Source organism: Eucalyptus grandis, chromosome 11 (genome assembly GCF_016545825.1).
Source record: "Eucalyptus grandis isolate ANBG69807.140 chromosome 11, ASM1654582v1, whole genome shotgun sequence".
Lineage (NCBI taxonomy): Eukaryota > Viridiplantae > Streptophyta > Magnoliopsida > Myrtales > Myrtaceae > Eucalyptus > Eucalyptus grandis.
The window spans coordinates 24,848,812-24,918,523 of record NC_052622.1 but is presented as its reverse complement, the minus strand read 5'-3'; the positions used below and the strand labels follow the sequence as shown (position 1 = coordinate 24,918,523).

At 39.4% G+C, this 69,712-nt stretch overlaps 8 protein-coding genes and 1 long non-coding RNA gene across 10 annotated transcripts; 4 read left to right on the top strand and 5 right to left on the bottom strand.

Annotated features, from left to right (window-relative positions):
* Window positions 1-3,682: 3,682 nt before the first annotated feature.
* Window positions 3,683-7,344, bottom strand: LOC104425537. Its single transcript, XM_039305214.1, has 4 exons — window positions 7,308-7,344; window positions 5,566-5,824; window positions 5,279-5,436; window positions 3,683-4,406 (listed from the first exon to the last, which is right to left on the bottom strand). Exons 1-4 carry the CDS (start codon window positions 7,342-7,344, stop codon window positions 3,838-3,840), a joined length of 1,023 nt encoding a protein of 340 aa, XP_039161148.1. The 3' UTR covers window positions 3,683-3,837.
* Window positions 7,345-11,143: 3,799 nt separating this feature from the next.
* Window positions 11,144-13,310, bottom strand: LOC104425535 (MATH domain and coiled-coil domain-containing protein At3g58250-like). The gene is made up of 3 exons (XM_010038242.3): window positions 13,030-13,310; window positions 12,761-12,918; window positions 11,144-12,150 (listed from the first exon to the last, which is right to left on the bottom strand). Exons 1-3 carry the CDS (start codon window positions 13,143-13,145, stop codon window positions 11,282-11,284), a joined length of 1,143 nt encoding a protein of 380 aa, XP_010036544.2. The 5' UTR covers window positions 13,146-13,310; the 3' UTR covers window positions 11,144-11,281.
* A 19,287-nt stretch (window positions 13,311-32,597) lies between these two features.
* On the top strand, window positions 32,598-33,740 carry LOC120289596. The gene is made up of 3 exons (XR_005547619.1): window positions 32,598-32,659; window positions 32,852-32,930; window positions 33,602-33,740. It is a non-coding gene; the product is annotated as an uncharacterized LOC120289596 (long non-coding RNA).
* A 3,891-nt stretch (window positions 33,741-37,631) lies between these two features.
* On the top strand, window positions 37,632-42,162 carry LOC104425534 (kinesin-like protein KIN-1). Its single transcript, XM_010038238.3, has 15 exons — window positions 37,632-37,837; window positions 38,037-38,139; window positions 38,505-38,548; window positions 39,002-39,031; window positions 39,111-39,230; window positions 39,314-39,339; window positions 39,505-39,586; window positions 39,960-40,001; window positions 40,083-40,116; window positions 40,245-40,320; window positions 40,406-40,622; window positions 40,702-40,793; window positions 41,140-41,254; window positions 41,329-41,508; window positions 41,783-42,162. The coding sequence occupies exons 1-15, from the start codon at window positions 37,721-37,723 to the stop codon at window positions 42,014-42,016; spliced, it is 1,512 nt and encodes a 503-aa protein (XP_010036540.3). The 5' UTR covers window positions 37,632-37,720; the 3' UTR covers window positions 42,017-42,162.
* Window positions 42,163-42,363: 201 nt separating this feature from the next.
* Window positions 42,364-42,865, top strand: LOC120289353. The gene has a single exon (XM_039304139.1). It carries the CDS (start codon window positions 42,383-42,385, stop codon window positions 42,845-42,847), a length of 465 nt encoding a protein of 154 aa, XP_039160073.1. The 5' UTR covers window positions 42,364-42,382; the 3' UTR covers window positions 42,848-42,865.
* Window positions 42,866-42,943: 78 nt separating this feature from the next.
* On the top strand, window positions 42,944-43,843 carry LOC104425533 (universal stress protein A-like protein). The gene is made up of 3 exons (XM_010038237.3): window positions 42,944-43,135; window positions 43,301-43,419; window positions 43,698-43,843. Exons 1-3 carry the CDS (start codon window positions 42,962-42,964, stop codon window positions 43,789-43,791), a joined length of 387 nt encoding a protein of 128 aa, XP_010036539.2. The 5' UTR covers window positions 42,944-42,961; the 3' UTR covers window positions 43,792-43,843.
* A 3,774-nt stretch (window positions 43,844-47,617) lies between these two features.
* Window positions 47,618-55,151, bottom strand: LOC104425532 (rhomboid-like protein 15). Of its 2 annotated transcripts, XM_010038236.3 has the most exons (13): window positions 54,974-55,149; window positions 53,633-53,798; window positions 52,696-52,999; window positions 52,406-52,438; window positions 52,213-52,304; window positions 52,045-52,118; window positions 50,055-50,149; window positions 49,904-49,973; window positions 49,453-49,631; window positions 49,000-49,051; window positions 48,853-48,909; window positions 48,110-48,184; window positions 47,618-48,026 (listed from the first exon to the last, which is right to left on the bottom strand). In XM_010038236.3, exons 1-13 carry the CDS (start codon window positions 54,995-54,997, stop codon window positions 48,021-48,023), a joined length of 1,227 nt encoding a protein of 408 aa, XP_010036538.2. In that variant the 5' UTR covers window positions 54,998-55,149; the 3' UTR covers window positions 47,618-48,020. The 2 variants fall into 2 exon arrangements, 1 of the variants encoding a protein (XP_010036538.2); XR_001982541.2 differs by lacking the exons at window positions 48,853-48,909; window positions 49,000-49,051 and having other exon boundaries at window positions 54,974-55,151.
* Window positions 55,152-57,737: 2,586 nt separating this feature from the next.
* On the bottom strand, window positions 57,738-59,031 carry LOC104430289 (40S ribosomal protein S28-2). Its single transcript, XM_039305652.1, has 2 exons — window positions 58,894-59,031; window positions 57,738-58,153 (listed from the first exon to the last, which is right to left on the bottom strand). The coding sequence occupies exon 2, from the start codon at window positions 58,150-58,152 to the stop codon at window positions 57,955-57,957; it is 198 nt and encodes a 65-aa protein (XP_039161586.1). The 5' UTR covers window position 58,153; window positions 58,894-59,031; the 3' UTR covers window positions 57,738-57,954.
* A 4,240-nt stretch (window positions 59,032-63,271) lies between these two features.
* On the bottom strand, window positions 63,272-66,714 carry LOC104425529 (IQ domain-containing protein IQM6). The gene is made up of 9 exons (XM_010038234.3): window positions 66,573-66,714; window positions 65,828-66,230; window positions 65,529-65,643; window positions 65,377-65,442; window positions 65,207-65,295; window positions 65,031-65,118; window positions 64,650-64,889; window positions 64,443-64,544; window positions 63,272-64,152 (listed from the first exon to the last, which is right to left on the bottom strand). Exons 2-9 carry the CDS (start codon window positions 66,145-66,147, stop codon window positions 63,397-63,399), a joined length of 1,776 nt encoding a protein of 591 aa, XP_010036536.2. The 5' UTR covers window positions 66,148-66,230; window positions 66,573-66,714; the 3' UTR covers window positions 63,272-63,396.
* Between the last annotated feature and the right edge of the window lie 2,998 nt (window positions 66,715-69,712).

Sequence of the window (69,712 nt, the reverse complement as noted above, 5' to 3'; positions counted from 1 at the left end):
GGCAATCATGCTACGATGGGAGGAGGTTGGCAATCAGCGGCCGGCGGTCCATGAGCAAGAAAAAAATCGAATAAATACAAAAATTCATGAATCATACCAAACGCATTCCTAATCTTTTTTTATTCCAATAATAGAAATTTTGTATAGTTACCAGACACATCATTTTACTCATAAATTATTCTAGGAAATAGAAATACAAAAGAAATTTTTCTGAAAAGAAATTATTTCCCGAAATATAAGTGTTACCCTTTGCACCCTTAGGGCACATTTGGTAACGCGTCCATTCCTGAGAACAATTTCTAAACATTTTAAGCCATTTGGTAACTGTCCAAAATTTCAATTCTCGTGATAAAATTGCGTTTAATATCATTTTCAAAATTTCTACTTCAAATCATTTTTTTATTATTTCATAGATAGTTTTTTTATTTTTCCCTTTTTTTCTTTTTTCTTCTGTTTTTTTCCTTTCTTTTTCCCCTTCTTCTTCTTCAAGGTGGCTGGTCGCCGACCTTGAGATGACTGGCAACCGGCCAAACGAGGGCTAGTGACCTCATCAAAGCGTTGCTGGCCCTTGACGAGGCTGTGCCTCGTTGGTCGAGCCTTGGCTGGGCGAGGTCGAACCTCGCTAGTAGCTGGGTGAGCCTCCGGCGAGCTCACTGGACCTCGCCCTGGCTTGGCGAGCCTCCGACAAGCTCGCTAGACTGGTTGGTGATGGGTGGCAGACGGCGGATGGCAATGGATGGCAACGGCGACAGCAACGGCAATTGAAGAAGAAGAAAGAGGGAAGAAGAACAAGAAAAAAAGAAAAAGAAAAGAGAGAAAATAGGTGCTTGATTCTAAAATTGTTCCCGGGAACAAAGAATCAATTTTTTTTTACTTCTCGATTATGTTCCAAATCTACTTCTAAAAACAAAAAAAAAAATAGAAATTTGTTCTTGAGAACAAAATTTTTACCAAATACATTTCTATTCCAAATCTACTCTCGGAACAAAGGAATAGAAATTTTCACTATTTAGCAAGTTAACAAATAGGCCTTAATTTCCAGGCCTCTTTACTTGAGTCCATGAGCTCCAGTCCAATTAAAATGCTGGTATATGGACATCATTAAAATGTTCTTTAATATCTATATGAAATTTTACTAATATCATTATTTAAGAATCATGATCAATCCCTAAGTTTTATATGCAATAAATGAATAAATAAGTCGTGTCGACAAGCTCTTGGATGAGAGGAGCTTCAATAACGACACACTTTCTTCCTTCTCCATTAAGGATTTGATCTTAATGTGAGGCATGTTGATTCATTCAATGAAAATTTCAAATAATGTTAGGGAAAATAGTCCAAAAAGTCCCAAACCTATTACGATTTTGCCAATTCAGCCATAAACATTTTAATTGTGTCATTTAAATCATAAACATTTTCACATTTTATAAATTAAATCTATCCAACCAATTTTAACCGGAAATTACTAACACGGATCTCAGTAGTGCTATACAAGACACTTAGCACTAACACAAACAATTTTTTTTTTATTTGAAATTTTAATTGTTTTTTTTTTTTTCTTTTTTCTTTCCTTTTAGTTTTTCTTTTCCTTTTGTCTTTCTTTCTTTTCCATTTTTTCCTTCCTAGCTGGGGTGGGTCACCAACAAACCCTCGCCAGTCACAAGTGAGGACCGGCCAACCCTCGCCAATCATAGCAGACTGACCCTCACCAGCCACTAGGTGAGGGGCGGCTGACCCCGCATGTGACCAACAAGGGTTGGCTAGTTGGCCGATGACCCTCGTCGATTAGGAAGGAAAAAATGGAAAAGAATGAATGAAAAAAATTATAAAAATAGTCTAAATTAGTGCCAGTCGTGCCACGTAGGAAATGTTGACGATTTTTAGTTAACTTGGCCGGATGGTAATAATTGGTGAAACTTAAATAGGTTTAGAATTCAATTGACAAAACTGAAAGATTTGATACTAAATTGGCAAAAGTGCAATGGGTTTATGACTTCTTTGACAATTTTCCTGATAATGTCTTCCTAATCTCCTTTGACTCCATGACTAATTTTTCATAGAGTATTAGTGGATTAGAGAGGGAAAAGAAGCGATGTACCATCTATCGGACATGCTGCTACCGACTGATTACCAGCTTTTGTAAGTGTTCACACTTAAACTCCATCAAGCACATCCTCCGCCTATTAAAATACATGTTGAAGCTGATCGAAACACACTTGCAGATAGTAGTTCTTTGCTTGCTGCTCCTCAGCATCTAACAACACTACCTTAATGGCATTTGACGTCTCTCTAAGCTTGTGAATCTGATTTTCGATGCTGTAAATTGAGATGACTTCTTGGAGCGCCGGTGATGCTATCTTGCCCCAGCACACCCTCACACCCTCTGTAATGCTGAAAAGGAGTGATTCAGCCATGCTGAGTGATGAGGAAATTGATACAGGCCATTTGGTGGAGACAAACAAGAACACACTATCTTCCTTTTGTGGGTTGCTATGACGATATCTTGGTAACAACTGGATGAAAGGGATGTTCTTTCCTTGGGAGTGGCTAGCAGGTTAACAGAAAAATGCTTTTCTACCTTTTCTTTGTCTTAGATTAGGTTTTGTAATGTTTAGATATGTTTTACACAATAATTGCCTATGTTTCTCAATAGGATTAGCTTGGCGATTTAGGAACGGACTTATGTTGTGAATTAGGGGCATACTACAAACTCATACCAGCAAATGCAAATATATTTGGGTCACTAGCTGAATTTCAATTGGCATTTTGTAAGGCAGATTCATTTTTGACTGGTGATAAAGACAATTCGTGGAACAGAGATTCACTATCACAATATATATAACAATCAAAAGTAAGATTAGAATTCGTTTCTTGGGAGGTTATGACAAATTTATGATGAATTTTACTGTCGGAATTATACAGTAGTATCAGTCTTACAATTAAATTATATGATTTAGGTATATGTTTGATCTATCGACTTGCGTCATCTAACAATGTAGTTCTCAAACCATTTTTTCTCGCATTGTTTTCCTCCATGCATACGAAGCTGCTCTTGGTTCCTCTGCTCCGACTCCCTTTATGCTAAATTTACAGATATAAAATCATTTGGCAAGAATGTTGTGCAGTCGGGTAGCAGTTAATCGCTGTCCAAGTGAAGAGCCTCCCCAATGGTGGTTGTGGCATGACGTCGATTATGGGTGGAACGGCGGTGGGAATGGCTAGTCTGGCGACCGCTGAGAAGGGAGAGAGATGCACCATGTCGAGGTTTTCTCCAAAAAATAAAAGAATTGTGTGTTACATGCACAAATTGATGATTAAAGGCTTGATAAATGCTTGCCAAGTGTCCCGCCAACGGTAACTTGCTACTCAGCTGCAACATATTCGTTTCCTTCTCTTATCCTCGGATCCGCCACCACCTTTTAAACATTCACATCTCTCTCTCTCTCTCTCTGGCAAAACACTAACACTCAGTATTGGAAACACCTAGCGTGGTGTCATATCAAGAAGGCTGTACGTGAAGAAACAACTTGAGCATCACATATTCCATAAGAAAAGTCAAGAAAGTGCATTAAAATAGTTAGAATCTCCAAGCTCCAAGAGCAAAATGCGCGATAACCATGCAATTCATATGAGGACATAAGAAACTAACTCCATAGATATATTTATGTATATATTAGCCTCATATGCTGACCAAACTCAGATGATATAGGATCAAACATATATGCCCCTCTAAGCAATGGTTCTTTTGGAAATTGACCAAAAAATAGTCAAGCTCAGACACAGTTTTTATTATTTAAGTGAACAATAGCATCCTAGCCTATTTGATACCTTTAAGTTTTAACAGAATTGAGCCTTCAAATTTGACCAGGCAGTGGTTGATCTAGACAGTCTTTCCTCGCTTATTCTCTTCTTTTCTTCAGCCTCTGCTACTTTCTTCTGCTCATCTTTATAGCCCGACTCCGCTTCTTCGGACTGGACCAGCAAGACCTCCCAGTCAGACAGAAGCTTGTCCCTCTTAGACTTCACTTCCTCCTCTTCCTTGATAAGGTCATCCATTAACTGCTTATTCAAGATGTGAGTCTCGTGACACTTCTTCATGGCAGAGAACCTTTGATCCTTTAGTAGTTTATGCAGCTCCAACTCGGCATTGTCTTGCTCAAATGTTAAGAAGTCGGAAGTGAAATCATTGAAATTGGCCCGAAATGTCTCAATTGCTATTTGTTGCTCCGATGATAATCCAATTCTGGCTGAGCTTAAAGTTGATAGTGCCTCAGATAGCCTCTCTTTCATATTGGATTTAAAGAGATCCGAGAGGCAATTCTTCAAAGACTGCTTAGCCTTCTCAACTTCTTCTAGACTAGGCATTTCAGCCTCCAAAGCACCATCATGGTGGCTTGAAGTTGATCCTACATTAACAGCATTAGTCTCAGCAGTATTAACGAGTTCCTCCAGACCAGTAAAATAGGAGTCAAACTTATCAGTAGGTTTAGCTGGCTGAAGATTCACTGGAGGAGTAACTTTTAAGACGCAAACTTTGGCTTTAATCATCAAAGAGTCATTTATTATGTATCCCCTAGTGCGAGTTTGAAGCTTGCTCAATTTAATGAACTTTTTGAAACCCCAGTCACTCTCTCAGGCATTGAAATCATGTTGCATTTCTGCAGAATTCAGGAGACAGTGACGAATTCAAAAACTTGTTTGCAACACCAGAGCATGATCAATGGAAGAAACATTGGAGACCATGAACCAGAATGTCATATTGTCCAGAAGAAGTGAACACCTCCACATGATCAGCTTCAGCAATCTAATTCGTAAAAAAGTCTGGTAAAGTTACAATGCACGACATTTTTAAGACCACCAGATGTAATTATCTTAAACTTATATTGTGGCTTCTCTTTTTTACTTGACCAACATTGGGATCATATAGGCGCAGTCAGAGCCCCAGCTCCTCCGTCCACTGCACCAGCTGCTCACAAACTTAACTTAGCTAAATTCCTTAATCAGTAACCTCGGCATCGTCATGCGTGCATGCTAGAAGCTTACCTACTTTTGAGAGGTTTATCAAAGGAAGCACAGAAAACATATTCTCTCAACTCAATATATCTCTTTCTATTTCTTCTCACTCATTCTTTTTCTCATCTAGACTGATACTCTTTTTTCGAGTGGTGATACTGGTTTGTCAAGATCTAGATGCATGATCACGTAGAGAGAATCCTATCATTCACTTAGATCAAAAGCAAAAGATTCCAACAAAAATTAATCCAGTTCAAGAACAAACCTCTGGTAATAGAGTGAGCATTATTGGTTCGATCGATCGCACTGAAGCTGCACTTGGCTTTTCTAGTCCACCCGTCCGGAAACGTCGCAGAATCAGGGATTTCGAGGTAAAGTGACAAATGGTACGTGTTATTCCCCTTGGGGTATGCGGCAATTATCCTGAACAAAAAGGATCAGACGACGCAAGAATCACTTGGCAACACGATGAACGTGCGATCACCAAGGAACAACCGGACGAATAGAAAAATAAGTATAACAAAAAAAAAAATAGAAAAGACATTGAAATACCATTGACAACTAGAAACTGTGAATGCTTCAGAGTAAAGCTTCGCGCTCTGCCGAGTGAAGTTGCGGATTATCCAAGTGAATTCTCCCTGATTGACGTCATTTTGCACGTCAGCGATTTCCATTTTTAATTTTTTATTTGGCTGCTGCTCCTGCTCAAACATCTTTCGCAAACAAGGCTGATCTCTCTTCTTAGACGACACTCCAACTGTGAAGGAGGAGGAGGAGGAGGAGGAGAGTAACCCACCAAGAATACAGAGAACTGAGTCAAAAGAAACGTTAAAGATAAAAATAACAATTTGAAATGTGATCCACATGGAAATTAAATAAAAACAAATTAGAAAAGAATCGCCAAATGATCAGCTCTGATTGATATGTTATTTCCAAGTGGATTTGTTGAAGATTCCGCACTATAATATGCCCTTTTTTTTATTCCCGATATGTCGCTTCAGTATCTTTCATTACAGAAGATGGAAAAATTAAGAGGTACCCCCCACAGGAGCACTTGTGTCGAACGTTGTTACCCTTCGACTACAAGGTGATGGTATGTTGGAATTGTCGTTCTTTTATAAGAGGAATGATGGAAAAGCAAAAGCAAAAAACAAAGAAAAATAAGTGCAATATAATTCTAAAACTTGTCATGAAAGTGTATCTGAGTCGTAAGACATTAAAAAAATACAATCAACTCTCAAAATGTGTTAAGAAAGTGCTATCGTTATCCTAACTCTATCCATTATCAAATACAATTTTAGTAATCTATGAACAAAAAAGAAGATTTTCCCAGAAGATGGAGACCATTTCGTGGTGTATTGTCAAGAAAAATAGAAATGTCCATGTTAATAAGCATCTTTTTTTCAGTATTATATATACCATCAGCAAAACATTATACAAAATAATGTAACCAATGAGACACATCTAACCTAAATGCAATAAAACAAAAAGGCGTTGGAAATTTCGCTCTTTAATCAATAAATTTTAATGAAAACGGGAGAACTTTGTCATTTAATTATGAGGTTAAATATCCATTTTTAATGATCTTTTAGCATATATGTCGGTAAGTATTACCTCCTTACTACAATCAATAGATCAAATGACTTGGGAACCCATTAAAATAAGAAAGCATATACAATAATTTGATTAGATTAATCCAACACCAATGAAACAAAGCACTCTGTTCTGAAGTTCCAAAACACTAACACCTATAGAAACAGATCACTCCGTTCCCAAGTTCCAACAGCAAAAAATTTATAACCACCACGCATTTCATCTAAAGATAATTAGAAACTGACTATAAATGCAGATATTTGGCCTAATATTCCGTTCGAATTAACATAGTCCGGCAATAATTTTGCCAGAACACAGTTTTTTGTACTTCAAAACAATGGTTTCCAGAATAAAGCTTTCCAGTCAGACCGAGCAATGGTTGATCTGGACTTTCTTTCCTCGGCTACTCTCTTCTTTTCCTCAGCCCCCGCTACTATTTTCTGCTTCTTGTCATAGCCCGACTTTGCTTCTTCCGACTCGACCAACAAAATCCCCCTAGTCCGATGGGAGCTTGTCCTCTCTACACTTTACTTTCTCCATCTTCCTTGTGAGCTCTCTCTTTCTTCCTTGGTGATATCCTCCATCAATTGCTTATACAAGATGGGAGTTCCGTGTCCCTACTTTTGAATCCTCTTAATGTGAATTAATGGATTTAATCTCTTAGAAAGAGCCGAACCATGGCTGTTAAAGAAAACTCTTACCTGTCAAGGGCTTCCAAGTAATAAACCGAACAGCCATCTCTCTAATCTCAAAGATCCCAAATCCTGAGAGGTTAGACCAATTTCGCCCTATCATCTTATGTAATTTCATATATAAGATTATTTCCAAAGTGTTGGCGAATCGACTGAAGCCTTGGTTGCCAGATTTGATCTCTAAAGAACAAAGTGCCTTTGTATTGGGCAGACAAATACAAGACAATGTCCTGCTCGTTTAGGAGGTAATTCACCAATTAAAGGTTCGAAAAAGAAAGAAATGGTTTCAGGGGATTCTTAAATTGGATATGCAGAAAGCATATGATAGGGTGGAGTGGGATTTTTTACAAGCTTATCTTTGTCGATTGGGATTCAATGATCGTTGGGTAAATTGGCTGATGTAGTGTGTTACTACAACCTCTCTCAGTATAAAGTTCAATGGCGAATTTCTTTCCTATTTTCAACCATCAAGGGGACTTAGGCAAGGTGACCCCCTCTCTCATTACTTGTTTATACTTTTGGCTAATTTACTCTCCAACCTCATCCAACAAGCTGTTGACATGGGTAATCTATGAGGTATCATGCTTAATAAATGGTGTCCAACTTTATCCCATTTATTCTTTGCTGATGATGCTATCTTTTTTATTGATGGTACAATCAAAGAATGTCAAAATTTAGCAAGTATTCTAAATCAGTATTGCCTAGCCACAAGTCAAGCAATTAATAGGAACAAATCAGGTTTGTTTCTTACCAAATACTGCCCTCATACCCTTAAGACTAACTTGGCAATCGAATTAAGAGTACCACTGTTGGATAAAATTGGCAAATATCTAGGAATACCATCTGATTGGGGGTCATCAAAAAGGGATATGTTCGCCTGGATTTTAGGAAAAGTCAATGCTAAGTTGGAGGGCCGGAAAGAAAGTCTACTTTCTAAAGGCGGGAAAGAAATTCTATTGAAATCAGTGGTTCAAGCTTTACCTCAGCATGCTATGATGACATTTAAAGTTCTTGTTTCTATATGCAAATCTGTTGAGAAAAAAATAGCCCGATTTTGGTGGCAAAACAATAGTAACAGAGCTGGTATTCACTAGAAAAGTTGGGACTTTCTGAAAGAGTAAGGAGAAAGGAGAAAGGAGGGATGGGTTTTAGAGACCGCATATCCTTTAATAAAGCCTTATTGGGGAAGCAAGCCTGGCGACTTTTTCATAACCTATTTAAAGCTTTATATTTTCATTCTACATCCCTATGGAAAGCGGATAAGTGGTCAAGACCTTCTTGGGGCTAGCAGAGTCTTCTTCTTGGCCGAGATTCTATTATCGATAGACTTAAATGGTCAATTGGAAATGGAAACTCCATTAGTGCTATAGAGGATAAATGGTTGAATATGGGCATTCTAGGTGGGCTAGCGAATAGAGAGGAACCAAAATTAGTAGCAGGGTATATTCTTCCTGAGTAGAATGAATGGAATGTAGAGCTTCTTCATCGGACATTTCAGCCACAGATTGTTGAGGAAATTCTAACTATTAATCTATGGACAATTGCATCTAAGAATAAACTATGTTGGACAACTACACAAGATGGAAACTATATTTTTAAGAGCGGATATCATTGCATCAAACAATCAGCATCCGGCATGGTAAATTTATATGCATCATCTTCTTATATTCCACCAACAAAGCTTTGGAAACAGATCTGGAAGACAAAGACGGCCCCAAAAATTCGTACTTTCCTATGGTCTTTATGCCAAAATGCGTTACCTACCCAAGCTAATTTGTTTCAACGCAGGATTATCCCTGACCCTTTTTGCAAATTGTGTTCATCTAATACTCCTGAAACCCCCGAACATCTGTTTCTTCTTTGTCCATCGACAAGTTCTGTTTGGCACAACCCCAAAGTGCAAATTAAAATTTCCAGTTCCACAACAAACCACATAGATCAATGGCTTGCACATATTAGTGAGCAGAAAGGGAACATACCAGTTTTTGAGATCTTGCAGCTCTTTTGTGGCACATTTGGAAGGCTCGAAACCAATTTATCTTTCACTATCAACGTACCCATCCGGAAGTTCTTGTTGACACAGCCCTGAATATGGCCAATTTTTGTCTCAGATCTCAACAGCAGCAAGCACCCACAAAACCTACTTGGCAAAACCCTAATAGTATCTGGCAACCACCAAAGAGAGGAGCTATTAAGGTAAATATGGATGGCGTCTTTCTTAGCCCTAACCATCTCGGTGCAATTGCAAGCATAGCTCGAGATCACACTAGTAGAGTGATTGATGGATTTACATGCAGCATTCACGCATCTACAGTACTTGAGATGGAGACCCACGCACTTTTGCATACGTTGAAGGATCTATTGCAAAAAGGCAAAACCAATTCTCACTTGTAGCTTGAATCAAATAACCTCATCCTCGTCGAGACCATTAATCAGAGCTGTTGCCACCATGGGAGTGCCGTGCTCTGTTCGCCGAATGTGCAGCCCTAATGCCCTGTTTTCCCAATCTCTCACTGAAGCATTGTCGACGGGAGGCAAATGCCCTAGCTGATTGGGCCGCAAAAGCCCACGGGCGAGGCCTCCTTCCACCAAACTAGGTTCATTATCCTCCTCAAGTTATGTTGGATATAATATGTACTGAAGCCCTGATTAAGGGTTGTACTTTCTTTCCTACTTGAATATATATCTTGCCTTTTTCGACCAAAAAAAAAAGTAATAAAAAATGTCTCGTGTGAGAATTCCTTGTCTCATTCTTCACTCATTCTTCAAAACTCGAAAGACATGATGGTTTCTTATTAATTGCCCAGTATCATCTTTCCAACCTTCTACTTCTCTTAGTTTTACAATCTTACAAGCATATGTTACAAGAAAGTTCTCATCTTCCTTAGAAGTCCTCCTCATAATAAAAGTTCATTCACAATAGACTCCATGGTGTCATCAGTTTGCATCCCTGGTCGCATGCCACTGTTATGTGTACTAGGATTTTACATTGGATATGAATTTATGGCTTGAGTCTACTTCTAGCTTGGACACAAAAGTTTACTGTGGCCAAAACCTCTAAGAATAAGAGGCCCCATAGAACAAGATTGTGTTTTAGGTCATTCATTATCCTCGCTAAACAAAGTGAACATTGCCTAATGAAACGGGAGCCCAAGTGCATTTGATTATATGCAGTTTCAAACTCGAAAGTTCCCAGCCCAACAATTGTTTTGTGCCCAAAAACACCTAAAAGAAAAACCATGGCAAGAACTATGGATACAACATTATGTTCTGTACCTCGCAACCAAAACTAAAATGTCTTTCATTGCTGTTCGTTTGGAGAAATTGAAAGCGTCAATTGTTTTTCTACTGTAATTACCGATACCATCCCCAACACTTGTTGTGGCTCCCTCCTTGTATGAACACTCCTAATTATCAGTTTGTTCCTTGTTTTGTGATTCCAAACATTATGTTCTGTACCTCGCAACCAAAACTAAAATGTCTTTCATTGCTGTTCGTTTGGAGAAATTGAAAGCGTCAATTGTTTTTCTACTGTAATTACCGATACCATCCCCAACACTTGTTGTGGCTCCCTCCTTGTATGAACACTCCTAATTATCAGTTAGTGTCCTTGTTTTGTGATTCCAAACTCAATTGCAAGGGGACAATCCCTTACTTAGGACAGGGTAAACTCTCCTAATACAAATCCCCGAGACTATAATTAAAATCTAAAGGCTCCGCCTCACGAAAAGTGTATAAGAACATCCTTATAACTAGAGCCACCCAATGCGGAGTCATATCAAGAAGGTTTTATGTGAAGGAACAAAGTGATTATCCACATAACCGATAGAATGATAACAACGCAATTCATATCAAGACATCAAGAACTGACTACATATATGCTTGACTATACGAACAGGATAGGAGATCAACCACATAAGCCACAAATTGACCAACAAAAATTCAAGCTAAAACGCAGTTTCCTTTCTTGAGTGACCAACTGCTCATGGCCTATTTCTAATCTTAAAGCTTAAACAGAATTGGGCCTTCAAATTTGACCAAGCAGTGGTTGATCTAGACATTCTTTCCTCTGCTATTCTCTTCTTTTCCTCAGCCTCTGCTACTTTCTTCTGCTCATCTTCATAGCCCAACTTCGCTTCTTCAGCCTCAACCAGCAAAATCTCCCAGTCTGAGAGAAGCTTGTCCTTCCTAGACTTCACTTCCCCCGTCTTTCTCTTGAGCTTTTCCTCTTCCATGATGAGGTCATCCATTAACTGCTTATACAAGATGTGAGTCTCCTGGCTCTGCTTCATAGCAGAGAACCTTTGATCCTTTTGAAGTTTATGCAGCTCAAACTCAGCATCGTCCTGCTCAAACGCTAAGAAGTCGGAAGTGAAATCATTGAAATTGGCCTGAAATGTCTCAATTGCTATCTTTTGCTCTGAAGATAACCCAATTCTGGCCGAGCTTAAAGTTGATAGTGCCTCAGATAGCTTCTCTTTTATATTCAATTTAAAGAGATCCGAAAGGCATTCCGTCAACGACTGCTTAGCCTTCTCGACTTCTTCTAAGCTAGGAATTTCAGCCGTCAAAACACCATCTTGGCAGCACGAACTTGGTCCTACTCTAACGCCATGAGTCTCAGCACCTTTGACAAATTCCTCCAGAGCAGTAAAATAGGAGTCAAACTTATCAGTTGGTCTAGCTGGCTGAATGTTCGTCGGAGGAGTAACTGTTAAGACGCAAACTTCAGCTTTAATCACCAAAGTGTCATCTACTAGGTATCCCCCAGTACGGCTATGAAGCTCAGTCAAGGGAATGAACTTTAGGAAACCCCAGTCTTTCTCTCTCGCAGTGTAATGGCATTGCGCTTCTACAAATCCAGGAGACAGTGATGAATTGAAGAACTTCTTTACAAGCAAGATATGTGGAAGAAACATTGGAGACCATCAAGAACTAGAATTTTGTATTGTTCGTCGAGCAAAATATTAGCAACAGAAGAAGCAAACACCTCCCCATGATCAGCTTAAGCAACCAAATTCACACAAAAATGAAACTGACAAAACGCGACAGTGTTACGACCTCCAAACGTGACCATCCTAGAAGTTAAATTGTGGCTCCTCCCTTTTTTCCGGACCAACATATAGATCATATTAGATGCAGTCAAATCCCAACTCCTCCATCTACTGGACCAGTGGCTTACAACTTAACTTGCTAAATTCCTTAGTCAGCAACAACCACCATTGATAGAATTAACGAATGAGATACGGAAAAGCTATTTTCTCCCTCAGCTCCATATCTCTCTTTGCAGTTCTTCTCGCTTATTCTTTTTATCATCCAAACCCTTCTTCTTATTCATGTCACAACACTCAATTCTTTTAAAATCTAAATGCACACAATCAATCAGAGAGAAACCCATCAGACACTCACATTAAAAAGAAAAAAAGAGATTCCAAAAAATTCAATCGAATTCAAGAACAAACCCCATCTAATAGAGCGAACATCTCTGATTTGATCAATCACAGCCAAGCTGAACTTGGCGTCTCTGGTCCATCCGTATGGCAACGTCGCAGAATCAGGGACAGCGAGGAAAAGCGACAAATGGTGCGAGCCATTCCCTTTGGGGAATACCAGAATTCTCCTGCTCAGAAAGTATCGGAAGACGCAAGAATCACTTGGCAACACGATGAACATGCGATCATCAAGAAACAACGCAAAAACAGAAAAATAAAAAGTGAAAAATTTGAAATACCATTGACAACCAGAAACTGTGAATGCTTCAGAGTAAAGGTGATTTGCATCCTGCTCAGTGAAGTAGCTGATTTTCCACGTGAATTCTCCCCGATTAACATCAATTTGTGCATCCATGTTTTTTCATTGGACTGCTACTTCTGCACGATCAACTTTCGCAAACAACACGGACGTTACTTAGACGACACTCAAATTGCCAAGAAGGAGGAGGAGGAGAGCTTCTTGCATTACAGGAGTTGGGAAATTTATGCGGTACTCCACATGAGTACCTGTGTCGAACGTTGTTGACTCCTGGACTTCAAGGTGACGGACGGTACGTCGCAAGTCTCGGGCTTAAATAGAAGGAAACCCTTCACTAGAAAATCTTCCCCGTGAAGTTAAAGAGAATTCGACCACAAAAAAAAAAAAAAAAAAAAAAAAAAAGTTAAAGAGAAGAAAAATCGGGAGTGGTTTATTCAGGTTCAGAGGAAAAAGGCGTATCATTCGCACTTTCCGTTGGGATGTCGAAAGCAATTGAGTTTTATTCGCACTTTCCGTTGGGATATCGAAAGCAATTGAGGTTTATTCGCACTTTAATACGATTCCAAAAAATACCAAGATAAGATTATGGTGGAAAAAATAATTGTGTAATATCTATAGATTTTTAAGGAAAATTATTTGAAAAGTCAAAAAACTGTTATATTGATACTAATATAATCATAAATTTTTAATTTGACTAATTTAATCTTAAACATTTTTTATATTTGTACCAATTGAGTTGATTAGTCAATTTAAGCCGGAAATTGCTATATTGGATGCTCGTCGTCTCATATGGGACAGCCAGCGCCGAAATGGACATTTTATTTAATTTTCAAATAATTTTTCGCATTTTTTATTATTTTCTATTTCCTTTTCTTTTTCTTCTATTTTCCTTCCTTGTTCTTTTGTTTTCCCTTTCTCTTTTTTCTTTTTCCCTTATTTTCCTCCGCCAAGTTGTTGGCTTTGATGATGGCCATGAAGTTCGTCGATCGCTAGCAATGGCCAAGGTTGGGCAAGGCGACCCCTCGTCAACCTTGGGCGAGGCCTCCTCAAGGCAACCCTCGACAGATCTAGTGTGAGCGACCTCATCTAGCCCTTGACAAAGGTTTTTTTTTTTTGTCGATCTTACTCTACTCTCACTCTAACTCTAACTCTTACCCTCAAACTTTTGCCATACCTCCTTACAGGGTATGAGAGTCGAAACCCACATATAAAATTAAATCATCCTCATTCCATTCTTCCTAATAATGTTGGGATTTGAACTCCTCACCTCTCCCTTCTATGTTGGAAGGGAATCCCAGTGGTTACCATTGCCAACCTTTGGCAAGGGTAACCACATCACAAAGGTTGGCAATTGACGAAGGGGAAAAATGAGAGAGAGAGAGAGAGAGGAAAAAAAAATAAAGGAAAAGAGAAGAAAAAAGGAAAAAGAATAAAAAAAATTAAAAAAGTGAATATAAATAATTAAATTTAAAAACATCCACGTCAATGCTAATAGTGCCACATAGGATGACTTGCATTCTTGTCAATAAATTCTTATCTAAATTGGCCAAATGGATTCAATTAGTATCATTGTGAAAATGTTTAGCATTAAATTAGTTCAATTAAAAAATTTAGGATTAAATTAATACTATTACAATAACTTTAGATTTTTTATTTTATTTTTTTGGTATTTCTCCCTATATTTTGCTATGTCTCATAATGATGCAGTACATGAATAGGTTATTTTAGAAATCATTTAGGTAACAAGATAATCAATCGAGGATATGTACAAGCGAAAAAAGATACGAAGAATATCCTAGATATATGCATGATGACTAGAGATATAGAAAATCAATGGAAACAAAATAATTATCTATAATATAGGGATATTTCTTAAATCATCACTAACAAAATTAGCAAGTATGGATCAAGACTAATTGTGCCCAGGGGTCAATTTCGAGTCAATCATGAGACACGGTTTATTGTCGTGTTCTTGTCCAACCCACCAGACAGGCAATTGACCTATATAACCCATTTAAGTTAAGGGGGTTGGTGGAGTTGAAATGAACTGTATGTGACTCGTTTAGACACGATTAACTAAAATGACATTCCTCCACCCTCTTCACTATTAAGATTTTAAAATGATGAATTTCATTAGCTATTTCCTTTTTTTAATTTGATATAATGATAATTTATTGATGGATTGCAATTTATAAATAGATTTTGTGAAAATTTGAGGATATTTTGTGTCATTTTGGTGGTTGATTTCGTTTGAGTGAGCTTATCTCATGTCATTACAGGTCATGTACTTGTGTTGACTCGTCAACCTAATATTTAATCGCGTTGCATGAGCCGGTGTTGTGTCAACTGGTTAACTTTTTGGTCAAGCTCGTGTCAAAGAGATCAACACGATAATTGTATTTGAGTTGACTTGCTTTGCATAATACCCTTATGTCGACACGAACACGAACACAATCCACTAACATGGATTGCCACCATAGCTTAATTAGCATTCCCTTTCTACTTTTATTTATGTATAAAATGTTGTAAGGCATTCCCTTTGCTTAGGTATTAAATGCAATGAATGTCAGTGCTTTATCAGGGAAACACATTTAGTTAAGCTCAGTGGTTATCCTTGGCTGAAACACATCTAATATTCTCGATATGTAGTGATACAAATTTAAGGACGTTTTCGAAAATGTATTTGTACTAACAACAAAATTAGTGTCATCTTAAATTCTGTCGCCATAGTAATTCTTGACGGATTTTAAAAACTCCAATCCTATAACCAACTCCCTCTTTATCAAATTAGTATACATTGATAGCAAGTTTGTATTAGTTTTTTCTTTCGTTTTAGCTTATGTCCTTTGGTATAAGACGGCCATGTCATTTCCCATAATCTTGTAAAATTTGGGATGTGAAAAAAGCACCATAATTTTTAGTGAATTTAGAATAAATACACTTATCAACACTATTAATTTTGAAACCATTTGATAATATAACTAAATCAAATTTTTTATACCACTATTTAGGTGCTTGCCTAAGCCCATAAAGAGATTTGACCAAATGTATATCTTTCTTTTTTCGTTTGCAAGAAGAACAAAACATTCTATATTTAAAAAAGTAATTTTGACATCAATTTGATGAACACGAAGAGCATAACTGGATGCTAAAACAAAAAGAATTCAAATAGATGTTATCCATGCTACAATAGCATACTTATAAAAAAATTCTATTGTTTTCTTTTTGTCTATACCCCTTGGCCGCATTTAGCCTTCAATTAGAGAATTATTACATAAACGTAAAAATTTCAAGATGGTTCAGAATTCCATCCAAGTGATGTCCTTTGACATATGTAACATCCTTTTCCCATAATCATTCCAACTTGAAGGCAATTTTTCAATAATTACTTCAACTTGAAAGGATTCTAGAATGTCAATCTTGAGGGCACGAATTTCATTGACAAGCACTTGTAATTCATGGACTTGTTCCAACAAGGGTTTAATATCAATAAATACCTATTGGTACCTTGCTCATCTACCTTGTATTTGAATTCGAGTACATTCCATATGTTTTTGATAGATTTTATCTTGGTGAATAAATCATAAAAACAACTAGACAACGTGTTTAGAATATGCCTACAACAAAGCAATTAATCCTCTTCACGGTTTTTCTTCTCCTTATTGACCCTTTCAATGGCTTCTACAGTGGAATGTCCTCCTTCAATGGTGGGCTCTGGATTCTCTATAGGCATTAGATTGGGATCCATAATATAGGAAATCCTCAAAGCAGTGAGAAGAAACATTATCTTGTCTCTCCAACAAGCAAAATCGTTACCATCAAAACAGGTCGTAATCATGTCTTGATTCATGACTTTTATGGACTTTGACTCTATTTTTGCAAAAATAATTACTTAAAATTGTTGGTAAGAAATAGGATTGGGAATATTGGAATTAGACTTTGAGGCATGAATACATGTCTTAAGGAATTATTTTCCCACGGCATTATGGTTACTAGCAAAAATCATCATGGACAACAAAATCTCAAACAAGACTAGATAACGACTCTAGTATTTCTCCAAGTACTCTCAATAAAGGAACAATATAAAATAATGGTTGTATTTTTTAGGAAAAGGAAAATTGGTAAGTAAAATATTAAGAGGGAAACGATGAATTTATAGCAGCGTTTTAGAACAGATACAACATTTCCTCTTAAATATTGTAGCTATAATACGGGATCCCCTTTTTGGTGAATAAACCAAAAGGTCACCGTAAATTCTTATAAAAAGAAATAATCGTTTTTGTATTTTTTGTTTTGAATTTTATAACTTCTGAAAAGATACAACCTTACAAAGGTTATAAGTCACCTAATAACTCGACCAAAAAAAAAAAAAAGTCACCTAATAATGGTTATGTAAAAATTATAAATTTGAAAAAATTAAAAATAACAACCGTTGACTAGTGTCAAATCTTGTCGAAAAAATTTATATTTTCCCATAATTGCAATTTTCAAAGATAATACACACCTTTGTCTTCTCCAAACCTAGAGCCATTAAACGGGTGGGTCGGGTCGGGTTTGGGCCGGATCATTAATGGTCCGACCCAAATTGACCCATTAACCCATTTATGACCCATTTATGACCCATTTATGCTTAATGTAAATTTTTTGACCCAAACCCAACCCAACTCATATTAATAAAATGTTTTCATATTTAACAAATTTAGAAAAACATATTCCTATGTTTTTTAAAATTATATTATTAAAATACTTCCAAGCTTTTATATATATTATTTTTTTTGAAATTGTATTGCTAAAATAGTTGTATACAATAAAAATTTAATGGAAATTTTTTATAAATTTTAAAATAATTATTTAAAAATCGAAATTTAATTATTTTTTTAAAAATGAAATTTTTAATTATTTTATTTTATTTTTAAAATATAATTTTCTTTTTCTTTTTCTCTTTTTATTCTCCTTCTTCTTCTTCTTTGGCCGGCCGCCGGCCACGACGATAGCCGACGACCGGCCACAGGGCGAGACTCGAGCTCGCCGGCGTCGGCGAGGCTCGAGGCTCGCCGGCCGGTCGGCCGGCCATCGGCGTGCCGGCGAGCGGAAGGAGGAAGGAGAAAGAAAAAAAAAAAAAGGAAGAAAAAGAAAAGAGAAAAAAAAATTATAATTTCAATTTTTATAAAGTTAAATAAAGAAGGGAGGGATTATAATGTTTTTGTTGAAAATGAGTTTTCAACCCAACCCATTTAAAAACCCACTTAAGACCCACCTATCTTAAACCTTTAATTGTGAAACCCATTTAACTATCTTTTGTTATAAACAAGTGACCCCTTTATGACCCATTTAAGATTTAAATGGGTCATAAATGGGTTTATGACCCATTTTAACACTTCTATCCAAACCTCATTGTATAATGAAATATGTCTACAGCTTCTTATGTGCCTCCCTATGTGATATTTTCAGGCCCTGTAGCTCTCAATGGGCTTGCTAATCTATGCTTTGATGTGCTTTGTCAAGATAATTAGGGCCCGTATAGTAACGTTTATGTTTCTCCCGATTTCTGTTCTTTTGTTCCCCAGAACAAAAAAACAACAAAAATCCGTTTGATAATGCCAACTTATTTTTCTATTCCCCGAAATAAAAAAGTAGCCAGGGAATAGATTTGGAACAGAAATGAAAACAAAAAAGAAAAATAACTTCTTGTTCCCAAGAACAATTTCTAGAAATAAACTATTTTTTCTTTTGTATTTTTCTTTTGTTCTTCTTCCTTGATGTGGCCATTGCCGATCGCCACTACCACCGCTCCCTTCGCCTGACTAGCAATTGACCCCACTTGCTGCCCAGCCATCATCGCTCAACCGTCGCCGCAACCCGCCCGCCCACCACTAGTCGATGACTACCGACCTGCTCCTATCGCCGCACGACCGCCAACCGTCACCACTACCCGCCGCCCACAGCCCATCGACGCCGCGAGAGGGGGCAACGGCCGGTGGTTGTGGGTGGTGGTCATGTGGCAACGGGCAACATGCGGCGCGCAGCGGCAATGGTCGGTAGTCATGTGGCGGCGGGAGGAGGTTGCGTCGGCGGCCGGCGGTTTGTGAACAAGAAGAAAAAATGAATAAATACAAAAATTTATGAATCGTACCAAACGCATTCCTAGTCTTTTTTATTCCAAGAATATAAATTTTGTATAATTACCAAACGCCTTATTTTACGTATAAATTATTCTATGAAATATAAATATAAAAGAACTATTTCTGAAAAGAAATTATTTCCCGAAATAGAAGTGTTACCATTCACACCCTTATGGCACGTTTGGTAATTCGTCCATTCTTGAGAACAATTTCTAAACATTTTAAACCGTTTGGTAACTATCTAAAATTAGAATTCTCGTAATAGAATTGCATCCGATACCATCCTCAAAATTTCTACTTCAAATCATTTTTTTATTTATTTCATAGATAGTTTTATTATTTTTCTTTTTTTCTTCTTTTTTTCCTTTCTTTTTCCCCTTTTATTCTTCTTCAAGGTGGCTGGTCGCTGGCCTTGGGATGGCTGGCAACCGGCCAAACGAGGGCTGGTGACCTTATCAAAGCGTCGCTGGCCCTTAATGAGGCCGTGCCTCATCGGTCAAGCCTTGGCTAGGCGAGGTCGAGCCTCGCTAGTAGCTGGGTGAGCCTCCGGCGAGCTCGTTGGATCTCGCCCGGCTTGGCGAGCCTCCGACGAGCTCGCCAGACCGGTTAGTGATGGTTGGCGAACGACGAATGGCGGTGAACAACAATGGTGACGGCAGCGGCAACTAAAGAAGAAGAAAGAGGGAAGAAGAACAAGAAAAAAGAAAAGAGAGAAAATAGGTGCTTGATTCTAAAATTGTTCCCGGAACAAAGAATAATTTTTTTTTTACTTCTCCATTCAATTACAAATCTACTTCTAAAAACAAAAAAATAGAAATTTGTTCCTGAGAAAAAAAATTTTACCAAACACATTTCTATTCTAAATCTATTCCCGGAAACAAAAGAATAGAACTTTTCACTATTGAGCAAGTTAACAAATAGGCCCTTAATTTCCAGGCCTCTTTACTTGAGTCCATGAGCTCCAGTCCAATTAAAATGCTAGTATATGGACATCATTAAAATGTTCTTTAATATCTATATGCAATTTTACTAATATCGTTATTTAAGAATCATGATCAATCCCTAAGTTTTATATGCAATAAATGAATAAATAAGTCATGTCGACAAGCTCTTGGATGAGAGGAGCTTCAATAACGACACACTTTCTTCCTTCTCCATTAAGGATTTGATCTTAATGTGCGGCATGTTGATTCATTCAATGAAAATTTCAAATAACGTTAGGGAAAATAGTCTAAAAAGTCCCAAACCTATTACGATTTTGCCAATTCAGCCATAAACATTTTAATTGTGTCATTTAAATCATAAATATTTTCACATTTTATTAATTAAATCTATATAATCAATTTTAATCGGAAATTACTAACATGGATCTCAGTAGTGCTACACAAGACGTCTAGCACTAACACAAACAATTTTTTTATTTGAAATTTTAATTGTTTTTTTTTTTTTATTTTTTCTTTCCTTTTAGTTTTTTTCTTTTCCTTTTGTCTTTCTTTCTTTTCCATTTGTTCCTTCCTAGCTAGTGAGGGTCACCAACAAACCCTCACTAGTCACAAGTGAGGACCAGCCAACCCTCGCCAATCATAGCTGACTGACCCTCACCGGCCACTAGGGGAGGGGCGGCTGACCCCGCATGTGACCAATAAGGGTTGGTCAACTGGCCAATGACCCTCGTCGGTTAGGAAGGAAAAAATGGAAAAGAATGATTGAAATAAAATTATAAAAATAATCTAAATTAGTGCCGATCGTGTCATGTAGGAAATATTGATGATTTTTGGTTAACTTGGCCAGATGGTAACAATTGGTGAAACTTGAAAAGGTTTAGAATTCAATTGACAAAATTGAAAGATTTGATATTAAATTGGCAAAAGTGCAATAAGTTTATGACTTCTTTGACAATTTTCCTAATAATGTCTTCCTAATCTCCTTTGACTCCATGACTAAATTTTCATAGAGTATTAATGGATTAGAGAGGGAAAAGAAGCGATGTACCATCTATCGGACACGCTGTTACTGACTGATTACCAGCTCTCGTAAGTGTTCACACTTAAACTTCATCAAGCACATCCTCCGCATATTAAAATACATGTTGAAGATTTTCAATGTTGTAAATTGAGATGACTTCTTCGAGCGCCGGTGATGCTATCTTGCCCCAACACACCCTCACACCCTCTGCAATGCTGAAAAGGAGTGATTCAGCCATGCTGAGTGATGAGGAAATTGATACAGGCCATTTGGTGGAGACAAACAAGAACACACTATCTTCCTTTCATGGGTTGCTATGACGATATCTTGGTAACAACTGGATGAAAGGGATGTTCTTTCCTTGGGAGTGGCCAGTAGGTTAACGGAAAAATGCTTCGCTACCTTTTCTTTATCTTAGATTAGGTTTTGTAATGTTTAGATATGTTTTACACAATAATTGCCTATGTTACTCAATAGGATTAGCTTGTCGATTTAGGAACGGACTTATGTTGTGAATTAGGGGCATACTACAAACTCATACTAGCAAATGCAAATAAATTTGGGTCACTAGCTGAATTTCAACTGGCATTTTGTAAGGCGGATTCATTTTTGACTGGTGATAAAGACAATTTGTGGAACATAGATTCACTATCACAATGTATATAACAATCAAAAGTAAGATTAGAATACGTTTCTTGGGAGGTTATGACAAATTTATGATGAATTACTTTCAGAATTATACACTAGTATCAGTCTTAAAATTACATTATCCGATTTAGGTACATGTTTGATCTATCGACTTGCGTCATCTATCAATGTAGTTCTCAAACCATTTTTTCTCGCATTGTTTTCCTCCATGCATTCTAAGTTGCTCTTGGTTCCTCTGCTCCGACTCCCTTTATGCTAAATTTACAGATATGGAATCATTTGGCAAGAATGTTGTGTAGAAAATTATTCTCATGAACAATTAATCAATTAAGAACAAACGGATCCATATATCATTGTAAAACACCGAGATCAATAAATACAACGGAATTAAAGCGTACCTATTTGAGCCATTGCTTGAAGAAAAGTAGATCACTCTAATAATCAGGGATCTATTAAAATGTCAGATCTTCCTCTCTATGACCTATTTCGATATAGCAGCTTTCAATGGGATTCAAGCCACTGATAGGTATAACTTACCATTTTATAGGCTAGAGAGGGGACTTAGCAAACCCTAATCAACAGCGTGTCAACTAGGCCCTTCCCATTACGGGCTTCAGTCAAACACAATTGCCTACACTTTGCTGCTCAACTAGGCCCGTTAACAATAAAGCCAATACCCAATTCAATCAGATCACTTTAAGGTTTAACAAATATTGGAATATCCATTAACCCGATTATTTAAAGTAGAAAATCAATTAATTAATGTAAGCCCATATTATAGGAAATTTCCAACATTCTCCCACTTGGGCTACATTAATTAACTTATTTTATTTTGAAAAAGATTTTATATTGAAAACAACACTATCGGGTTAATAACTAAAAATTTGTTTTATGTGGCCACAACTTTTTAAAAAATAATATTCCAATAATGGCATCTCAATACCAATCCAATCTTATATAACCTCAGTATAGGACTATGGAGATCAATGTGTTAAGAAAATATCATTACACAAGACCTTCCATAATCACATATAATAAGCATTATATTTTCATTGATCATGGGCCTAGTAGTGTAGTAAAAAATAGTGCCAACATGTGATCAAAATATACATTATTTCTTATCGGTTCTCAATGCAATTTCTCAATGACATGAAACTGCATTAGCGCAATTTCTAAACAACATGAAATTGCCTCAGTGTGATTTCTAAACAACATGAAATTGCACAATTGTGTCACAATCCAACATGAGATCTTATAATTAGTGACATCCAGTCATCTTTAAACTAAAATTTGTTTAAAGATACTATTTTATACTTTCATTTCTCAGTCAATAGGAGAAAGGATAACAACAGAATCAATAACAACAATCATTGAAAATAAATGCTTTAATATACATCATAAAAGCATTAGCAGTCTGCATATAACTATAATCTCTAGAAATACAATTTGTATAACTCCCACTAACAAAAGAAATCAAAAGAATCTAAAACACCCATATTCTTTACATGTTCTTTAAACAAAATGGGTCGTGAGCCTTTTGTTAGAGGATCGGCCAACATGGACTCGATTCTGATATTTTCAATTACAATGTCTTCATTTTTTACCAAGTCCTTAACAGTATAATATTTGATCCAATTAACATTTCAACCGCGGCATTGTTTTTATTTATAGCAAAAGTAACTGTTTGTCACACATAATGCAATAAGATAAATTATGGGCATTAAGTATTTCATCAAAAAATAATTAGTACACTATAAACTCCCCTTTGGGAAGAGTGTATAATGCACAATTATTTTTCACAGCATGAAGTTTATAAAGCAACAATAAGGAGAATTACATATAATTGTCAATGATCCATCCCCTTTGGACAAACAAATCATTTAAATTATACATCTCCACGATATCAATATATAGAGACGATAAAAGAAAATTACATATAATCTTCAAGGTTCAATCCCCTTTGGGCAGACAAATCCTTTAAATTATATATCTCTCCATTATCTCAATAGAGGGGAATTACACATAACTCTAAAAAATTTATCCCCTTTAGGCAGATAAACCTTTTGAGTCACACATCCCCATCATTCATCTCTAGTATATCAATATAGAGGGGAATTACATATAACTTTCAAAAATTTATCCCCTTTGGGCAGATAAATCTTTTTGAGTCATACATCCCCATCTTTTAATTTTAATATATAAATATAGAGGGGAATTACATATAACTTTCAAAAATTTATCCCCTTTGGGCAGATAAATCTTTTTGAGTCATACATCCCCATCTTTTAATTTTGGAATTTATCTTCATGCAATTTTCAAATTAATATACACAATAACCCCTTTGGGCAGGTAATTGTATATACTAATTTTTATCAATAGGAAACTCCAAAAATATATGCCCAAAATCCATCTAACAATAGGAAGCACTTTACGACATGTGCTTCCCAAGATCATATTGCATTTATCAAGTAACAATTTTTGCCACAATTTTTTTAAATTATTATTTTAATAATTCGGACTCATGGAAAAACAAGAATGAATACGAATGGTTACTAGAATTAAAGGGAGCCAAAAAATTCATAGCTATGATTAATCATTACATCAAAAAATCATGGGGATAATCTTTATCTCACACTTCCTCACTGTCAACCACCTATTTGACACAATCATATCATTTGAATTTAGAAGTATCCTTCATGCTTGTTAACATGAAACCCACAAGAGATCAAGCAAAATATCTATAAAAAGAACTTCTAAACCTCAATCATGTTAAGCCAGTCCACTCCGATGATTCGTGGTAAAACCACACAAGAAGACATGAAAGGTCCGTTTGGTTCGCCAAAATTTTCAATAATATTGATTAATTCGTATTTTGATGCTATAGTCTTCCATTAGTCACCAGTCCAAAGATTACAATAAAAATAAAAAAAAAGCTACAAATGGATAGATTTAAAACATAATTCTCATGTAAAAAAAAAAGCATTCATGTGCTTCTCATCATGCACCATCTACGATTTTCCCCTTTTGAACCTGGGGTTTCCACAAAGCACTACACAGTAGACTATGGACTTTTCTTCCACCGCTGAAACCTTCAGCTTTTACATCTCTCTAGCCTAATCCTAAATTTTTTTTATAAATAACATCCTCTTGTTTGTATCTATATACATTTGGATCTCGATTCACAAATCTCTTGGTTTCATTGTATCGCCTTCAATGGAATTTTAAACCTTAGTCAATAAAACACCAATGCATCGCAGGAGCCGTGCGAGCAATTTGCAAAAAGATTAGAATTTGCAAGTTTGGAATTTGCTGGTCATGCCTCATTACTCAGCAAATCAACTATGAACCCAACAAATCCAGACAGATAACTTAGCATAAAACCACTCGTACAAACAAAAATCATAGTTTGGTCTTTTGCTCACCCCACAATCAACATATTTATGGCGAAATCACAATGAAGCCTTAAAGCAGCGGTTTCATTTAGAATCTAGTAACAAGATGCACGCACTGCACGTGAAAAGCAAAAACCGACTATTTCCATCTTTAAATTTTGATATCCCGACAACTTGAGAAATCTTAACCATTGGTTCTCTTTTCCAGACTAAAGGGAGCACCATAGCCCCAAAGCTTTAGCGACTCACTAACTACTTAATATAGAAATAACCCAAATCAACGAAAAATAGGGCACAAATCTCGACTTTATAACAAAGCACCCCATAAGCGTCTCTCATTGCATACGTGGATCAATTCATGCGTAATCTCGGTCCACTCAGTAAAACGGCAAAGCGGCAATCAAGGAAAAGGAAAGAGGTGCAAGAACCTAATGCGAACGCACAGAAATCCCGTACGCACAATCGCACCGAAGCACGAGGCGGGAGGAAGAGAAGGCAGAAACCCTAACCACTCGTCCAGAGCGGAACAAACAATCAGCTACAAAAATCTCTAAACCAACCATTGCTACCGTCGAATAAAAATCAAAGGTAATACTAGAGTCTAACTTAAAATTCTAGAACTTTTTCTACATATATATACGAGACAATCACTCCAATTGCACCATACACAGCAACTCAAAACCCAAAAATCTCGAGTAGCCAATTAAAAATAAATAAAAAATTCTCTCTTCCGAACAAAACGATCACTGCACAAGCTGCATCTGAAGAATTCTACCACAAGATTTCGGATCTCTAAAGAAAAAAAAAACAAGAAAAGGGTGATCAAACACGGGCACAAACGAGGATATGAAAACACACATCAATCAGTACACTAGCCGCCAGATTCCAACATATGTGAATCATTAAACGCGAACCTACATGAGAAACCGAAGATGTTCAAGCCACTCAACCCTCGGACCCGAATTGTTCACGCGCCCTCTAGTCAAAGCAAAAGCTACTGCACAATGAGGCTCAATCCCATGAATCTAGCCCAAATCACACCAACACCATCTATGTTTCGCGGATCTAGTCCAGCATTAGCAGAAGAATCTAAAAGCACCAAAAAAAATAGATGTGGACACCTGACAATAAGATAAAAATGCGGATGCCATAGAATATTAGGATTCAAAACCTTTTAAGTCTCCTTCAAAAGCATTGGCCAAAGAGAGTGTACACGTAAAAGACTTTCGCACATCAACTGCGATTTCTAGCGACTGCCACCGCACACATATCGCATAATGCCTTAGCACCCTAAGATCTTACATGCATAGTCGGTATGCCATACTCCCCAATCTCTACATTACAGCACACAGTATTTGAAGAAGGACAGATTGGAATTGCTTCCAAGTGGGCGCATCCATACACCCTAGACAAATCTAACAACTATCTCGTATTTCCCTCCTTTCAAGCAGTTTAGGATGCTCAAATTGTTCCATTTAGTTTCAAATGCTCATTATATTCAAGACAGCCAAACGGTCTTTCAAGATTTAATTTGATAGCAATTCTTCCGACTACGATCCAAGTGCCTCACAGAGGAAAGTTTTCTTGTGTATGGCAGCTTTCTATCAAAGACAGTAGCAACACTTTCTCGTCTTGGAAACACCAATATCACTGCCGTTCCCCGATCCTCCCGAAATTTGACGTCTTTCTAACTCTAACATTCCACATCTTCGAGAACCATTCATCAATATTATTATGCTGGAATACCCATAAGGTTTCCAGCTCAACCATTTAACCCGTCCCCCTTAAAAAATCGATTGGTTCATCCTCATCCAAGAAATTGTCCACGCGATCGATATTTCCAATGATAAAATGGACATCGGTAAACTTTCTATGATTTACGAGCAAAAGAAAGCACGATAATGGAGAACCCAGCTAATTAAAGCTCAAGAAACTGCGATAAGAAAGTGATGCCGCATTGCATAGAAAGACAAAACGAGTGCTTATGAACAGCTTTCACTTTCAGGAGTAAAATCAGCCGCAAAGCTTACGAATTGCTACTATAAATATCCAGCCAATTATTCAATTATGCGCTTGCGTGTCGATGCCCCGCACAATCACACAATCACGTAGGAGAGTCGGCTGCCAATACCGAAGACAGGCTCAAAGCAAAACTATCGTCGCTTTTCCAAAAGAGAAAATCCATCCTAAGCACCCACAAAAAAAAAAAAAAAAAAAAAAAACGAAAACTTGAAATCAAGCGCAGCAAGCACAGCTCGCCAAATTCCTCCTCGATCTCGCTCTTTGTCTGATCCTTTTTTTTGGGGGGGGTTGATAGGATATCGAGGGCTTTTCTTAGGGCCGTGATTAATCATGGGGTTTTTCAGGGGAATTATCTGGAAACCTAAGCTGACCACGGTTCCCATCTCGATGGACACAATCTGGCCAGAGGGACGAAGGGGAAACAATCCACCACGAGCTATAGAATACACACGTGAGAGCAAACGAAAGAAAACACAGACTAGCATTCGGCATTCGAATCGTCATCTGCACAATGAAAACGGTCGGCCCAACGCACGCAACCCTAATTCGCTCCGACGGATCGTGGAAGATAGCAAGCACGCAGAGGGAGATATCACATGAACAACTAATTAATCAAGAGCAATCTAAGAATTCGACCATATTCAAGTTCAAGAAATTCAGATCCAACACTCCCATGACTACAATTCAGATTTCCACAAATTTAAGCCCAAAAAAAAGAAACTTACCTTAATGCAACAATTTACCACAAACATCAATCAATTGCAAGTAATCAGAAAATTCTAGAACTTTTTAATGCATAAATCCTAAAATTTCAAATTTAAAATTCTCTCTCAGTTCTTAACGAAATTATGCAAATTATATACAGTTGGAAAGATCTTGACATGTGGAACAAAAGCCCTATGATTTCAGTATCAATCGAGCAAAAAATCCACACGAAAAAGTAATGCTCATATTCGGCTCAAAGAGGAAGATTTCGAATTTGTCATAAAAAAGAAAATTTTCGGGTTCTACAATCATATATGACAAACTCTGATACCACATGTAGAAAAATTTTCTCATGAACAATTAATCAATTAAGAACAAACGGATCCATATATCATTGTAAAACACCGAGATCAATAAATATAACAGAATTAAAGCGTACCTATTTAAGCCATTGTTTCACTTGAAGAAAAGTAGATCACTCTGATAATCAGTTATCTATTGAAATGCCAAATCTTCCTCTCTATGACCTATTTCGATATAGCAATTTTCAATGGGATTCAAACAATTGATAGATATAACCTACCCTTTTATAGGTTAAAAATGGGACCTAGCAAATCCTAATCAACAGCGTGTCAACTGGCCCTTCTCATTACGGGCTTCAGTCAAACACAATTGCTTACACTTTGCTGCTCAACTAGGCCCGTTAATAATAGAGCCAATACCCAATTCAATCAGATCACTTTAGGGTTTAACAAATATTGGAATATCCATTAACCCGATTATTTAAAATAAAAAATCAATTAATTAATGTAAGCTCATATTATAGGAAATTTCCAACATGTTGTGCAGTCGGGTAGCGGTTAATCGCTGTCCAAGTGAAGAGCCTCCCCAATGATGGTTGTGGCATGACGTCGATGGGTGGAACGGCGGTGGCAATGGCGAGTCTGGCGACCGCTGAGAAGGGAGAGAGATGCACCATGTCGAGGTTTTCTCGATAAAATAAAATAAAAATTGTGTGTTACGTGCACAAATTGATGATTAAAGGCTTGATAAATGCTTGCCAAGTGTCCTGCCAACGGTAACTTGCTGCTCAGTTGCAACATATTCGTTTCCTTCTCTTATCCTCGGATCCGCCATTACCTTTAAAACATTCACATCTCTCTCTCTCTCTCTCTCCCTGTGGCAAAACACTAACGCCCAAAAAAACAAAGTACTCTGTTCCCAAGTTCCAAAACTCTGAAACCTATAGAAACAGAGCAGTGTTCCCAAGTTCCAAGAGCAAGAACCACAACGCAAATCATCAAAAGATAATTTTTTTTTTTTTGACGGAAAGAACTATTTGCTCATTAAGTAGGGAAATTAGTACAACCCGCAAGAAGGGCTTCATTACAAATCAGATCTAACATCGGAGGAACAGGTAACGAAGCCCAAGTTGGGGGAAGGAAACCTCGACCGTGGGCTTTCGCAGCCCAGTCGGCTAGGGCATTTGCCGATCTTCTGCAGTGAGTCACCGTCAGATTGGAAAAAGAGGGCAAGACGTCTGCACATTCGGCGAGAAGAGCACGGCAGTCCCACGGCGGGAGACGCTCACGATGCATCACTTCAACCAAAATCAGGCAGTCGGTTTCAATGATCAGGTGAGAATGATGCTTCCCTTGTTGAAGAATGTCTTTCAGTGTATATAATAGAGCTTGAATCTCTGTTTCAAGGGCGGAGGATGCTGGAACGCTTTTAGTGAAACCACCGATCAATCTGCCTGTGTGATCCCGATGGATACTGGAAATCGCACCCAAGTTTTCTGCAATGGGAAAAGCACCATCTATATTGACCTTCACCATACCCTGTACCGGTGGGATCCAGGTAGGGTTAGGGCTCGGCGAAGTCGTTCCTGTCTTCTGTGGTTGCTTCAAGTGGTGATTCTGAATTGTAATTTGCAGGTGAGTGAGCGCTAGAGCCGATTCCACGATCTGGTCCGGGTGCGTGAATTGGTGGCGAAATATGACATGGTTTCTGGCCTTCCAGATTTGCCATAAAAGAGCTGCTATAGTCTCAAACTTTGGTACGTTTCCTTGCTGTTGTAATAGATCTGCAAGCCAAGCGTCAATGCGATGATTTGCAAAATCTGTGACTGTGAGTTGTACTTTAGGATGATTCCAAATCTGTTGTGTCCAAGGGCACTGCAGAAATAAATGTTCTGTTGATTCGGGGGAGCGGGTAGAACAGAGAACACAAAATGGATCAGTGGTGATTCGGCGACGGAACAGATTGTGCTTTGTAGGAACTGCATTATGGCTGATAGACCAAAGAAAGATGCGAATTTTAGGGGCTGTCTTGGTTTTCCAGATTTGTTTCCATAAGTGACTGGGGGTAATATAAGATGAGGATGGGCGAGAATCTGTCTGTTGAGTCTCTAATTGCTGTATGAAATGATACGCACTTTTCACTGAGTATTGTCCATCTAAAGTTGCTGTCCACACAATTTTATCTTCAGTAGATGCTGGCCATAATCTAATTGCCAGAACTTCTTTCACTATGTGCTCATCAAATGTATGTTTGAGAAGTTGGATATTCCATTCATTTTGTACTGTGTTGATGTAGGCTGCGACTGTTCTTGGTTCATCCCTATTAGGAGGTCCACATAATGTTCCCATAGGTAGCCATTTATCGTGTCTCACATTGATTCTCTGGCCATTGCCAACTGACCAACTCAGCTTAGGAATAATTGAATTTCGGCCCAGTATAAGACTTCGCCAACCCCAAGAGGGTCGGGATCCCTGTTCTGCATGCCAAAAATCTGTAGATGGAAAATATAAAGCTTTGAATAGATTGCACCACAAAGATTCAGGATTTTGAAAAAGTCTCCATGCCTGCTTTCCCAGAAGGGCTTTATTAAAAGATAATAAGTCACGAAAGCCAATCCCCCCTATACTTTTCCTGTCTTTTAAAGTATCCCAGCACTTCCAGTGAATGCCAGACTTAGTGCTAGAATGTTGCCACCAAAACTTAGCCATCTTTTGTTCAACAGACTTGCATATAGAGACAGGAATCTTAAATATGGACATTGCGTCTTTGTGGTAGAGCTTGAATCACAGCCTTTAGCAGAATCTCCTTCCCTCCTTTAGAAATCAACTGTTCTTTCCACCCAGCCAATTTAGCATTCACCCTTGTGTGAATCCAAGCGAACATATCTCTCTTGGAGGACCCCCAATCTGAGGGAATACCGAGATACTTTCCAGTTTTATCAAGGATAGGCACTCTTAGTACTCCAGCCATATTTAACTTGAGGGACATAGGACAGTTTTTGCTTGCAAATATGCCTGATTTATTTCTGTTTATCTGCTGTCCTGTTGCAATACAATACTGGTTTAAGATGCTCGCCAAATTTTGACATTCTATCGTTTTACCATCCAGAAAAAAGATTGCATCATCGGCAAAGAATAAATGTGATAAAACAGGACAATTTCTGTTAAATTTCAGTCCTCGGAGATGACCCATGTTTATAGCATTCTGAATTAGAGTTGATAACATGTTAGCCACAAGTATAAAGAGGTAGGGTGAAAGAGGATCTCCCTGCCTAATTCCCCTGGTTGGTATAAAGTAAGGTAGATCTTCGCCATTGACTTTGACACTGAGTGAGGTAGTTTTAACACATTGCATCAGCCAAACCACCCATCGATCATGAAACCCAATCTGACGCATATAGTCCTCCAAGAAGTCCCACTCAACCCTATCATAAGCTTTCGCATATCCAGTTTTAGGATTGCCTGGAATCTCTTCTTTCTCTGTCGAATTCTAAACCGATGTAAGACTTCTTGAACGATTAGAATGTTATCCTCAGATCTGTCTCGCCGACACAAAGGCACTCGTTTGTGGCAATCAAATCTGGTAGACAGCATTTTAATCGATTTGCTAGGACTTTGGAAATAATTTTGTATAGAAAATTACATAAACCGATGGGGCGAAATTGATCTAACCTCTCTGGATTCGGTACTTTGGGAATCAGACATATAGAAGTTCTGTTTATAGCAGCAGGCAACACTCCAGTAGTGAAAAAATTCTGCACTGTAGTGAACACATCATCCTGTAGAATGTCCCAATGACTATGGTAAAAGAGGCCATTAAAACCATCAGGTCCTGGAGCTTTCGTTGCTCCCAACTGGAAAGTAGCTAGCTATACTTCCTCTCTTGTGACTTCCACTATTAAATGATTATTCATTTCATCTGTGACGATCTTTGGACATTGCAAAGAAAGTAGGGCTATAATCTCTAGGACCAGCAGTAGAATAAAGGTTCTGAAAAAAACAGTTGGTCATGTACTTCACCTGTCCTGGGTCCCGAATCCACTCCTCGTTTATATCTTTGAGCATGTTGATTCTGTTTCTCTTCCGTCGTTGAATCGTAGTAGCGTGAAAAAATTTTGTGTTTCGATCCCCCCCCCCCTCAACCAGTTGATGCGAGATCGCGTTGCCCAATAATGTTCCTCCCGTATCCATATTTTCTGAATCTGGTCCTGCAGCGATTTAACCCGATTGTTATTATGACTGCTAGCAGGTTGATTAATATGATACTGGAGCTGCTGCTTTAAGAAATCTAGTTGATGATGAGCAGCAGAAAACTTCTTTCGACTCCAATTTGCCAAAGCTGTAGTTGTTAGTTGTAATTTTTTGGAGATGCTAAATGGATGATTTAAGGCATCGACCATACATCCGATACCACCCTATGACATTCATCATCTTGAAGCCAAAAAGACTCGAAGGTAAACCTCGTTTGTCTCCTTTTTTATTTGACTTCTGTATTTAAAAGAAGTGGACAATGGTCGGAGCCTATAGCAGGTAAAGCATAAACTTCAGCTTCCGGATAGTTTAATCGCCATTCCATTGTACACACAGCCCTATCTATTCGCTCCTTTACAGCTTCGTCACCATTTCTATTGTTCACCCATGTGTAGGTACATCCCTTGGTTTCAAGGTCCATCAAGGCACAGTAGTCTAATAAATCTCTAAAAGATTGCAACCGATATTGCTGAGGTAAGCGTTTTCCAACTTTCTCCCAGTGATTCAGAATTTCATTAAAATCGCCGATGCACATCCAAGGTAGGGTATGTAGATGGCTGAGCTGACGCAAAGTAGTCCATAGTTGTTGCCTCTGTTGAAATACGGCTGGAGCATGCAGAAAAGTTATACCCATGGTTTTCCTTTTAAGAACATCTGAGCAGATAGTATCAATATGATGCTGGTCATGAGAGTGGATAGATAGATTGACCTGATCATTCCAAAAAAGAACCAAACCACCAGCCAAACCTAGGGGATTGATCACAAAAAGGTTTTCATAATGAAGAGTTCGCTGCAAACGCTTGATGACTGGTTCCTGGTTTTTGGATTCCATCAAAAAAATAATATCGGGCCGTTCATGAACCACTAGGTCCTTAAGAGCTTGAATTGTCAGGGGGTTGCCCAGCCCCTGACAATTCCAACTTATAATTTTCATTGTTCCAACGGTGGCTGTTTTGGGCAAGCCACCACAGCCCTTGTGTCTACCCCTTCAGCAACAAAGATTGGGGTATCCATAAGAAGTGAATCATCCAGAGGTACTTGAGCAGTAAAGAGAATCCCATAAGGGTTGTAACGCTTTGATTTTTTATGGGGACTGGCCTTAACCACCATTCTGGGGTTTTTAATTTTCTTGCTGTTCACCACAGGTTCTGTCAATATCGGTTCGGTAACAGAAGAAATCTGCAAGGTAGGTAAGGGACTGCAATGAGGGTTCTTGGTGGTATGAAGCTCCTCAGATGGAGTTTGAGCCTTTATACTTGAAGGTGCTGCAGGAAGTAATAAAGGGGATTGCACTTTGGAGTTTCGGTATAATTTCTTCAACTTCATCCTGGGTCTGATTGTTTCTCATAGAAAACTTTCCGTAAAGGATCTGTGCTCTTTGACCTCGGCCCTCGGCCAGGGGCCATAGGATAGCTTGTCTTTCCCTTCGGTCTTAGCCTCATCAAAGGGAATATTGTGACATTGTGTTGCATAATGGCCTAATATACCACATGAGTAGCAATAATTAGATAGGCGCTCATATTTGAAATCAATCCATATATTCTGTCCCTCCAATCTCGAGTAGCTTGCCGATTTCAATGGTTCATTAAGATTAATATTCACTCGTACCCGCCCCGTTTAATCGCTGAGTTTTCTTTTGTTGCTATGCTTACTTCCCGAACCCGACCAAGATGTCGAGCAGCCTTGGCAAACATACTCCCCGTGCATCTTTCCGAGGGAGTCCTAAAATATGCACCCGTAAGTCGCATGTGGTGAAATCATAGCAAAGTGCGGGCGTAGTAGGAAGCCAAGGTTTTAGTATCAAAAGATGGTGCCCAAACAGCCAATGGCCACTATGTAAGATTCTTTGACGTTCGATCGTAATTAAATTTAAAGACATACCAACCTTCTTCGGGTTGAGAAATTTGCACACGGTCATTACGCCAGACTCTTGTTAATGTACTCTGCAAAGCTTGAAAATTAACTGATGGGTCTGAGAGAATTTTACCCACTAAGGTTGCCTTGCATTCTTGCAGCGTTTCCGGCGGTATTTCGTCATCCCAGACATCCACATCTTCTTCCGACCAAAGTCGGCCAAGTCGATTACATAGGGCGGCAAGGCGAGCATCTTCCGAAGGGTGAGATGAAGTCATAACGGAAACTGTCTAGAGATGGCGGAGAAATCCACATGCAAAGCCCCGATGAAATGAAACAGAAGAAAACCCCATCACTTGACTGCCAGGGAAAGCGAGAAAAAGAAGAACATCCTCAAACCGGAGAAGAGGAGAGTGAATTGTAAGAGAAAAGGAAAACGAGGTTAGGAAGGGGGTTTAGTCGAGAAGAAGAAAGATGAAACTGGGATAACCCAAAAAAAACTCTGCATGTCGAGAGAGAGGACTCTGCATTTCGAGAGATGATTACCAATATTTGGCCTAACTCCTGTTCAAATTTACATCATCTAGCAATAATCCTGCCAATACGTAGTTTCATATACTTGAAAGCGAATAGTCAATAAAAGTTTCAACAAAGTAAAGCCTCTAAGTGACCAGGCAGCGGCAGATCTGGACATTCTTTCCTCAGCTACCGATCGACCGCCGGCTACTACACGCCACCCGTCAGCCAACCACCTCCCATCGCCCGCCCACCAATCGACTACCGCCGGCTGCCGTCGCCGCCGCCGTTGTCGCTCGCCACGGCCCACCGCCAATGACCATTGAGGCCACCGCTCGCCGACTGGCCGATAGCCGGCCCCCGTCGCCACCGTCGGCCGCTATCACCACCACTGGCGGCCATCATCGCCGGCTACTGCACCCACCGCTGATGATGGTTGACGCCATCGCCCGCCGGCTTGTCAACCGACCAACCGGCGCCAACGACCATCATCGTCACCCGCTAATGACCATTGCCAACCTCCGCCGTCCTCTACCGTCATCGACCATGGCCGCCAGCCACTGATGACCGCAAACGACAGATCATCGCCCACCGCCACCAACTACTGCAATCAACTGCCGATTGGGGTGGCGACGGGCAGTGGCCCGTCGTCAATGGTTATTAGTGGCTAGCAGCCACGATCAGTGACGGCGACAATCGGTGGCGGGCGGCAATGGTCGACGGTGGTAGCAATAAAGAAAAATAAGAAAAAATTTAAAAGAAATTATATATTGTGAATCATACCAAATATATTTATATTATTTTTTCATTCCAAGAATAGAAATTTTATGTAGTTACCAAACACAATCTTTTATTGAAAAATTGTTCTGGGAATAGAAATTTCAAAAATATATATATTTTTGAAAAGAAATTGTTCCCCAAAATAGAAGCGTTATCAAACAGACCTTAGTGCCCCACAACATCCTCTTATTAAGAGAATTGGAGTTCACAAAGCTTTGATGTAGCAAAATTCTCCACCCTCAGGTAGTAGTAATATGGCCTTTGATCTGAGTTTGTAGCTTCCCATGTTATGCTTGCACATCTCAGATGGCACTTCATTGCTTAATGCGAACTGTGCTGCCATAAACACGGTGCTTTTGGCACATTCTGCAGCTTGACAGAATCCTTCCACGGATAAAGCATGCAGCAAATATGTATCCACAGCTCGACATAAAGAAACTTGCAATGGCGGACTAATTCAAAGCATAATGAACCCGTTCGAGGAGTTGCACGACCTGATTGACTGGAATGGGAGAAAATGGTAATGAACTCAATTTGACCGTGTCTGGAGCATAAAAAGGTAGTGATAGTACGGCCTCCTGCTGCATGCTTGTAAGCTCCAAAAATAGAGAGAGCAGGTCACCATCTAGAACCTTAGGTATCCCGACCTTCGACAAAGGAATCAGGAGCAACCCTGAGAACACAGGTAAGAAGGACGAAACGAGCGCAGATAAAGTCGTTGTGCCGAGGCTCTTCTTTCAGTCACAAGGACTGTCTAAATTCAATAACTCTCTTGGGGACAAGGAGCGGGAAAGAGTTAACAGGACAACAATAAACACAGAGGAGTTGAAAATTATGAAGAAAACAGGTTGATAGGAAGAGCACGGAGTAGTCAATTCACACGTTCTAACATAACAGTTTTTCACTCACTACTGAAATTTTCCAACTGTTTGTGGCATATTTACATTGCACTGAAGCAGGGTTACCAAAGCAGAGTTCGCTCGCCATGTGTCATAGTTCTTCTGCATCTCTCCGTTGAGGGGTTCGTTATGTATGGCTACATGTGGTCACTGGACCAAGTCACCAAATCCATGCACGATTTTTGGTCATATTCTGAAGACAGAAACTCCTTTATATCTTCATCAAGTTTCGTGCTTCCCCAATTTTCTCCTGAGGACGTGTTAGACTCAGAGCTATTCTCTTCGTTTTACTCACGTGGCATATAAACACCCCCATCGGTAAATAACACCGTCAGCCCAAAGTATCAAATATTTTCGAAAATCAAACCAAAAAAATATATTTTCGAAAAACTAGTTGAAGCTCAATTAAACTCGATTTGGTCTGAATATCAAAAGTTTATGGATCTTCACTTTGCTACATCTAACATACCTCTAACATACCTCAATTCTTGCGAAATGTTCTTATACCAATCGTCGAATGGTGAGTTGATTTTGACCGATCGAAATCAGATTATATGCATATAAAACAGGATCAATCAACACCTATTTTTATAATTCGAGTTCTGAAAAAAAAAATCAATTGCTATCCTAATTGATATTACTGTATATGAAATGGAACCACAATTTATTATATTTTCTTTTGTTAGAATACATGAGTTTCAAAATAAAAACTAGTTACCACGTGTCAACGTCACTGAATGACGTGGAGAGAGTAAACAATTGCCTTATCCATGTTAGTGAGATGACAATTTTTAGAGATTCTGTGTTGGGATGGATTTAATTAATCTTTTTTTTTAGCATTGACACATATTTTTCATTAATTTTAGGAGTTCATATAATATTTTGGAAATATATAGGCAATTACTACTCGCCACTATTTTTAATTTGTTTTTGGAATCTAAAATAACCATTTTTTTTCCATTTCCAATATTTGATAAGAAAAGAAAGTGTCATCGTGTCTTTAAAAAATAAAAGAAAATTGAAAATAGCCTGGTTCTCGCACATCCTCATTTCCCTCCATTTTCCGTCACCATAAAAGGCGAGGAGCTTCTCTTCTTCTTTCTTCTCGCTCGCTTTTCTTCTTCGATCTTCCAGATTTCCTCTGCGATTTTTCGCAGGTACTCTGTCCAAATCTCTCAGCTCGACTCGGCCTTCTTCGGCAGCGCCAGCGCGAAGATGACGGCCAACATCACCGTCTGCGCGCGGTTCCGGCCTTTGAGCTCGAAAGAGAGGCGCGATCACGGCGATTCCGTCTGCATCGAGCGGATCGACGACGAAACCTTCAATCTCAAGGTGCTTGAACGAAACTCCTTTTTCTTCTACTTCTGCAGCTGTACTCGAGAAAAATCCGGTCCGATGTGGTTGTGTGCCTACCGGAAGAAACGGTCGTTGCGGTTGTGGAATTTGTAGTTTCAAGTGAGGTTTTGTGAATTCTCCTCTCGTATTGGCTGAGATCGTGGTGGTTTCGATTGATTAAGCTGTGGTTGTCTAGGATGAAAAGGAAGGAGAGATGAAGTTCAGCTTCGACAAGGTGTTCTACGACGACTCGAAGCAAGATGATGTCTATTCGTTCCTGGCTCGTCCTATCGTTCGAGGTACATCTAGCATCGCCACGGTACCTGATTAGATGTGACGTCAATCATGATGCCTGCTCGTTCGTGTTCATTCGTAGATGTGAAGTTCATTCGCTCCATAGAGCGAGAATCATAGATCACAGCATTAGGTGCTTGTGTCAACATGCACATGAGATTAATCGAGTATTTTCATGCCAATCTGCTGCTTTCTCATCCTTTAATTGATGATTGAGATGAATCGATTAATCACATTCAGATCCACTGCTTTCTTCTGTTAGTAGGCGTATTCATCGCGAGAATGTAACGTTAGCACAGCACACGCTATCTGGTTCACTTCCTGGTTTATTAATATTTTAGTTTGTATGTGTTGCTTTTAAACGTAACAGATGTGGTGAATGCAATAAATGGGACGATCATTACCTATGGACAGGTGAGACACTGTGCTGCAACAAATGATGCGAGGTTTCTGTTGTCTATTGATTCCTTAACTCTTTACCTTGATGCATCACTTGAACAAAGTAGAATTGTTATGAGGTAGAGTGGCATGATTAGATGCATGCATGTGTGGGAGGATAGGATGCTAATAGGTGGTTTACAAATGAATGGAGTAGAAGTAATCCTATGATTAGTGTCAAGTCTCGAACAACCTCTTTCGGCTCAGAATTATTTCCAAGTTTTCCAGTTTGACATTTTGTATCGCATCTCCATATAGAGGAATTCCCTGTCCTTGTTCTAACTAGATGTTACGATCATAGCTCCAATCGTCGCAGAACTAGAACTGCATCTATGATACTTTACACGACTTATTTTCTGGATATGCTAAATAAATTATACCAATCATTTTCTCTTTTCTAACAACAAACTCAACTTATTTCTGGAACAGACTGGAGCTGGAAAGACATATAGTATGGAGGTGATCAGTCTGTCCACCGAACAGCATTAGTAGATGGTTGTTGATATATACTAGTTCGGTGACAATATTTATGAATCAGGGACCAAGCATCCTTGAATGTGATGACGCCAAGAAAGGTCTCCTTGCAAGAGTGGTTGCTGGAATTTTCAGAGAAATCAGTTCTGCTGATTCGATCAAGTATACAATCAAATTGTCCATGGTGCGCCTATGTGAGCTGCTACTTGGTGCTTCACTTAGTTACTGATGCAATGCTCTAATTTTAACGTTTTCCAACTTTTTCAGGTAGAGATCTACATGGAGAAAGTAAGGTATAGATTTTGATGACTGCATTTGAAGACATTCATGTTGAGATAATGGCTTTTCTTCAGTTTAATTATTGCATGCTGTATGTCATTCTCCTGAATCTCATTCAAGAATCCCAGGAAGTTTCATAAATAAAACCTCACGGACATCATTTATTCTCCTTCTTCCAGGGACCTTTTAGATCTTTCAAAGGATAACATACAAATTAAAAAGACCAAATCGCAAGGACTATCCTTACCTGAAGTTACAGAGGTGACTTACCAGCTCAGCAACTGCTTTCAATCCACTAACATGCAGATAGTAGCTAGGTGGTTTAAATCGCTGGTTTTTTATGTGCTGTGGGCCCGAAGAATGCATCTTAAGATGCTTATGTGCCTCACAAACATTCACAAAATGTTTCTGAGAAAAAGATGTTATCTTGGTCTTTAGACTTCAATGGTGTTTCCGACAATACCACAAGTGGAATGACTAGAAATTAGTTTGCTGCTCGACTAACATAAATCTACCTATCCTTTGTTGTATACGCAAAACCAGATAGCTTATTGGGTTAAAACCATCTACACTTACATATTATCTTATGCTTTCTTTCTGTGGGACCCCCTTGATGTTTTCTCCTTCCCTCCAGATATCTCTATCAGACATTGCTGAAGCGTTACAAAGTTTATCCGTAAGATACAAGCTCCTTTTCATTTGACTGTATTCCAATCTTCCCTGGGTTGATCTTCTAGTTCCATCCTCTGAACTCCAGAGTGGAATATGCAACAGAGCAGTTGGAGAGACCCGTATCCTTTCTCCGTTCTGTTTTGGCTTGTAATTGTTCTTCATCTTGCATAGCCATATCAGAACTTTCTTAAAAATATCTGCCACCTTCCCTAATTATTCATCAAGTTTCAAACTTAAGCCGAAACAGAAATGAACGTGGGCAGCAGCAGAAGCCATTGTATTTACATATTCTCGGTGCACCAAGAATCAACCATACAGAAGAGGTATGGTTGGTCTCTTATGGGATTGCAATTTATTGGCTATTTTTTTGGTTTCTCATATAAAATTTCGTGTCTTGAGCATGGCCAGAACATTTGGAAAGCTAATTCTTGTGGACCTGGCTGGCTCTGAGAAAGTTGAGAAAACGGGAGCAGAGGGCAGGGTTCTTGAAGAAGCTAAAACCATCAATAAGTCCCTGTCAGCACTTGGAAACGTAGTACATGCCCTGACATGTGGTCCAAACGGAAAAGGAAACCATATTCCATATCGCAACTCCAAACTTACTCGAATATTGCAAGATTCTCTTGTGAGACTGCCACATATTAGCCCTTCCATTATCCCGCTAGCATGTTATGCAGAACATAAACAATGTGGTCATCTCACAGGGAGGGAACTCTCAAATGGCATTACTATGTTGCTGTTCACCCAGTCCTTCAAATGCTTCAGAAACTCTGTCGACCCTCAGGTTTGGTGCCAGGTATGTAAGTTCAAAGTCAAACTAATCTAGGGCAGGGTATGTTCTTGTTCTGATGTCAATGTTCATTAGGAATACCATGAGAAAAAAGAAAATGTTTCAGAAAAATCACCTATGAGCTCCCCAGGCATATCGACCAGGAAGCAACCTACCCATGAGTAGATAAGTTCTTTTTTGATCAACTAATTGAAACGGACATTAACGCAATATCTACGAGATAGAGAATTTGCACCTTGAGCTTTTTAAGTTCTCAATCATCAACACTATATCCTGTCTTAGTTAATGTGTGCCGTGCAGTTGGGGATGCCGTGCGTGCTTTCTAATTCCAATTATTCTATCATTTCTTCAGGGCAAAGCACATAAAAGCATCACCACGTGTCCACAGTACCAAAGATAAACATGCTAAGACACTGAGGACATCCTTCCCATCCAAAGATGAATCATGTGACAAAGTTGCAGATAAGGTTAAGGTTTACCAGACTTCTCATAAAAATCAATTGACCAATCTATTTCACTCTCTCACGTTTGGCATTTACAGTCAAGGGAAAGCATGGATGCTGAAGATGTCAAGTTGCTTCAGGATTTGTTCACATCGGAGGGAAGAGTACACGATCCTAATTTTCTTACAGACTTGGAACTTGATTGTGGGGAGGCTGCTGCAGCAACTAATATTCCATTGCAACGAGCTGAAGAGGAGCTTGCTTCTGCTGTTGAGCTGGTTAGTCAAGACTCTAGGTTGCACTCATCAGCTTATTTTCCACTTTTTCTTTGGCCACATGATGATTCTACGTCATTTTACTGTGATAGAAAATCTGATGTGGTGACTGAGAATCGAGTTACCGACTCATTTTAAAATTGAAGTCTTGGTGGGAGTTTTTGTACTTTCATAGGACTGAATAACTGCCTAAATGTAATCTAATTTCAGCATCACAAAACAAACTCAACACTCGTTTAACGGTTGCTTAGAGCGACATTTCTGGCTCTTTTGACAGCTTAAAGAGCAGAACAAAGTCCTGGAGGCGATGCTGGCAATTGCGACGAGGATGCTTTCATCTCAGCGCGAGGCAAATGATGATCTCAGCTTTGGGCACTTGGTATTTGAGTCTCTAAAACCCTCCATCGCTTGCGTTGCATGCCTACCCCTGGTCAAGCTGTTGACAGACAGCTATGCCTTTCTACCGTGCTGCTGCTGCTGCTGCTGCTTTACAAAAGGATCAGGGGAATAAAGGAATAATGTTAGAACTACATTAAAACCTCAATTTTGAAATGGTTCCCTATTAATTTTCTCCACTACTTGTTTTGATGCAATTGTATGAAGGGTTTTGTTTGCATAATAATCTTTGAGTTAGAATAACAGTTTGTTGTGATCCACCAATTTTTAAAAGAGAGGGTCTTATAACCATTTACAATTATTTTGTAATCAAGAATAGATTGTTATTCTAACAACAAATTAAAAACTGTTACGTAATCAATTTTACCATAAATTAATCAGAATTCAATATAATTACATAGGTGCCCCTGGAAGATAAGGAGTTAATTCTTTTCTGCATGGAAAGTTTGGCCGTAAGCATTTGCATGGGCACCACGCGTCCATGTTCTCCTTCCTCCTTCAGCCACCACCACCACGTTTACCCGTTTCTTTCACTCCTCTCAATGGAGAGAGCTTAAATAGCCAGACAACTTCGCCGGATCCCCAGTCAAGCCCCAGGCGACATCCGGCGATGGACGCGACGACAGCGACGGGCACGGCCCCGCTCGCGGCGGGTGGACCAGTGGAGGAGAGCACGGTGGTGGGGATGGTGATGCAGGAGCCGGTGGCGGCGGAGACGAAGTTGAAGATGAAAGTGATGGTGGCCGTGGACGAGAGCGAAGGGAGTTTCTACGCGCTGCGGTGGACGCTGGACCATCTGCTCCGGAGGAGCACCCCGGCTCTGGCGGCGGACGGCGACGAGGTGGAGATGATCACGCTCGTTCACGTTCAGCAGCCCTTTCAGCACTACGCGTTCCCCGCCGGCCCTGGCGGAGCAGGTTTCTCTCCCCGTCTGAAATTCGTTTAGTTCTACACAAACCGATGGTCGCCGATGGTTCATGAGATCCCGATGCATGTCGTCAGTCAGGTTTTAGCTATCTAAAATGGGCTCTCTAGCCATCAAAACATGTAATCTCCAAGAATGGCAAAGCTTGACATAGAGCTTGTACTAACATTACATGGATCTGTTCGGGGGCGCCCGGTTGTTGCAGCGTTCTATGCGGCGTCATCGGTGGTGGAATCAGTGAGGAAAGCCCAAGAGGAGAACTCGGCCCTCATACTCTCCCGTGCTCTGCACATGTGCAAAGAATCGATGGTGATTCAACTGATTTCCCGACCACTTCTTTCGCTAGATTTCCATGTACAGTAATGAGAAAGCAAATGCTAGAAACAGAAACGAAGGAGGAGAATTCGCAATCATGTTTGACAGATGTTGAGTTGAGCATCAGTTATTGAATTATAAACTCGACGATGTTTGCAGGTTAAGGCAGAGACCTTGATTCTGATTGGGGACCCCAAAGACATGATCTGCCAGGCAACAGAGCAAATGCACACGGATCTCCTCGTCGTAGGCAGCCGCGGGCTCGGTAAGATCAAAAGGTGATGATCATGACTATTGAGTGAGAGCAAACCCTTTAATGTGAGCACAAGCATGGAAACAGCTTCTTACCAGTATCGGTTTAGTATCGATTTACTGGCCGATGCAGTCGTCTTTCCATGACTTTTAGATTAGTGCGAGACCCATGTACGTTTATGAGATTGTCGAGTCTTTTAAGTTCTACTCGCGTACGGATATCTCCACTAAAGTTTCTCTGGCAATCCAGTATACCGCGAGGCGTGTGCATCGTCGAATTGACGGTCTTTCCGGTGAATTGCAGGGCATTCTTAGGGAGCGTGAGCGACTACTGCGCGCATCACGCGAAGTGCCCCATCCTGATCGTGAAGCCCCCAAAAGAAGCGAGCAAGCAATGAGGGAGATCGGTGAGAGAGAGATCAAGCGGCGGTTGGTTTGCCGATGGAAGATCGATGGATGCGAATAAGCATGTAATGTTGTCTAACGTGTATAATAATAAAGTGGGTATAGTTTCTTGTCCAACGGCAGCTTTTTTGAAATAGATATCGCACCCTCTGATGATGAATGGGACCGAATCTTGTCCGATATGCGCTCGTGATCAGAAGTGCGGGGTAAAAGACCATATTATTTCGTAAAAATATACCTAGAGACACGAAAGTTTAACCTAATTAAACTCAACGATATGCAAAAGTATTCCTGGTAACAAGATCTAGCATACCGTATCCGCGTGGGGTTTAAATGATGCCAAGATCCTGCAAAGAACTATTTGATAAAGGAGAGATGTCTTAGGGTTTCCCGAAGTTTCAGAGACTGAATTCGAGGAACTCTATCAATGAGTCGAGCAACTTTAGAGTAACTTGAGCTCGAGATTGACAAGAAAAAATTTATATAGGCCTGTCTTTGTACTACGTAGGTCATGCATCATTAAGATTGACAAGAAAATATTAAATAAGCCTCTCTTGGTACATAGGTCATGCATCATTTCACTCATTTATTGCCATGTATTTGAATGGTGCTCACGTTTTAAAATTCTTCTCTTTCCGTCGTTACTCTCTTCTATCACTGTTTTCTCCGCTTTACCTTTTCAAGGCCACGGACGAAAATACCTTCCGAGGCCACGGACGACGAGTAGGGGTGAGCAGCGGTCTAGGGTTGACCCTAGACCAACCCTGGACCGGCCCAACCCTGCCGGTCTTGGTCCGGTTCCCAAGGGGACTGGGTCGGTCCTTGGTCCTAAAATTCTAGGACCAACACTGTGCGGGTTGGTCCTCGGTCCTAAGAGTTTTGGGTCGGTCCAACCCCGGGACCAACCCTATATATTATATTATATTATATTATTTATAATTCTCCTATATATTCAAACATAAGTAAAATGTCTGTTATATTATATTATATTGAAATATTCTATCAATAATACTAATAGTAATTTCAATTTAAAACTTTTGTTGAGTATTAATTAAGTGTCGTTTATTTTGTTTTGGTGTTTAGAAGTTCAAGTGAATTAACAAGATGTGAAGTTATATATTCATGGTTTATATTAAGTATTTTGAATTTTTATGGTTTAATTGTATTTTACTAGTGAATTTCAGCTGCACTTTGCTTTTCAATTTGTGTCAAATGGTAGAAGTTTTGAAGAGTAGAGTAGTACTTTTGCGGTTGCTACGGTGATTTGCTAGTCAAGTGGTGTGAAGCTCATTTTTGGTTAAGTGAACTCTACATGATCAAATGCAGGAAAACGCTTTTGCATATGATGTTATGAATATTAAAGATAGATGATTACAATAACTTTCCATCTTATTCCATATCTCGATGAGTGGTTAGCATTGTGTCATCTTAAATTTGCTAAATATGTACTGGTATTTATAGTTTAGTTGCATAATGTTGCATTATTGATGGAAGTGTAATTTGAATTTGTAAGTTTGTTTTTTTAGGGAGTATAAAAAATAAGACGAAAAAAATTATCGATCGGTCCCGGGTTGACCTTGGAATCGGACCGAACCCATTGGGTCGGTCTGGTCCTTGGTCCCAGGCTCAATAGGGTCGGTCCTCGGTCCTAAAAATTGAGGACCGACACTGTACGGGTTGGTCCTAGGGTTAGGGGATGGCTTGGACCAACCCGGACCATGCTCACCTCTAACGACGAGTGCATTTGAGAAAAGTTTTGGGAAAAATTTTTCAACTTTTGGGAAAAATCTTTAGGAAAATGCAAACATCTTTAATAAAAGTCTTTAGGAAAATGCAAACATCTTTGAATTAAAGGTGTTTTTCAAAATGCAACTGTATTTGGTAAATTATACTTTGAAAGCTCTTTGTGAAGCACTTTGAGCAAGAGCAAAATAGTGTTTGGGGAATTATATTTATAAAGTATCTTTATGGTAAAAAAAATTTATCAAAAGAAAAATTAAAAAAAATTGACCGGCAAGGGTAGCGACCTCTGGTGACCTTCGACGACCTTGGATCTCAGGGCGGCGAGGTCGTGCGACGCCGTTGCAACCTCCGGCGACCCCCGGATGGGGCGGCGAGGCCCGGCGACCACGGATTTGGGTCGTGGCGGCATCGTGCGACCTCCCGCGACCTCCGACAACCCCAGATCGGGAGGCGGCGAGGTCACGCAACGCCACCTCGACCTCCGGCAACCTAGATTCGGGGCGCCGAGGTCGCGGGAGGACCTCATCGCCTCAAATCTAGGTCACGGCAGGGTCGCGGGAGGTCACGCAACGCCACCGCGACCTAGATCCGGGGGCGGCGAGGTCGCGCGACCCAGATCGGGGGCGGGAAGGTCCTCCCGCGACCCTACCGCCCCAGATCTGTGTCCCGGCGACCCAAACCTCGCCGCGACCCACCCTCGGCATCGGTCGCGCCACCCCCGACGATGGTCATCTAGGCGACGATTGCCGACAACTACCTGCCTTTCGCCGGCGACTGGCCACGGAAGAAGAAGAAGCTCGCGCGGAAGAAAAAGAAGAAGCTCGTGGAAGAAGATGATGAATAGTAAGGGTGAAACCAGACAAACGAAAAATCAATGAGGGTAATTTGGGAATAAATTTTTTTTTTTAATCCCTCACGCTCAGCATTTTCGGTAAGCTAAAAGCCCAAGGCAGCCCCCACCCTGCCTTGGGCTTTCAACCTTGTAAAACTCACATTTGGGGAATGCCGACCCAAAAATGAATGCCAAACGGGTTGGCATTTGCCCAAGGATCTTTAAGCCTCCAAAGGGCTTTGGGAAGTGATTCCCAAACGGAGCCGACAAACTTTTCGGTTTTAAATTTGCCTATTTGCCTTTTGAGGCAATGGACGATGATGGCTCGTGACTCTAGACAACAGCATCACCAATCATAGACAAGCTAGGCCAGCCATGAACAACGTTACTGACCATAATAGACGAGCTAGGCTCGCAAGCAACGCCAATGTCTATCCGTGGCCATCAACGTCATTGTCCGACCAAATTTGGTCGGCAGTTGGAGACTGAGATGGGCAAGACCAGCTCTGTATGAGCGGCTCGCGCGTGATGCCAATGCTCATCCATAGCTGTCGTCGGTGTCATTCGGCCAAATCTAGTCAGCTCGGTCAATGCCGGCGACCCCATTGGTGGCAACAATGGGGGAGGCTGGGAGGACAGGCTCGAAGGAGAAGATGACCAAATTGGTTTTTCGAGCAAGAGAGACAAAAGGCGTGCATGTAAGAGTGAGGAGCAAGGGGAGAAGGAAAGAGGAGCGATAGGGAGAGGAGTAAAGAGAGATGCCATTGTTGCAAAAGGCAAAGATGAGAAAAAAGTAACAGAGGAGAGAGATGAAGGAAAAAAATAAAAAAATCTGACAAACGGGATCATTATAAACACGTGACAATCAATAAATGGATTAATTCATTACTTACATGACAAGACAAACTTGTTCAATATTTTCACGAGAGAGCCTAATTTTCTGCCAGAGCTTTAACTCAAGCTACTAGAGTATCTTGTCCATTTGGGCTTTGATGAGATCAACTCGAGAAGCTCGCAAACGCGATCAAGCTTCTATTATTGTTTCAAAACAGTTACATGTCGACACCTATCAAAATAGGTGGAAAGTATAAGATCAAGATCAAGCTCGAGCTACCCAGCATAAAGTTCGATCAATCTCAAATCAAGTTTGGAAAGCCAAGCATGCGAATCGAGTTGAACTAAAGCTCGGCACCAAATAGGTTCAACTCGACTCAATTACACCCCTATCCCATGCAGAGGTAAAATGAAGCTTCTCAAATTTTTTGAAAATCTTTATTTGCCCTGGAGATACAGTTACAGCCAATCTCATGCGGAGGAAGATTTAAGTTTCTCGAATTCTCAACAATGCTTTCTTTGCCTCAGAGATAGAAGGATCCCATACCATTCTCAAGTATTATGCTTTAGGTGAAATACCTAGGAAAACTCTTTCCAAGTTCTCTTTCAAATCCTGTTAGTGACTTTGTAAGTACAATATCTTCTTTCCCATTTTGCCTCTTCCGAACCATTATCAAACCATGTTAAAGTGAGTAACTAAGAGTAAGTTATATACAGAATGAGAATGGATAATCAGCTGAAATTGAGCGCAGAAGATCAATCGCAATGGAGGAGCTAACGAGGAATAATGTGGAAAAAGCGCTTGCCGCAGCTTCACCCCTGCAGCACACACAGCACATTTGCAAATTAGAACCAGCAGCACAATGAGAATCCTACTGATGTCTCAGGTTTCAAGGAAATACCAGTTGGCTCATTAGAATCTCTACTGCTACATTAAGATCCCCGTCTGCGGCGGCAACTGCTACTTCAACTTGTGTCTGAAACACAGCCGAGGAGTTAGTCATGAGACATAGGTGATAATGTGAAGAGTCGAGGTTAAACTTTGATGAACAGGGGTCTACAATGAAAAATCATAAAAGAAAACAGGTGAAATGCCAAATGGTTAATCTCTTTCTTCCATCAAATGCATCAATGCGTGGTCATTTTCTTCTCATTATAGAATCAAGTCTCTTAAAAGAACCATGAAGACTGGCTTGCAGAATGAATTCTAGAATTTTGCTTTCAAAGAACAACACAGAAAAAGAAAATGAAAATCAAGACCCAAAAAAAGAGAAAAGGAACGAGAAATTCTTAGGTGCTCCTGGGGCATAATTTTCTTTTCGGCCCTAATCATTGACTGTAGTGGATAGTATGGATTTCCTTATCTTCCATCTAAGATAACACTTCACATGCTGAGATTGGCTTGGGTAAAAAGCACTTAAACATCTGTCCATTCTCATAACATGCGATGTGATTGATCATCAACACAGTGAAGACTAGCCAGGGAATTGCTGCTCCAAAGAAGATGACTATTGACTAAGCAATTCAGTTCTTCAGGGATAGTGGATCCAAATTTTCAAGAATTTTAAAAGGTGAAAGCTACAGGTTAAAGGATCCCAATGAACAATCATGAAATCAAATGTAGACAATGGAAGCTGCAATTTACCCTATCAAAGCCCATGGATACAAGTTTTTGGACTTCTTCATCAGAAACAACTGATGCCTGCATTGACAAATGAATGAACCCAACATGACAAATGACCTCCAGAGGTAGAAAGCAAATCAGCTTTTTGAATCACAAATAGAAAGAAACCTGATTGTGTAGATGGCTTTCTAAAGTCACAGGCAATGAGTTTTCCAGGTTCCTGGAGTAGAGGAGAAAATGACAGGTAAAAACCAGACGCAGCAACATGAAGGATTTTTTTAAATGATGCCACCAGTACAGCATGCGGAGAGTGTTAAATGAAAAAGGGTATCTCATTGTTCCGATCTCTAAAACACTTTCGGGACAGTTAGCCTGAAACAAGGCTAATTTCAGGATAGCAGCTAATTTTCATGCATTGAAGAAAGATGGAAAAAGACACAAGTTGAAGTAGCAGTTGAAGAAAGACGGAATCACTACAACCTCAATTCCATAGAAGATTATAATGTCAAAGATTGTATCCACGTAAATGACCAACGAGCACAAAAGAAAAGGGACAGAAGAGAAAGAAAAAGGGGGGGGGGGGGGAGGTGGAAGAGAAGAAATTTTCTTTTTTTCTGGTACCTTCCATCCAGCAACTGCTGCCCAGAAACTACAGGCACGATGCCTGGTGAATGTTCAGGGCCATTGTTATCCAGGAGCCTAGCTTGTAAATTGTAATCAGAATTTTGAGAAGAAACCATTTGACCTCTTTCGGATCCTAGCGTTCTTCCTCTACCAGGAAAGCTACTGTCTTGTGTTGACTGCATCAATCAACAGAAGAAGGTCAAAACAAATTCTTAGACATTTAGGTTAACAAAATCTGAATCATCAGAGAACCACAATATTCTTTACCTAATTTCTCTGAAAGCTACAATTTAATGACAACAGCCATTGATTTCGAACTAATTAAATAATATCCTCATGGAACTAGGCTCCCACGGATAATCATATTTCAAATAAATCAGCATTTCAGATAAATAATCTTCAACAAAAAATGATGAATGTTTTTCAGCACTTAACCTGTGCCCAATACCTGAACAGAAGTTTCCCGCCGTGGCATCCAGGCAGACAAATTTCTCCACAAATTTCCAGAGATCAATCCACTATTTAAGTATTCAAAACAAAAAACAGTTAAGTCTCCCAGTTATGCAAAGACCAATTTAAGAAGCAAAACCACAGTTTACCTGGATGGTGCATTTTGATTTGAATATGTAGGGATGTAGCCCATAGCGTTCCCCCCGGTGGACATGATAAATTTTGGCCGTCTTACACAAGTTGACTGAAGACAATTTAAGGGATATCACATTTAATTAGATTATGCATATCAAACTGAAAACAAAAGAAATTTATGTAATCCCATTTGCAATCCATCATTATGATCAAGATCCTGCAGTATCACACCCAAAAAAACAAGTTTTGACCCCAAAAAAAAAAAAAAAAAAAGTTCTGTGTTAAGCAATTCAAAAATATGAATAAAGAAATTGCAGAAAAGCCAGCAAGCAAGTAAGAGAGATGGGTGCTCCTACATATATTAACATGCACAAAAGAACATAGACTGAATGGCAAACTGTAATGGTACATGGACTGAGCTTGCTGCCAGATAACTGATCTACCTACTTAACGAATAAGCTCATAGCTTCTGTTTCTTTTTTTCCCCAAAAATTCATCACCTGATTGAAGGCACCCATTTTGACATTGCAAAACTTAATTTAACAATTTGACTAAATACATGCAAATGCCAAATAAAATAAACCAGGTGGAAATGAGCATGTCAAACCAAACAAAGTTGTATGCTATTTATAGAAACTAAGGCCAAATAATGTTGTCCGGTGATTGTATGGAATTGACACAAGATAGCACTAGTCAAAAACTGTCAAGGGGACTCCAAGAGTCAGCATCCTCATAACTGCAACAGCCTTAAATACAAAGACATGTGCAGACAATATATGACTCGCTCCACTTCCGCAAACAAACAAAAAGGAGGGCCCATTTTCACAGTCACTGAGCCAGCAATTTTATTCAGATAATTCTACAGTTCATACCATTTGCAGCAACAATCTTTTGCAAAGAACACTACTAAAAGTTGAAGCTTGCGAAACACTGGCTCTTCATTATGCACCATATGTGCACAAGCCAGTGCTGGCTATATTGGGATCAGAGATGCATCTGAACAAGTCACAATGACTCTATCCAATACACATCAGGGAGGCAAACAAGGAAGTCGCATCAATCAAGCTAGTGGCTCTCTACATCGTACCAAGCAATTAGATGTGAAAAGCCACACATATCATTTTAACATCTAAATAACTCACATCAAGACATGTTTGAAATGTGCGATTTGGTATGTCCTGTGCATACAACAAAAACCTATTTTGAGTACCAATACAGCAAATTACAATTACATCTCTCCAGGATATATGGACACCAGTCATCTAGAAAACATAGAAAGGCACAACTATAAAAAGACCTAAATTATTGGTCATGGAACAAATATAGTCCACTGGGCTGATGGCATAGGGTGATGCTTTCAAGCACTCTTTAGTTTAATGAAAAAACATTGAATAAGACAATCTCCACGGTTCTTTCTTCTTTTTTTCAGCCACAAGTTTGCACACCCTCAGGTAAAGCAGAAATTTGTGTTACCAATGGACTGTCTCGATGAGCACTGCGCTTAAGTGACTAAACAGCTCCAATCTGCCTAGGCATCTACATGTGGATAGGACAGATGAAGGAAACCTAAAGACTTGAACAAGGCAGGCCATCCAAAACCAAAACAGCTTTTTGAACTCCTTTTCTGTATTTATTCTAGATTCCATATCCAACCAAATGTCCCTAGGGGTTTAATTTCATTTTGTCCATGGAAAGGTGAGTGCATCTCTCCTAAGAGATAATGTTGACTATACCGTTACTTTTACAGTTAAAATTCCCAGCACATGAAACCATTCAGTATTACCACCATAACAATCCTATAGATTCATGTAAGACCCTATTAATCCAATAAGTATAGAAGGTTTAAAACACATAGTAACATTCAATGCTATCAGTAATAATCCCATGGAAAGCATATTCTACAACCTCAGGCTTTTTAAGACAAAGACTTAATAGATTGATCCAACAAAGGCAACTAAATTAATCGTAGTTCAACTTCAAGCAACAAAAATGTATGAAATTTACCAGTAATGAGGAGGCCTCTATGGCAGAATAGAAGGATGTCCCAGGTATGAGATAGTTGAAGAGGCCATAAGTATCTGGAAAGGGCCGGCACACCAGAAAAATTTCATCAAACTGGTAACTTGATTGTTAGAGCGCAAGAAGAAAGGAGATAAAAGGAGAATCACTGACATGCAAAACCCGACAGAATTCCACAAAGGTGTCCAAGTAATGACACATTTGACATAAGAAGCTGGAAGGCAACCAGCAAGATCCAGACATACCTGGTTCATGATTTACAGAATGACATTACTTCAGTGAAACATAGCAGAGAGTGAAATTAAGAATAAACTGAAGGACTCTAAAGCCATGTCAATCCCTATACCATTTAGCAGGCACGTTGAAGAGTCCAAACACACTGCAAAATAAGGGTCAAAAGTTCCAGATCTGTTAGAATCAATGCATACACCACAGATTAGGAAAAAAAAAACTGTGATTAATACTATTATTCTTTTTCCAACACACAACTGTGATTATATTCATTGTAGGATAAAGTTTCCAAAGAAATCATGAGTTTTGAATAAGAGCCTAAAACTGTAGTATTTGATAGAGTAAACTGAAGTAGCAATTAGGCAAGAAGAAACATTTTTATCAAGCCTCGGGGTAATCACATACCTTCTTGATTGAATTCCACTCAGACTCGTCTCTATCACGATCATGGAGAATAAAATCCCAGAAAACCCAATTGAACACTCAGCCATCAGGTATTGAAAAGGATGAAAAGGATTATGGGCTACCAAAAGGGCAATGAAAAGATGGAAAATAGCATTGCTTGCGGCCAAGAGAACTATTATGTACAACAGTCGAACAGATCCCATAAGTCTCTCCAGCTCTGAGCCTAAAGGAACCAAAGCCAGCATGTTGAAGAAAACATGTAGCAGTGAACCATGGAAAACAATCGACGTATATGTCCTGTACACTGAAACAATACAAACAAAGTTATTCCAATCAGTTTAATGTAACAACTAGAACCATGTTGTAATTCATGAATACCAACCAAAAATATCAATCATATCTGCTCAAGCTCAAAGATGATGTGCTGGTGAAATATTCTAAAAGATTGAGTTATTTAACCAATTATTGTTGCATGGAAGTCTAAAGTAGACAAGTCAGCCTCAGCTTACGACACAAGCCAGGATATGTTAGCCTTGGTCACAGAGTCATATCAGATTAGTATTCTCTTTGTGAAGAAAGGCCATCATCTAACAGTTGTTCATTGAAAATTGCATCTACTCAAAAAGATTTTCAAGTACCATTCCTCACTCAACCTCCATCTTTTCCTCTCTAGTTGACCAGTGACACTTACTTACAAGGGCAATCAAAACCAGTGAACTTCCGAAGAGAACTATCCTACTGATCAACAGTGCCAGAAAGGAAGTGCTGCATAGGAATGTGGAAGGTGATGGTGAGGAGAGGTAACTATGAAAAGAAGAGACATTGGCTTGGCAATAAATCATCCACTTGCATAACCATATGGGGATTGGTTTGCCCGTTATTTTGACCTTTAAGATGTAACGTTCCATTTCTCAGAACATAGTTCTAAAAAGCATACCTTGGAACCGTGATATGACATCTGCAGGCGAGAAACATATTTCAAGAAAGGAGTCATATCCCGTCAGAAGGCATATCAAGTATATGGTCCCACACGTGATGACAGCAGCAGAAGTAAGAAATGGAATCCCTTCCCACCAATGTCCCAACCGAGTAGGCAATCCAGCCTGTACAATGTGTAAAGCTGATATCTTAAACAATAAATATATATTTTGTGAAGCTTCCAAAAATCTAGTATTCAAATAAATTACTTTTAATGATTACCACCACATGTATATGTCAGATTTCAACGAGCAAACAATTATTAAAACCGAGGAAGTGGAACAATCTAATCAGCACATGGGATCTCCATTCTTAACACAATAATGCAACATAAGGCCTAAGTAATATGAATTCAAAGCAACCAGGAAGTAAAAAGAACAACAAGGCAGCTTCTGGGTAGAGGAAACCAAATCTTGGTGGACATAATCACATACATCACTACAGCCATCACCACAAAATCTTATCCACCAGCCGAAGCAACCACCTCATTCGAACAAGAACAAACTGCAAAAGGTATTTTACACTGAAATGCCTAACTGCAAGCAGACAGCAGGCTCGATCAGCTGCTAGTAGTCGTGTTTCCTCAGTTACTATAAGCGAAGAGCTAGTAAAATTTAATTAAGCAGGAGAAAAATATGGCGACAAGATTATCCGACTTAAATACACGAATCTAGCTAGCTTCCACCGTTGGTGGCCACAGTCAAGACCTACGCTCGTCCAACCATCAGGATGTACATACACGGTTATGAATTTGAAAAAACCTCTCTTTATATACCAAACTTATACTCCACGCAAGTTCTTAAGATCCAGGACTTCACTCGATGCCAATTAACCTCAAAATCTTAGGCCATACGACAGTTCGAATCCACACGACTTCACCCCGCGGCCGACAAAAGGACCAAATCGACAAGACAAAATCAGAAATTTCCTCTCCTCGCGGCAAAAACCCCATCTCCAGCACAAACCAAAACGAAAGATCTACCATCCTTTCAATGCTATAACCTTCCGAATCTTCAGATAACAAACAAAAATCGGGAACACGAGAGCTCCTCAAGCATATCCTCATTTCGCACGCCGCGGCTCTCTAAACATCGCCGGCAGAGCACCGAACAAAAACCCTAGCGAGAACCTCGCTCCCCGCGCCCATTCCCGAGCGTCGAACGAGCCAGCCCCGACCCCAGTCCGCCGCCGATTCGCCTCCGGCGAGGGGCCGGCCGGACAGGGCGGCAGCGAAACGAGGATCGGAGACCGGGAATCGGGGAGAACGGAGGGAGAAGGTGCGGATCGGACATCGGCTCACCTCGGTGACAATGTTGGATCGCATTTCTCGGGTCGCGCTCGCTGCCGGCTCCGCGATTCCTGCGCGTCAACAGCGTTTCCACCCGCCGAGAGAGAGAGAGAGAGAGTGAGAGCTGAGCTGACTCCGCGCGACGACTCGAACTCTCGACTGAGTCGACGGGGCAAAACTCGGAACCTGTACGGTACGGCAGTTTCGAGATCGCGATTTTTTGGAAATAAGGAATTTTTGGACTGCGGGCTTGGAGAAGGCTTTGGAACGAGGCCCGTGGCGAGGGGGGAATGTGAAAATGGCTGGAAGGAATTTTTTTTTTTTTTTAAGAGAAAAAAAATCACATTTAAATTATATCTAATGTGATACATTCATCCTGTAATTTTTTTTATTTCATAAAAAACATTTATCGATGATTTCATTAATTTTTAACAAAATAACGTCATTTTTATTTCACTTAATGGAATTTTAATGGAGATTAAATGTGTCATGTGAGTATTAATTTTAAATAAATTTTAAAGTAAATATGTTATAGTGGGTATGATTTAGGATTTTTTATGGCTTCTTTTTTTAAATGTGATTTTCTTTTTTTACAATTTTTTTCTCCCTGCCCTGACTAAGTACAAGACCGTGCTAAACAAAACGATATGTGGATAACAGAAAGCGTGGTAAAACAAAAGGAAACGGATCCTATAAGAAAAACAAAAACGAAAACGAAAGGAAATGGGCGATAGAAAGGCCCAAGAGAACCCACGTCTAATGAAATTATTTTCTTCTTCTTTTAAATAAGATATATTCTAGGATTTTAGCGCAGTACACAAATGTTAGCGACCATATTGGCGATGTTATCTAGCTCTCATGGAAAATCTCCCTCGGAAAACTTTTTGCACCTTCAATAATAACGATAGATATGAAAAACAGAGTTATGCTCTGTTGTTTTTGCGAGAAATTAAAATTTCTAGATAACATTATTCATGAGGTTATTTCTCAACGAATGGAAACTTTTTCAAATATTTAGTTTAATCTTAAACTGAGTTGAAAATCTATTTTTCGTCTTTAGGAGGCAAAATTTGCTTTTATTTTTCTAAAAAGACACGCATTGTTTTCGTGTTATGAGAACTATCCATGCTATTATCATCAAGTGTTAAATAACGTTCTATTAGATTAAGTTTTCAAGACAAAAGCACTTTCATTGATCATAAATCATAAATAATTTATTTTTCCCTCTTATTTAACCTAGGCATAGGTGCTTAAGTCCCAAGTCCAACTTTGCAATACTCAAGCTCAAGTGTTGGAGCCTTAGACCAAGCCACGAAGGATGCGGGCCCAGTTATGAGGGTCTCTGCCCTCGGGAACTTTGGCACAGTTGCGAAACACCAAAGCATGGACGTCAAGGTCTAGGCTTGATCTTAAGGGACTCCAACTCTAGCATTAGGGGGTCTTGGACTCGAGTGTCAAGGACCCTGGCTCAGGCATTAGGGGCTAGGGTCCCCCTCCTAAACCTAGTTGCCAACTGGATTTCTCAGGCCAATCACTAGTATTTGTGTACCCAAACTGATGAGGATGCGTTGATAGGTTGGGGCTTGCACTAGTAAGTTGGGCACATGAACGGGGTCCCTGGGCATAACCATTAGGGACCTCAACATAAGTATTTGTGTTCTAAGCCTTGTCCATCCTCAAGAGACTCGAGTCTAGTATTTATGGACCTACCTAGCCATATAGAGCTCAAATGCCAAGGTTTCCAATTCAAGCATCAATATTTAATTGTGCTTCAAAAATGATATCCTACTTTTAAAAGAGAAAATCACCTCCATCAATTTAAACATAGAGTTTTCCTTGACTAATTTTCTTAAACAATTCAAATGCTCAAAATGAGAAAAACATTTTCTGATAAAGAATTTGCGCCAAACAAATGGACCTTAATTCGAACCGAACTATCTACAGAAGGAGAGGCAGGTTATATAATCAAGTTGGCAACTTAAAATGAAAGTTTTCACCTTGGAAGAACACAGGCATCGAATTTAATCTTGGCTCGGCATCATTTTTAAGGAGTCGGGTCATGACATGATTATCTACGCGAATGCCCTTTCTCTCGGCACGTATGATCTGTTTTGACCGGACCAGTGTCTTAATTTAGCACAGTCAGCTCATGACACCGCGAGACGCCAAGAGAAATCATACATCACGAAGAACACCATAAAAAGGAGAAACAAAACCACGTCGAATTTAACTCGATGGTAAACCCAATTCTTTTGAAAACTGAGAATGTTCTCTCTTTAGAATTATAGTTCACGGTGAGAATACACTGTATGACAGATGTAAAACTCAATTTTTGCACCCGGACCACAATTTCAAACAGAACTTTAAAAACCAAACAAAATAACAGGTATAAACTCAGCCATTTTATACTCATTGGTATAATTTGTGTTAATAGCCTCCACCAGATGGATATCTCAACATGAGAAGTGGAATATCCAAGGAATTCTAATTAGGGAAAGCATCCAATCGACGCCGTTTTAACAAAAAAGTGTGATAAGAAGGATGGCCAAAGTCATCAGTTCCAGCAGGATCCCTATCCCCTTTCTATATCTCAAAAGCTCACAGCATCAACAAAGCCAAGTAATAACAAGATAAAAACCTCATTTAGAACACGCTCTCCGCAAGATCCCCTAGAGTTCAATTAGCTATTTGATCAAAAGAAACGATTATAAACCAAGCGCACATACAGCCAAACATCTCAGAAACACAAAGGTGAAGCTGAAATTGACATCATATCTCACGCACCAATATATGGAGATCCATAACACGTCACTAAACGTAAGATACTTTCCTACAATTCATTCATGATCAAGTTCAAATGTTTGACACAAAGTGACCAAAATGTGAACTGAAAATAAAGTTAAAACACTCTCACATTCAATCCACCAGCAGCAGCAGAAACCCCACTATAGTCATTACCAAAACTCAAGGGAAACATAAAAATCATGATTTGCTCAACGGAGCCTCCTTGCTTCTCTCTCAGACTCCAGAAGGGTGAGGACATCTCCTTCCCTCACCGGTCCCTTCACGTTCCTCATGATGAACCGGTTCATGTCGTCCAAGAACTTGACTCTCACCTGAGTCACCTGCCCTCTTGACCCAGTTCGGCCCATAACTTTCACCACAACAGCATGCTTGATCTGAGAATCCATTCTGCACAAAGGCCACAAACCAGACAAACCAAACGTAAAGATCACATCGCCGCCATTGAAAAATCGATCGCCAGCCACACACGGATATTCAGAAGAGCTAACACAACCCATCATCAGAAAAAACCGACATTCGATTTCCCTTCATAAACACAATTTAACTTCCCAATTCTCACAACCACACACAAAATCCGCACATTACAGTAGGAATTACCCAATACAGTAGGACTACCCAATACTACATATACGATGCAAATAAAAAGAGCTAACCCTTTCATCAAAGGGCCTAGATTGTCAAACATACGCCCACTACATCTTCAAATTCAAAACAGAACAGGCAATTCAATATCGCACGAAGCCTCCGCACGCTCCCCCCTCAGACAGATAAAAAAACCCGTTTTCATCCGTCCTCTCATCTACCCAGAAGGAAAAAACAGGCCATGAAGCGATTTCCCCAGCTCAAACAAACTCAACCCAGAATCCAAACGAGAACCAAGACTACAAAGCACATCAAGGGGAAAAACATCGCGCACATCACACCACAAAGCGAGCAAAGCAATCAGAAGAGAATAGCTGCTGCTGCTGCAGCACTATCAGGGTCAGAAAATCAAGAAACAGAGGCAACCCAATTCAGGCAAAAGCCACCGCGAAAAACCCATCGAAAACGCAATCGACGGAACTCGGGTACGCATAGCGTTCGTGTATTAAACAGAGCACGAGATCGAGAGAGGAAGAGGGAAGAACCTGAGATGGGGAGAGAGGAAGGAGAGGCGAGGAAGAGAGGAAGCGGCCTAAAGCTTGAGCTTCTGAAAATCTTCAGCGAGGGCGAACAAAACCCTAACGAGTGTCGTATTTATATGGGAGTTGTATCTCTGAGATGACCATATTGCCCATCCATTCTTGAGCGGCCCACTGCCTTATTCTGCCTTTAAGGGTCAGGGGTAGAGTTGTCATATCGTGGGCCTTTAGACTCCAGGGGTCAAAACCCAAAAAAAAAGGAAAAATTAAAGAGAATTCAATATTTTGTAATGGGTCCTTTTAGGGTACGTTTATTAATTATTCTATTTTCGAAAATAATTTCCATTCAAAAATAATTTTTATTTTATTTTCGAAATAATTTATGAGTATTTGAAATATTTTATAATGGTCCAAAATTTTTGTTCCTATAATAGAAATTCATTAGGTAGGATTCTTAAATTATTATTTTTTTTGCTTCTTTTAATTTTTTAATATTTTTATTATTCCTTTTCTTTTTCTTTTTCTCTTTTCTCTTCTTGTCCAACGGAAACCGCCTCTTTCCCACTCTTTGGTCTCCCGATTCCTAATCTTGGAACCGGCGGCGGTTGGTCCTGGTTCCCGATTCCAAGGTGGGAACCGGACCGACCGACCGGACCAAATTTTTTATTATTCATATAATATATAAACACATATAATATATTAATATTATATATGAAACTTATTGCAATTGGAATTGCAATTTAGGTAACAACCTCTTATGTGGCAAGAGACCACCAAAACTCTTGTTGTTACTCTTTATTTATAGAAAAAAACTCTCCTCATGCTCACACTCTCTCTCTTGCTCCCCTCACTTGCAAACGACAATGCACTTTAAGCCTTAAAAAGTCTCATATCTACTAAACATTCAAAGTATAGAAGAGAGATTGTCTATAAAACCTAAGCCAAGCACAACCTTTAATCACGTTGTTCATGGGTTTTATGCTTAAAATTAAGCATGAAACACATAAACTATGATTGATATTCACACAAGTGAAGTTTGAATATTTTGCACGTGGAAACATGTGTAAGTAGTTTTATTAGATTGCTCGAAACCGAATTTGATTGATCGGTCCGAGCATGATTATTCTTTAGTGAATGGTCATTCTTTAGTGAAAAATAAAGTGCCAATTTTTTGGACCGGACCGACCGACCGAACCGATGGTCCGGTCCGGTTCTCGGTCCTAAGACCAACGGTCGGTCCACGGCTCCCAAAATTGGCTGATTGTTGGCAGCGATGTCATCCCTAGTGGCAATTGTTGCTAGGAGGAGGAAGAAAAGAGAGAAAAGAGAGAAGAAGAGAAAAGGAAAAAAGAAAAAAAAAAGTTGGGCTTGATTTTGAATTGTTCTCGGGAATGAAAAAGTAATTATTTTTATTTTTCATTCTAAACCAAATTTATTCCTAGTAACAAAAAATTTACTAAACGAATTTATGTTCTTCTTCATTCTCAAAATAAAATAATAGAATCAATCACTATTAAACAAGTTAACAAATAGACTCTTATTTTTCCAAATTTAAACGATTATTTTAAGCTTAATTAACCCTAGAAACATTTGGGTTTTCAAGGTATAAATTATTTATATTATTATGTCAAAATACTATTTCATCTCACTTTCTAGATATCAATTTTACTACAACACTATTTCTCTACTAATATACAATAGTTTTTGTCTTATAACCCAAATGATAATCATTTTGGTTAGAAATTGATTTTTAAAAGAGAAATATATATATATATATATATATATATATAAATGATATTATTTCTAGATGAAAAAAAAATTCATGTTTGATAATGATACAGAATTTCTCTCTTCATAATAGAACTTCCAAATTTTCTTCTTTCAAGGGACGGCAAGCAACCATGGCAACGACAGTAGACAACGGCGAGCAACGACCAATGATTAGCAATCAATAGTGCCCAACGGGCGACAACGGCAAGTGAATGGCGACGAGTAGAGAAGACAAGCAATGATGAGAGTTTTATTTCTCATTTATATTCTAGAAATAGAGAAGTAAAAAATGTTTACTTCTCATTTTTATTTCTAACATATTTCTAGACTAAAAATTTATTCTAAAAATAGAAAAATGAAATTATGTAACCAAATGGATTTCTGTTCTAGAAACAAAAATTGTTTTGGAACATAAATAGAATGGTTGTCATGAATGCCCTTAGCCTTATTAGGGAAAATTCCAAATAATAATCTAAAATGAGCATTGTGTTAAATAAGAGCATGAAATTGTCATGTTAGTCTCAATAAAAACTTGAAGTGGTCATAGTAGTTTCAACTAAATGTTTGACCTCATTGGTCACCGAGCGATTCAAGGGCATTTTTGTCAAAATACAATTTTAATTTTAAATTATTTTTTATTTTCTCTTTTTCTTTTCATTTTTTTTTTCCATTTCTAGCGAGGGCAAGCGACCCTCACTTGTGGAATTCCATGACAACCTCACTTAAGGGGATGGCCACCTTGCTGAGGTAAGGCTCTCCCTTAATAGTCACTGACAAGGCAACCCTCACCCTGATCCAGCAAAGGCGGCCTCACCCTAGCAAGGCCCACGCTCGCCTAGCTCTCTCAGGGCATCGCCAATGGCTGCCATTGCTTGAGATCGGTCACTGGAGAAGAAGAAAGAGACAAGAAAAAAGAAAGAAAAAAAATTCAAAAGGTAAAATGAAAAAATTCAAAATTGGAAAGTCAAACCTTTTCTGGAAACTAATATAGTCAAAAAAACAAAAATGTCATTTTAAGTAATTCTTTGGAAGATTAATTTATAAGAAACTGATAATCTTCTGAAAACTTTATTAAGGGGGAGTTAATTTATAAGAAACCGATATTTTATGGATGGTGGAGATGAACGATAGAGGATGGCGACTTAAAAGGAGAGATAAAATTTTTACATGATTTTATCTCATGGGTTGGACATTTTAATGCAATGCTGACATTGACAATTTATGGATTGTCACGTCACACCAATTTCCGACAATTGATTGAAAATACTATATTGAAGTTACACGCAAATGTTTAAGATTACATTGATAAAATGAAAAGTTTAAAACTAATTGACATTTGTTTGGACTTAGGACTAAAATAATAATTTTCCTTAGCAATGGAGTGTCACGTCATTATTTCATGATATGTTAATGATCACATTAGCAACATCACATCAACGAGTTGATGAAATTAATATGGGAGGAATGGTGAAAAATATTGATTGCAAGATTGCATCAAGTTGGAGAACTCGATGGCCGAAAAAGTTGACTCAGATAAATTATACACTATTGTGGTTTAGAGAACAAGATAGTAAATACTATAGCTTGCTTACTTCATAAATTGAGATAATTTTACCAACGGTCTCTTAGGCCCTGTTTGGCAATGTGCCAAATAGTGACTGATTCTGATTTTTTGTTCCCAGAATCAGTTTGGGACGAGAATCGCGTTTGGTAAATTTTTTTCGGGAACAAATTTGTTCCCAGAATCGGTTTGGGAGTAGATTTGAGAATAAAAAAAAAAGTTGATTCTGCGTCCGAGAATCAAAAAAATAATCAACACAATAAAACTCTTCTTCTTTCCTTCCGCCATCTCGCGACCGTCGCCCGCCGCCGCTCGCCGCCGTCCGCCACCGCCCACCACCACCGCCGCCGCTCGCCAGGTCGTTGGTCCGGCGAGCTCGGCTGGAGGCTCGCCTAGCCATCGGCCAGCTGCCGCGAGGGCCGGCGACGCTGTGAGGTCGCCGGCCCTCGTCCCGGACCGGTCGCCGGTCCGGACCGCCACAAGAAGAAGAAGAAAAATAGGAGAAAAAGGAAAAAAAGAAATGAAAAAATGAAAAAAGAAAAGGAAAAAAGGAAAAAGGTAAAAAAAAAAAAAAAAAGTAGAAAAATTATTTTAAAAAAAGTTGGAGAACAATCGAACACGCTATCAAAAAGTTGACTTCCAGATAAATTATACACTATTGTGGTTTAGAGAACAAGATAGTCAATACTATAGCTTGCTCACTTCATAAATTGAGATAATTTTACCAACGGTCTCTTAAATTTTTTCTTTTCGACGTTCAAATCCATCTATTATATATGCAATGATTGTACACTGCTGTCCATACGGACGCTCGACGTGACGTCATGTCGCTTGCATTTTTAAACACAAATGTTACTTATGTTAGTAGTAAGAAAGAAATTATCTTTTTTTTTTTTTTTTTTTTTTTTTGGTGGGTAGTGATTAAATTGGTTAGATTGGTTGAATTTGGCTGGAATGATTGGCAATGGCCTAGACGAGTACCAGCAATCATCCATCTTCCATCTACTGCAACAGGTGCTAGTTACCGAGGATCTCAGTGTATATATGCACCAATGGCATTTGCCAAAGTGTTCCAAACAAGCTTTTCCCCCCGACGAGAAGGGGGGGTTTCCTATCAAAGCAATCAAACAATGCAAAGCAAAAAAATGCCTCCTGATCCGGCATGTGTATACATAACACTACGGCGTGGCTGTCTGGGACGTCATGACCCGTTCCTGGACGAAGCGGCTTCTGCTCATCGTGGCCTCTCTACATAGAGACGTCGGTGTTAGCACCTTCGGGCTGAGCCGGGACGAGCCGGATGGCGAGGAATGCGTGCTCGATGCTCTCGGGGACAAGTTTGCGAGCTCCAACACGTGGGATTGGAGCTCCATGGGGTAATCCCTCATGCAGCCAATGCGCGGGCCGGCCCCGGTTGTCCATTTGAAGGACAACTGGCGACCCAGCTGATATGATCTCGACCCTCTGTGCGAATCTATTCTTTGCAAGATCTTCTCCCTCGGAACCGGGCATTCCACTTCCGCATCTTCCTCGTCGAACATGTTCAGTTTAGGGACCATGAAGTCCTCTTCACTGAGGAACGATTCTTCCGGGGTTTCGTACCCGTCGTCCTCCGAAGGACTGCCGGCGAACTGGGTCCAACGGCTCAGCCCACTCGGAAGCGCTTCTTCTCCAAACGTGTGGAACCCATTAGGCCTTTGCGGTATTTCGAGCTTGGTTATGCTCGAGCCTACTCGCCGCGACCAAGTGGTCGTTTGAGGATCGGAGTCGCTGACGGCATCGCCACAGCGCACCTGTAAGTTAGGTTCCTCGTCAGCTGATTTCACATCACGCAATTCTTTGTGGAATCGTACCAAATCGACCTCAGAGGGATTGCTTGGGAGGCTTTTGCCATTTCTCGCAAGGACTGCCTCTTCTTCCTCGGTAGGGCATTTCTGCAGATCACAAATATGGAAGAGCTATAGGCTTCTTATAACATCGGATCAAATACTAAAAGCCACTGAGAATTTAACTCGACGAGATGAGAAACTGTGAAGATAGATTTGCTCTAGGATAACTTTTCGAATCACAAATATATGAAATTTGTCGCTTGCAAATAGAACTTCTGATTCTCTTGTTCCCATCCAAATTCCACTTGCTGTTTTACCATGATTATATCAAAACAAGAGTTCATGTCAAATGCCAATGCCTTCAGATAGGACACCGTCAAGCTCATCTTTCTTACCTTGACATTGGTAAGGTCCACATTCTTCTCCTTGAGGAATGACACCAAAGCCTCGAAGTTCTCTTCAGTCGGCAGATAATGCCCGCTGTGGGGCCAAACCGCCTAAGACAATAAAAGATCAGCGCTATGAAATCCAAAGGCCCCCCGTGGTCGAGCCAAACTGTTTATTGAAAAAGGATTTCCAGATGATGAAGAATGTATTGTTACCTTTAGTATACCATCTTCCACCTCTAACCTGCCGGCAGATAATGTGGCCCCGCCAGCCAAAAAGCTCGAATGCTGAAACGTGCCCTTGCTCTTCTTCCCGACGTATAAGTCCTTGGATGTGCTAAGCACAAAGATCCACTTAGCATCTTTGGGCGCTCCTCTCGTGTCAAGGATCTCACCGCTTTGCTTGTAGGAGAACTTCCCGCTCTCTATTACGACCTCAAAGGCCATCCTCTCAGTCTGCAGAAGAACAGAACACACATAGGAGGTGGCGGTGGCACATATATCTCTTGCAGAAAATGTTCTAATGTATTTCTTAGACGATCCAGGCATTGGAATCTGATTGCTAAATCCATAACTGGTTGTGGGAAAAAGCCTCACCGGTCCGAGATACTTGATGCACTGCTGGTGAAGCTTTGCTCGAGGGCATCTATCGATGTTGACCTCTTTTCCTTCACCTATGTCAAGCCTGCAATTCCCAGTAATCGTCCCGGTATTGTTGGTCATAATCTCGCAGGCACTAAATTAATCTGCTTCGACTTAGTCCGTCGACTTACCAATAGAAGAAGGGCTCTTTGCTCCTGCAGTGGAGCCACGTGACATAGTAAAACTGAAGATTATGGCCATATCTGTGCCTGGGATCAATCTGTCATAAAAAAGAACATGAAGCAAGACAAATGCTGTGGCATCTCCATTGCTATATCGGTTATGCAAAAGTGAGACTCACCGCCTCGAGCCAATGCTGCAAAGCGAGTTTTCTAGCTTTTTCATCCTTGGACGAGCCCTTTCCAACCTATTACAGTAGAGAACTATTATAATCAATAGAGTAATGTCAGATATCCCGATGAAAGTAAGTGAAATTATCCTGGATGTGCGTACCTTAGCAGCTCTAGTCCTTGCTCTTGACCAACGTGAAATGGCAGTCTCGGGTTTCTCGATGTCGAAGAAAGATATGGAGCTCCTCTTTAGTTCGGCGAAATCCAGCAATTTCCACCTTCAAAAGAGTATGCCATCAGAAAGAAAATGTTGCTTCCATGTGAAAGACCAAAGTTCAAGAAAATAGACACAAAACCTCTCCATGCTATTTACATTATATAGACAGAAGACAAGTTAATTTGCTGTGTCTCTTAGGGCTAACAATCTATGGATAGAGAATGCATCTAGAGAGCAAGACCAACCATCTCTGTTCCACGAGAACCGCGCAATCAGCTAGCTGTCTTCTGGTCCGGAAACTACGGTAGACCGTCTGCAACTTTGTCGCGGCAGCCTTGCTTCTTGAACTTGCCGGCTCGGACAACGAAAGGTGCGAACGCTTGCCGTGTAAACCATCCGATTCCTGTGAGTGCTCTTCTCTGTATCTAATCCGCAAGCTTGTCGACCCAAGAAACGCTTTCTTTTCCCTGTCCAATGAAGGCGAGCTAAAGCAAAGCGTGGTCTCTATTTCCTTCGCACTGTAGACGGGAGATGCGATCTTTCTTGAAGCATATGATTTCGCCATGTTGGATCCCGTTCCTCAACCGTGGAAACCCGATGGATTGCTGGGGCCACCCTCGCCTTTTACATAGAGTGGCGGCAATGCAACTGTGTCCGAAAGAGGTCATCAAGATACAAATGCAGAAAAGGGTCATTTTCTCCTGTCAAATGGATATGAAACCAGGCACGGGAACTCAAATAAACACGAGACTAATCTCCATCGAATCGCGAAAGCTTTGTTTTCCATGTCGCATGCATAACCAGAAGCTCGAGGTTAGATTTGCACGAACCCAATGGTGCTCTCACGACAACATATGCATTTCACGAATCATCGGCGGAGAAATACTTTTATTCCTCAAACCTTGTCGCCCCCGAATTATAAAAAAAAAAAAAAATCATGAATCTAGAGCAGGAGGAGGAAGAGGAGGAGGAGGAGGAGGATTATTGTACCTTAACAAGAGAAAAAGTTAAATCACCATTGATGAGACTGCTCCAACGTTAGGTTTAGAGAGGGAGAGAGACGATGAAAAGGGGAACAAGTCCAAGGTGGTACAAGAAGAAGACAGAGATGACCGACAGAAATAAATCCGAGAGAGGGGGAGAGGGACAGAGGGAGAGGGCGAGAAGTGTGGAGGAAAGAAAGTTAGGCAAAGCGGTTGTTTCAACGGTTTTTCAAAAAGGACTTCGTGAAGAAAGAGTCACGGGGTGGAGAATGTGACATTCAAATGCACCGTCATCTTTGTCATGATCACAACCGGCATTGCCATGCACAGACGAGATTAGAGGAAGTGTAGGGACGGTTTGACCACCATCCCTGGCTCTCAAAAGATAGGATGAGACAACTCTTTTATTAGGAAAATAGCAATCATGTGATGAGTGAAATTAGGAGAAGAAAATTTGTAGACCGTGAATCAAATTATGGTAAATACTTCTTTAGCTGAGTACTCTTTTTGAAACTGGCGAGCTGGGCTCTATATACTTCTTTATATTTGTCCCGTAGAGATAAAGGTTTGTCTCGCTAATTCTCTAGACCTTATACCTAGTTAATCAATTAAAAAGAGAGAAGCTAAAATGGACCTAAAAGATAGTCCTTAAAAAGCTTCATCTCGATCTTTGTATGGATCTCAGGACTATCGAGATGTAAAACATCTACATTTGGTCGTTTGGATGACATACGGGGAATTATATTATATCATATCTATTGTTTGATGAATTGTAGTAATAAATTCGGATATATTCACAACATATCATGTATTTTGTTTTGTATAGACGAGATATTAGTGTTAATGAATAAAAAAGTCACACAAATAGAGATGATAAAAATCTCTAGCCATACTCTTCCTTGCTTCATTTTTATTTGCTTTTATATAAAAAAATCTCTCTTTTTAATTTTTTTTTACCATTTCCATCATTCTTTGATTAAATTTATTAAATAATGAATTGTACTAATATACTTAAAATACTAAAATACCTAAAATATGTAATAAATATAAATATATTGAATTTATATTACAAGATAAATTATATTCAAATATGTAAATAAAATAAGATTAAATTAAAAAACTAAATTATTGTTATTTTTTGTTATTGAATTTCTTATATTAGAGTACAAATTTTATTTACATTTAAATATAATTTTAATTTAATTAATTTAAGAAGTTTGTTACTAAAAAATCTTATCCACTTTTATCATACCTCACTTATAGAATTCTTATTATATATGGCTTTATCATATTTTGAGTAGGTACCAAACGTATGATTCAATTTTATCTTGACCACTAAATGGAGGATATCCCTCCCCTTAAGGAAGACCTTTATAGGGGGAATTGGGGTGGCGATTTGTCTTGCTTTATATCTAGTTAATCAATTGAGAAGAGAAAAGGTGAAATGGAACTAGTAGTCCTTTACTTTTGCTTGAAATTCAAAAGAGTCCTGCTTTCTTTCTTTTTTCAATAGTGATCTTTGTACGTTTTAAAAAGACTTACTATTTAATTCATAGGTTAAATTATAAATTTTGCCATTGCAGTGTCAAGTAGAGGTATGCAAAATGGACTGTCAAAACTGATGAACGTCTGGACCAAATTGAACTTGCTAGTTGGGTTTGGTTCCTAATAGTTTCAGTCCAATTCCCGATTCCTAAAAGTAGAATTGGTGTCCAAACAGTTTAGTTCCAAATTTCAAGGAAGAACGAGACCGAATTGACTACATATACTTTTTTATTATTATTTCCTCAAAAAAATTATTAAAATGTAAACTAAACACAATATAGTCTAGTGGCCCCACAAGCTGTGGCACAATAACTTTTTGCTCATCATTTTTTCACTCATCATCACTTCTATCAATAATTTAAGATTTGTCACTCTCTCACGAACACAATTTAATGGATTTGATGTATAGATTTGGTCTCTTCCCCTTTCCTTTAGTGTACTGGGGTCATTGTTTATAAATCTGCTTTTTAGGGTGTGTTTGTTTATTTGTGTTTTTGTTCCCCCATAACATAAATTTGTGTTCTTTTGTTCCGGGGAAATAAAAAAAAAAGAACATAAACGCGTTTATTTACACTTTTGTTCCCAGAAACAAAAGATCTACTTTTTGTTTAAACAAACATTTGGGACATAAACAAGAAATAGAAAAAACTTGTTTCTTGTTTTGAGGAACACTTTCGAAAAACATTTTTTTTTCTTCTTTTTTCTTCCTTTTGGATGGTTGCTGGCCTCGGCCATAGCTGGCGAACAGCCATCGAAGGCCAGCGACCTCGCCAGAGCATCATCGACCCCTGTCGTCGGATCTGGGTGAGGCCAAGCCTCGCCGATGGCCTCGGTGGCCAGGTGAGGTCACCGGTGAGGCTCGACCTCACCTAAGCGGCGCGAGGTCGGCCTCGCCTTGGCCTGGTGAGGCCAAGCCTTCATGTCGGCCGATGAGGCTCGGCCTCGCCCAACCACGGTGAGGTTGTCGGCCATGGCCGAGGCCGGTGACCAGCCAAAAGAAAGAAAGAATAAAAAAATAAAAAGTTAAAAAAAACAAAAAAATTATACAAGTTTACCAAACACATTTCTGTTCATAGAGTAGAAATTTTTTGTAGTTACCAAGCGTGTTCTTATACTCAAAAATTGTTCCTTGGAACAAAAAAAAAAAACCATTTCTATTAAAAATTATTCTCTAAAACAGAAATGTTACCAAACGTGCCATTAATTTCAGTTTATTGTAGAAAATATATGAACACATAGTTAGGGTCCTTTACTCAAGATCTCTTTCAAAAAAGGTAGTAAAGAACACAATTCCAGTTTCGAAACAAATGACATTAGATAGTGCAAAAAAGAAAAGAAAAAAAAAGACTAATTGCAATGGACCGGATCGAGAACCGACCACCCCTACTACCCCTATTGCTGAGTTGACTATCAAAAAGTTAAGGTGGCAATTGGAAAACACGTGACAATTTTATTTAGTACATTTGTTGTTGATGTAAGTAAAAAATTAGTGTTATATATATATAAAATTCACCTAATGTTAAGAGAAAAAAATGTAGACAACGGTGACAACTACCGCCGCCGTGGTGATCCAGCCCGCTCAACAGTGACCACCACCATCAT

Bases quoted from the DNA above. Each gene is read 5' to 3' on its own strand.
- LOC104425537 (XM_039305214.1), bottom strand. From the start codon at position 7,344: ATGGCTGTTCGGTTTATTACTTGGAAGCCCTTGACAG. The intron at 5,825-7,307 runs GTAAGAGTTTTC...CTTTTGACTCAG, and splicing joins TACTTGGAAGCCCTTGACAG to TTCTCTGTATTCTTGGTGGG. The intron at 5,437-5,565 runs GTATTTCAATGT...CTTTTTGTTCAG, and splicing joins ACAGTTTCTAGTTGTCAATG to GATAATTGCCGCATACCCCA.
- LOC104425535 (XM_010038242.3), bottom strand. From the start codon at position 13,145: ATGGATGCACAAATTGATGTTAATCGGGGAGAATTCACGTGGAAAATC. The intron at 12,919-13,029 runs GTATTTCAAATT...CTTTCTGAGCAG, and splicing joins ACAGTTTCTGGTTGTCAATG to GAGAATTCTGGTATTCCCCA. The intron at 12,151-12,760 runs GTTTGTTCTTGA...CTGGATTTGTAG, and splicing joins TGTTCGCTCTATTAGATGGG to AAGCGCAATGCCATTACACT.
- LOC104425534 (XM_010038238.3), top strand. From the start codon at position 37,721: ATGACGGCCAACATCACCGTCTGCGCGCGGTTCCGGCCTTTGAGCTCG. The intron at 39,032-39,110 runs GTGATCAGTCTG...TTTATGAATCAG, and splicing joins GAAAGACATATAGTATGGAG to GGACCAAGCATCCTTGAATG. The intron at 41,509-41,782 runs GTTAGTCAAGAC...CTCTTTTGACAG, and splicing joins TTGCTTCTGCTGTTGAGCTG to CTTAAAGAGCAGAACAAAGT.
- LOC120289353 (XM_039304139.1), top strand. From the start codon at position 42,383: ATGTTCTCCTTCCTCCTTCAGCCACCACCACCACGTTTACCCGTTTCT.
- LOC104425533 (XM_010038237.3), top strand. From the start codon at position 42,962: ATGGCAAAGCTTGACATAGAGCTTGTACTAACATTACATGGATCTGTT. The intron at 43,136-43,300 runs GTGATTCAACTG...CGATGTTTGCAG, and splicing joins ACATGTGCAAAGAATCGATG to GTTAAGGCAGAGACCTTGAT. The intron at 43,420-43,697 runs GTGATGATCATG...GGTGAATTGCAG, and splicing joins GGGCTCGGTAAGATCAAAAG to GGCATTCTTAGGGAGCGTGA.
- LOC104425532 (XM_010038236.3), bottom strand. From the start codon at position 54,997: ATGCGATCCAACATTGTCACCGAG. The intron at 52,119-52,212 runs GTCAGTGATTCT...GGCCCTTTCCAG, and splicing joins AATTCTGTCGGGTTTTGCAT to ATACTTATGGCCTCTTCAAC. The intron at 48,910-48,999 runs GTTTCTTTCTAT...TTGTCAATGCAG, and splicing joins AAAGCCATCTACACAATCAG to GCATCAGTTGTTTCTGATGA.
- LOC104430289 (XM_039305652.1), bottom strand. From the start codon at position 58,152: ATGGATTCTCAGATCAAGCATGCTGTTGTGGTGAAAGTTATGGGCCGA.
- LOC104425529 (XM_010038234.3), bottom strand. From the start codon at position 66,147: ATGGCGAAATCATATGCTTCAAGAAAGATCGCATCTCCCGTCTACAGT. The intron at 65,296-65,376 runs GTGAGTCTCACT...TTTTTATGACAG, and splicing joins TGCAGCATTGGCTCGAGGCG to ATTGATCCCAGGCACAGATA. The intron at 64,153-64,442 runs GTAAGAAAGATG...TGTGATCTGCAG, and splicing joins TGGACCTTACCAATGTCAAG to AAATGCCCTACCGAGGAAGA.